At 35.0% G+C, this 72,089-nt stretch overlaps 6 protein-coding genes across 7 annotated transcripts; 3 read left to right on the top strand and 3 right to left on the bottom strand.

Annotated features, from left to right (window-relative positions):
• Nucleotides 1-9,648: 9,648 nt before the first annotated feature.
• LOC108824113 (oligopeptide transporter 7) lies at nucleotides 9,649-14,211 on the top strand. The gene is made up of 9 exons (XM_056993428.1): nucleotides 9,649-9,807; nucleotides 9,881-10,282; nucleotides 10,519-10,673; nucleotides 10,772-10,869; nucleotides 11,531-11,800; nucleotides 12,259-12,558; nucleotides 12,729-12,984; nucleotides 13,129-13,311; nucleotides 13,389-14,211. Exons 1-9 carry the CDS (start codon nucleotides 9,777-9,779, stop codon nucleotides 13,995-13,997), a joined length of 2,304 nt encoding a protein of 767 aa, XP_056849408.1. The 5' UTR covers nucleotides 9,649-9,776; the 3' UTR covers nucleotides 13,998-14,211.
• Nucleotides 14,212-17,552: 3,341 nt separating this feature from the next.
• Nucleotides 17,553-20,862, top strand: LOC108828508 (N6-adenosine-methyltransferase MT-A70-like). The gene is made up of 7 exons (XM_018602227.2): nucleotides 17,553-18,728; nucleotides 19,261-19,359; nucleotides 19,441-19,524; nucleotides 19,614-19,945; nucleotides 20,024-20,240; nucleotides 20,328-20,407; nucleotides 20,503-20,862. The coding sequence occupies exons 1-7, from the start codon at nucleotides 17,568-17,570 to the stop codon at nucleotides 20,672-20,674; spliced, it is 2,145 nt and encodes a 714-aa protein (XP_018457729.2). The 5' UTR covers nucleotides 17,553-17,567; the 3' UTR covers nucleotides 20,675-20,862.
• Nucleotides 20,863-30,666: 9,804 nt separating this feature from the next.
• On the bottom strand, nucleotides 30,667-31,975 carry LOC108823506 (uncharacterized). Its single transcript, XM_018596729.2, has one exon. The coding sequence runs from the start codon at nucleotides 31,888-31,890 to the stop codon at nucleotides 30,811-30,813; it is 1,080 nt and encodes a 359-aa protein (XP_018452231.1). The 5' UTR covers nucleotides 31,891-31,975; the 3' UTR covers nucleotides 30,667-30,810.
• An 8,566-nt stretch (nucleotides 31,976-40,541) lies between these two features.
• Nucleotides 40,542-44,484, top strand: LOC108832609 (serine/threonine-protein kinase BLUS1-like). 2 transcript variants are annotated; one of them, XM_056993588.1, is made up of 20 exons: nucleotides 40,542-40,631; nucleotides 40,752-40,974; nucleotides 41,125-41,379; nucleotides 41,456-41,580; nucleotides 41,669-41,713; nucleotides 41,809-41,890; nucleotides 41,969-42,037; nucleotides 42,121-42,291; nucleotides 42,375-42,428; nucleotides 42,505-42,573; nucleotides 42,650-42,903; nucleotides 42,976-43,079; nucleotides 43,168-43,262; nucleotides 43,392-43,442; nucleotides 43,531-43,638; nucleotides 43,736-43,787; nucleotides 43,857-43,912; nucleotides 43,987-44,054; nucleotides 44,146-44,197; nucleotides 44,301-44,463. In XM_056993588.1, the coding sequence occupies exons 1-20, from the start codon at nucleotides 40,603-40,605 to the stop codon at nucleotides 44,316-44,318; spliced, it is 1,980 nt and encodes a 659-aa protein (XP_056849568.1). In that variant the 5' UTR covers nucleotides 40,542-40,602; the 3' UTR covers nucleotides 44,319-44,463. The 2 variants fall into 2 exon arrangements, with proteins under 2 accessions (XP_056849568.1, XP_056849569.1); XM_056993589.1 differs by lacking the exon at nucleotides 40,542-40,631 and having other exon boundaries at nucleotides 40,683-40,974; nucleotides 44,303-44,484.
• A 7,276-nt stretch (nucleotides 44,485-51,760) lies between these two features.
• Nucleotides 51,761-53,292, bottom strand: LOC108838587 (ankyrin repeat-containing protein BDA1). Its single transcript, XM_018611499.2, has 2 exons — nucleotides 52,941-53,292; nucleotides 51,761-52,832 (listed from the first exon to the last, which is right to left on the bottom strand). The coding sequence occupies exons 1-2, from the start codon at nucleotides 53,251-53,253 to the stop codon at nucleotides 52,042-52,044; spliced, it is 1,104 nt and encodes a 367-aa protein (XP_018467001.2). The 5' UTR covers nucleotides 53,254-53,292; the 3' UTR covers nucleotides 51,761-52,041.
• A 5,198-nt stretch (nucleotides 53,293-58,490) lies between these two features.
• On the bottom strand, nucleotides 58,491-59,731 carry LOC130500134 (uncharacterized). Its single transcript, XM_056994862.1, has 6 exons — nucleotides 59,715-59,731; nucleotides 59,519-59,648; nucleotides 59,394-59,438; nucleotides 59,168-59,273; nucleotides 58,830-59,050; nucleotides 58,491-58,718 (listed from the first exon to the last, which is right to left on the bottom strand). Exons 1-6 carry the CDS (start codon nucleotides 59,729-59,731, stop codon nucleotides 58,491-58,493), a joined length of 747 nt encoding a protein of 248 aa, XP_056850842.1.
• Nucleotides 59,732-72,089: the final 12,358 nt, after the last annotated feature.

The following is a 72,089-nucleotide window of genomic DNA, read 5'->3' as shown; positions in this document are numbered from 1 at the left end:
ATTTAATATTTTTACCAATATGTATTATACTATTTATTTTGTTCCATTCTATTTGATTTTAAGATTTATATTTGGATTTAGTGTTTAGTGATATTAAGATTTAAGATTTAGTATTTAAGGGTTATGATAGGATTGATATAAGATTTATTATTCAGGGGTTGATAAAAGGTTTGTGTCCTATTATTCAGGTGATATAGAAATGGAACACTAAACTTTCAAATCAAGTACTTGTACGAAATGGAATACAACTTTTTCTTTAAAATGTCTTCTATTTTTATCTACTTATTTTGCTGCATACAGTGAATAAAAATGTGGTATAAGTTACGACGGATGTGACAGCTCAGTTGGTTTAAGCGCAGTCGTTGGTAGTGTTGCGCTCCTGGGTTCGATCCACCGTGGGAGGAGTGTCCAGGGTCTTAACAGGTACAGACGCAGGCTGGCTCCGGGTCTAGGTAGGGGGATTAGGGCCAAAGAAGCACAGATTAATATAAAAAAAATCTTTCAATAAGTTGTGCTTGTAAATAATAGGATTCATAATTAACTACCAATAAATTTTCTTTGGTAACTAAAGTTGTTACGTGGCTGCATCGTTTTTTTTAATGAAATAATTTTAGCTTGATCGTCACCGTATATTATTTTGGCCATGTCATCTCCAACATCACATAGTTACCGAATGATTACATGAAGAAGAAGTAGAACCGGACAATTATTGATGTAAATGATAGATACTACATTACATCAAAATCAATGTTACTTACTTAATTTCAATTCACAAATTGGCTAGTAAGAAAATAAGCCCATGTTAAAAATCTTCTTTATAAATCTCAAAACTAAAATAACAGGTTCTATACTAAAAATGGGTTTTTTGAGCCACAATTCCTTATTTCATTATTCATGAAACAACAATTATTATTTAATAGTCAAAATTTTAGCAGCAGAATTTAAATAACAGTAAAAGTCTTCACAATCACAAATATTCAGTGCCTACTTAAAATTATCATGCAACTATTTCACACTAACAAAAAAGATTATATGGTTTATATTAAAAGAAGCACAGATTAATATAAAAAAATCTCAAACTACATAATGCAAGAAACTTTACATTTTCTTGCTGTTGGAGCCCAGTATCCAGCTCCAAATCCGGTTCGAGAGCCCGAGAGCAATAAAGTCCAAAATTCAATCATAGACAAAGCCCATGAAGAGAACATAGGCCCGCGAAAGTCAAAACTCGCATCGAGTTCGAGAGTCTAATATGCCGAGTCCGGGAAAATCAACCAAAACATAAAAAATAAAGGTATCAAAGACTATCATTAAACATCCAATCCACACTGGAGATCAGGTCACCATTACGATCTGCCAAGAAGACCAATAAAAGAAGAAAAAGAAAGAACCAAAGACAAAGGACCTGAATCCTCCACAGAAAAACAATACTTTGACTAACATATAAACACTATTGTTGTCTTGCATCCCATGTATTCATCTTCGATATCATCAATAAACATCCATTTACCATAGTTGATCGTAGCCTAGTCTTTCTATTTCTAGCTTACTTCTCAGTCAAGTTACTACTTTCACAAACCCTATTTCTGAGTGAATTTTTGGATTCATGATTTGACGTTAGAAGGAGGAGGAGATTCATTAAAAACATCCCTCTAATAAAACCAACGTAAGATACAGATCACCGCCACTGACGGAACCAACAACAGCTCTCTGAATGGATCAAGCAAAACCAGCGTAACCACCATAACCCGCAGCTAGACGGCCAAGAAATTATGATCATCCCACCATCTGACCTGCAGCAGTTCAATCCTGTAAATCGCCCCAACGACTTACCACCACACCCACCATCTCATCCCACCGAAACAGAGCTAACTGACCCAGAAATAAAGCCTTCAAGACAAGCTTTACAGGATTCAATGGATCATCACAAAAATATTTAGGGATCATACAAATACCGACCTACATCGGAAGAATAATGTTGGACACGATATCAAGATTATCGAGTCCTCAGAAATGTACAACATTATCCTTGGAACACCCTAGATACATGCAAAGAGATATGTTCCATCAACCTACAAATGTATCAAGATCTCAAAAGCTAGAGGCATAGAACCGATATATGGAAGTCAAAAACGGCAAGAATGGGTCACATTAATGAGTGCCTATTTAGGAAACCAAACAGAGTTCAAATAGAGACAGCAGAAAAGATGAAAGAAAACGAGGATAAGGAAGAAGAAAATTCGACGTAGAAGAAGCTCGATAAAAAAACATAGGTTTCAGAAAACTTTTTACTTTATAATAAAGTGAACTACGGTAAGGCTTGATCCTGCTATTGGTACGTAGATAACCCATTATGTTTACAACTATTAAAAGAAATAAATTCTTTCCAACCAACAAACTTCCAGAGCTCGAATCAGTTACAAGATACTAAGCCCGGTCTACCTTAAACTGATCTCACTACTCCATGAAAAGACGAACAACAAATTCTTTCCAAAAGACTCAACACAACCAAGAGTCCCTCGGCTCAAAATCTCTCGCTCTTCACATCGACTCTCTGACCAGCCGAGTCTGATCTATTTATGCATCTCTCATAGGTGCCTTGATGAAACGACACCACGCCCATGAAAAGCATCTATTAGGACCAATCATTGTGCCTTGCGTGATCATAAGCACGCATACTTTAACATAAAGCTGGGTTGTCCCCACAAAAACACTTGAGAAATAGGAAATTGCTAAGTATCCTAAAACACTCAGGTGGATACAAGATAAGCTGATTCGCTTGCAATTAATACCAATTCCGATATGAGATAAGCTGAATCCAAATTCACACATATTTTGGCCTATAAATAGGCCAGGCCATCCTGCATCTGGTTTCTTTCACAAACAAAAGCATTGGAAAAGTATAAAAATCAAAAGCATAAGCAAATAAGACGATAAAATGCAATATAAAGAAGGAAGGTATTAAGGGTAAAAACTTCAACATGCACTTGTTCGGATAAAAGCCCTCTCGGGCACCAAATCCGTAAAATAAAAACAATTAATTAAAATAGGGCCGATGAAGACCTAATCCTTCACTTTTTGAACATCCACGGTGGAGACAGAGCAAAGGTTTGAGCCAAACTGATCAACAGTCAATGCTCCAGCAGCGACGTCAGGCATCTCCTGATCGGCATCGCGACCAGCTCCCCCTCTCTCAGCAATACGAGCCTCCACCTTGGGGACTGGCGCCAAGGAGAAGCTACTGTAGCTGGAACCATTAGAGACCGGGGAAACCCTCAAGTCCTTTTCGGGGTCAATATAGGTAATATCCATCTCATTGAACCCTCCTGAAAATCTTTGAGATTATGTTCCAACTCTGCTAAACTTCTAGCCATGTATAGCCTTGTTTTTCGAGTTCATCAAGGAGAACAGACCGACTGGACAGGAGAGACATCAACAAAGCATTATCTTGCACTACCTTACAATCAGCCAGAACTCGCATAACCTTGTAACAAAAAGGTTTATACTTTGCCAGCATAGTCCGTCGAGCGCCCTTTTTATCTTGTGGATTTCCATGTTCATGGACGCACTCAGCCTCTGAAGTTTTGCCTCTTGATCTTTCTGAGCAAGTTTAAGATGACTGTTGGACCCAAAAATGACCACGAGGTAAGTGGGCCGAAAGCCAAACCCATCAAGCAAGTCGGACTCGACCAAAAGGGGTCGAGCACATGTCATCGGGCCGAATTAATATGGGCCGTAAGACGGGCCGTAACTGGAAGACGAATTTAGCAAGGCCCACAACATAAAGAGCCCATAGGAGGTAGCTCAGAAGATCATGGAACCGAGTCGCAACAGAGGCCGACCAAATCAGGGGAGTCTAGAGAAATCAAAGTTTCCCATAGACGTCGGATCGACCCTGAAGACGAAGAATTGTTTCCGCCATTTTTCGTCATGGTATGGAACCCCATCAATGATGTGGCGACCGGGACGTGGAGATATGTGAAAGGTTCCTGGACTCTTGTTGTTCCACTTCATTAAGTACCGATGACGAAGCTCATCGAGCCCAAACGAAAGACCTTCTTCTCTAGCCCTAACTAGGATCGCCAAAAAGTGTCTGAGAAGATTATGGCACATCTGAGTGAAGGATTTTCCCAACACTGCGAGTAGCTCGAGGATTGTTCCAACACCGTGAATCTCTCGAATCTTCTCATCCTTGGCCTGCGAACTAGCTTCCAGCTGCTCGAGCTTGCCTTTTAGGGCGCTCGAGCTTGTCTTTTAGGGCGTTCGTGATTATTAGCATGCTCTAACTAAAGCGCATCCATACAATGGAGAACCTCACTCTCCATGTCAGTTGTCGACTTACAAGCATCCAGGATCTTGCACTCATACTCCACCTGATTGCAGTTCACCCAACCCAGATGATGTTACAAGAATCATAATTAATCATAAAAATAATTAGTCACAAGAAGTAACAGAGAGAGAAGATTTCCGAAGCAAAATCTTAGGAAAAACTTAACCACGCATAAGACCAGTAAAGCCAATCTTAGGAGTAATTATTCGTGAACACCTCCTTCGGAAAGCTAAACCCCATCAAGGCGAACCTCACGACAAAGGCGCACACAGGCTTTAATGTCATACACCAAGGGTGTATCGCCATGAAACTCAAATCAAATAGCATATGGGCTCTGCCGAGAAGAAGACAATGTGCCAGATCGGAGGTTAAGCATGTCATCCATCTGAGATCGTTTAACACAATCACATCTCTCTACCCCGAACACGGAAAGAACGCTTCCTCAAGTCTATCTCGAGACCTCTATTGATACACCCTAAATCTGATCACTCAGCCGGTAAAGTAATGAAATGAACTCCAAAGGGAGAACTGATGGAATGAAGGACCGCACAGCAGTTGCGGAAGGCTGCTGATATTCCCGAAGTCAATCTATTGCCGGATCTGTCGCACCGGTCCAATAGAAGGACAGCCTCGATATGTTGCCGGATATGATGCACCGGTCCAACGAGAAACAGAAAGTAACTTGGAGCTAAACCACACCAAGAAACAGAAGTGTTCTAAGAAAGAACAAAGAGTAAAGAATCAAAATATAAGAAGAAAATCGATTGCCTTTCAAAGTGAAGGTAATTACATACTTATAGTGTTTTAGTCAAAGAGAAAGAAAATACGAAAAACAATACATAGGAAATATAAAGTTGACTAAGATAGTCAAATTTGTGTAAAAACAAGGAAGACTAGTCAAAGTGCAGATTCAGATGTTGACTGGTCCAGATACATCCGAGTGTCTAGGTGCGTCCATGATGATCGGTTCCATTGCGGTAAGGAGAAGGACACACGGTGGGCTGTCCGCGTGGATGATCGTCGAACCTTCATGAACAGATGAACACTTCACTTGATCCAAATCTTCAGAGAGCTTAAGTATCCTTGCCTTAGAGAATTTAGAATCATTAAATCCCATGAATGCATCAAACTGGTCGATCAGATCATCTGTACGTCCGTCCGGGTGTGCGACATGAACCAAACGTGCCAAAAGAGATAGGTTGTGTCCTAAATCGGGTTCCTCTCGATCAAAGTGGGTTCTGCCTTGACTGATGTCCTTAGATTGACGAGTAGGTCGGGAAAGAATGCGTGCGGGTTGATCAGTTCGGTCATCTGGTCGTGGTTCCAACCTTAGGTCCTTTCCGGACGTACGCGGGTCGATCCTGTACACGGCTCGGTCTGTCTGTCTGGTACGATCGGGAGGATGAACCTCGGCTGAACTGAGCTGGACGTCCTAATCACCATGCTGGGCTGGTCCCATGTTCTGATCCACGTCCTAAGGTGCATCATCTATGTTGACTCCTATCAAAAGAAGAAGGAGAAATCAAAGGACTCGGAGAATCTCTCAAGGATCTGCGGGACAACTCGGATTTTTGATATCATTCACATGAAGGACGTCGAGAAGCCTCCAAGGTGGCCTCTTCCGAGTCATTTATACATCATTGTATATATGTTTTCTAATTGGTTTTCAAGTCTTTATTGAGTCTTTCTAATCATTTTCGAGTCATTACAGGTCTGGAGTTGCACTGGATGGGAGATGGACCTGTTGGAGCAAAAGAGGTAGAAATCAGTGCAGTTTGGTGATTTTCACGTAGAACAGTCTGATGACTGTTCCCGATCAAGCGGAACAAGCAGACGGAGTGATCCCGTGGTTGTTCCCGACGAATAAGGAAAATACAACATCTCGGGATTTGCCCTAATTATCCTCTTTTTCTCTCCCAGCCGCATGTGGCTTTGATATATCATATTTTCTGTTTTCTCATTAATTTTCTACGCCATTCTAGATACAAGAAACCATTGGAGACTTTGAGATTATTGGATTTGCTTATTGTAAAGGGAGAAGGCTCCATCTCTCTCTCCATAGAGAAGAACCCCTAAACCTTATCTCTTGTTTCTGTTATTTTATGCAGTATTATTCAGTATTGATGCTTGTCTTTTCTTGTGTCATGGCTGAGTAGTCGACTAGCTTGTCTAGGGTTCTAGGGTGTTAATTTCGTGAGCTAAACATAGATAAGTGAATCATTTGATTGTCTTCATTCATAATTGTTCTTATTGCTTGCATTAAACTGGCCGCTTAATGTTAGATCATAGGTTTAACCTATTCATTAACCGTGTAATAGGTTGCTAGATCTGTTTTGAATGAGCATTGCATCCCTAATCAGCGAAAGTAGATATTAGGGTGTTCTGTGAACCTATTGGACCTGATCTCTATTGCTTGCGATCACTTCTCACCTCAACGACAGTTAGACGGTGAGAACGATCAGCATAGAGAGCAGTACCACGACAGTGGACTGTTCTACTTGAATGATCCGAGTTCTGGACCTGTTCTTATTAACACTTGAATAATTGTTTGGCTCACAAGTATTAGCACCCGATGAAGTAACCCTAGGCTGGCTTCTCTTTAAATTGAATTTACATTTGCATTATTTTACTTGTTTCGCACGTTACCAAATCAATCAAAACCACATATTGTCTTAGCTTAATTTTGATCCCCATAGAAATAAAGTGTAAGAGTTGGTCTCTGTGGATTCGATCCTAAAGTGCTACATCGACATACCATTCGATTGTGGTAGTGTGCACATTAGGTTAATTGGTGTGCGTGAACACGAATATCAGAGATCCTGACCCGAGAGCACTAAAGCTCAAAATTCAATCATAGACAAAGGTCCAAGAAGGTCAAAGCCCACCCCGAGGTCGAGAAGTTAAATATGCCGAGCTTGGGAAAGTCAACCAGAGCGTAAAGGAATCAAGGACACTAAATACCATCATTAAAGCGTCCAATCCATGCCAAAGATCACGCCACCGTTACGATCCGCCGAGAAGACCATAAAGAAGAAGGAAGAACCAAAGACAAAGAACCCGAATTCTCCATAGCAAAACTATACTCCGATTAACATTCAAACTATATTGTTGCCTTGCACCCTATTCATCTTTGATATCATCAATAAACATTTGTTTTCCATAGTTTATCTTAGATTAGTTTTAATATTTCTATATTACTTCTCAGTCAAGTTACTACTTTCGTAAACCATATTTTGAGTGAATTTTAGGATTTATCATTTGGTGCTAGAAGGTGATGGAGATTCATTAAAAACTCCATCTAAGAAAACCGACGTAAGATACAAATCACCATGCCTGCCACTGACGGAACCAGCAACAGTTTTCTGAATGGATCAAACTGGGCAGGAATAAGCACCAATAACAAGCAGCTAGATGGCTAAGGAATTTTGATCATCTCACCATCTGACCTGCCTCGGTTTGGTCCGGAAATCCCCCCAACGTAGATTTTCAGGACCAAATTTTGGCAGGTCAGATGGTGCGATGATCGGAATTCCTTGGCTGTCTAGCTGCAGGTTATTGGCGCTTACACCGGCCTGGTTTGATCCTTTTAGAAAACTGTTGTTGGTTCCATCAGTGGCAGACATGTTGATTTGTATCTCACGTCGGTTTTCTGAGAGAAATGTTTTTGATGAATCTCCCCCTTTTTCTAGCGTCAAATGATGAATCCTAAAATTCATACAAAATATGGTTTGTGAAAATAGTAACTTGACTGAGACGTAAGCGCCAATAACTTGCAGCTAATGATTCGCCGAGAAGACTTATGCGTTCTTCTTTCATAAGTCTTCTCGGCGAATCATAACGGTGGTGTGATCTCCAGCATGGATTAGGTGTTTTAATGATGGCCTTTAATGTCTTTTATTTTGTTATGTTTTGGTTGATTCTCCCGAGCTCGACGTATTTGACTTCTCGAGGTGGATTTTGATCTCCAAAATTTGGGTTTTATTGTTCTCAGGTCAAGATCTTGAAATAATAAGTACTCGTTTCCGACAAGATAAGTATAAGTCAAAAAATTCATTACTCGTTTTACGCAAAACAAGTATCAAATATACGTAAAAATGTAAGTACTCGTCTTGCACCCACCCCTATTAGGATGAAACTGGGAACATATGGAATATATGTAATATATCTAATAGATAAACCTGGAAATGAAAAATAAGCAAGAAGATGTTTGAAAAGAAAAAGATTCTGGAAATTAATTTAGGAGAATAAATGAAAAGCGGTAGGAAAAGGACATGAAAGGTGTTCGATCTGCCTTCGTGGCATTATGGCAGTGGGCATACTAAATTCTAAGAGGAAAAAGATTCCTCTTTTCGTTGGATTCTCCCTCACTCCATTTGCACATATAATAATTTAGAATTTCTTGGTTTTTTTTTATTAATCCGAGAGTATTTCAGGTTGGTGAAAAAAGAGAAAGAAGCAATCTATAAAAAAGATTTGGTGTGTTTTGCTAAACTCTATGGTTAATGGTATTTATAAATTGGTGGTAAATGGTTAAAGATTAGTTTATAAGAAGAAGTGAATCCAACGGATGAATCATCGGTCCAAATATTCAGATGAGACTCAAAACATGATTATATATCCATGTGGCCACAAGAGTTTAGTATTATGAATTATTAATTCGAATCGTTTATCTTCCAAAAATCGACATACCAATACACCACTAATATGTTGTTAGAATCTCTTGATTTGCTGCAATTAACTTCTTATATTGAGCATTAATTTTCATCCTAACAAAGAATTAGGATTGTGTATGTGTAATAATAATTCTGTTTTTTTCACAAAGATATATTTATCAGGTATTTAGATATATTGAATCAATAAAATGCATTAAATATCCAATATGGACATCGACAAAAACTGAAACGCTAAACCAACCATGATGTTTTGGCAAAAAAAAATAACAGAAGATAAACCATGACAGGCTTAAAGAGTCGATATTAGTGCAGAAACACTGTTAGCTTCTCTATAAAAAAGACAACAAAATGTCTCAGGAAAAAATTAGTTGATCCAAGGAGAAAAAAATGTTGGTGCTATATTATACGGAATCTATTGGAAGACAAACTGATTGTCAAAAACCAAATAAAAAGAAGAATATACATTATAGAGTTTTGTGTTACAAAAAAAAAAATACATTATAGAGCTTTTGGATTATTTTTATTTATATGTCACGTTTCCAACGTACCGCTATTAAAATAAAATAAGAATTCCGCAAAAGAAAAACAATTTGTGATAAAAAACATTATATTTAGATATTTTCAATAAATAATTTAAAAATGAGACAACTCTTTCACAAGACGTGAAGAAGACTAGAACATAGACAGCCTGTCGGATTAAAATCTCAATGAAGAAATAAAAACAAAAACAAGAAGAAGAAGAAACAGAGCAAGAAGAAGAAGAACACACAGCCATGGAAGAATCAGAACAAGTTCTTCCTTTACGTAATTATAATTCTCGTTTCTTATATTAGTTTCATATAATTTCAATTGCTTACTAACAAACATTTCGTTACAGTAATAAAAGTCAAAGATTTGACAAACCCATCATCAGCCTCATCGTCTTCATCATGCGAAACCAGAGAGGAAGCAGAGGATCTATGTTTACCAATCTCAGGCAACGAGGAAGGAGAAGGAGAAGAAGAAGAGAACTCTCCAATACGTGAAGTAGCACTCACCGTTCCGACAACAGACGACCCATCATTACCTGTCCTAACATTCCGCATGTGGGTCTTAGGAACTCTCTCTTGCATCCTCTTGTCGTTTCTCAATCAGTTCTTCTGGTACAGAAGAGAGCCTCTCTCAATCTCCGCCATCTCCGCCCAGATCGCCGTCGTACCTCTTGGTCGTCTCATGGCGGCAAAAATCTCCAATAGAGTCTTCCTCCAAGGGTCAAAATGGGAATTCACGTTGAATCCAGGTAGATATATCATATAAATCCAAATGAAAGAAATCTCACCAAGACCCGGCATCGAAATTTGGAAGCTAGAAACTAAATAATCAATATATATATATATATTTTAAAATTATTTTATAGACCCAATGTTTTGTTTCTCTATGTGGAGGACCAGCCAACCTTGAATATCAAAATGGATCAATCAATTAACGTTGGTTAGGCTATACTTTGAAATTTGTTATGTTTTGATTAATTTTCAGGTCCATTTAATGTGAAAGAGCATGTGTTGATCACTATTTTCGCTAACGCCGGAGCTGGATCTGTTTACGCCATTCACGTCGTCACCGTTGTGAAGGCGTTTTATATGAAGAACATAACGTTCTTTGTCTCTTTCATTGTTATCGTTACCACGCAAGTTCGTATTTTAAAGCTTTTGCATTATAAAAAGAATTTAAGTTTGGAGTTGGACAGATCGAGTTTATTGTTTCTGATGGAAAGTGTGATTATGTTTAGGTTTTAGGGTTTGGTTGGGCCGGAATATTCAGGAAATACCTGGTTGAACCGGCGGAAATGTGGTGGCCGTCGAATCTTGTTCAAGTTTCACTCTTTAGGTAAATACACTTGAGTGTTTTTCACGTTTCTCTCTTGAGTTTTCGATATTTTCTATATACAAAACAAAAGATACTAATTGTGTTTCCAAATGTTAGAAAACTTATGGAGATGTCATTTCAACTTAAATGATTGTGGCATTTTATAAAGTCGTGAATTATCATAGTAAAATGCTAGTTCATATATCCAATCCCCACATACCAACCAATATTTAATATTTATGAATAATACAAAACAAATAAAATTGAGTTGTATACTTAATTAAAAACTAGATATATTATTGGAGTTTAAGTATTTTATATTTGGCCATGCATGTCGTTGTCGAAAAGTAAGTGAAAATTAGTTTAAATTTTTCTAAAAGTTTGTTGACTAAAAATGTATGACTACATATTTTGGTATTAATAATGTGTAAAAGCATATGGATTTCATTTTTACGTTATATGTTATATAATTTTATTGGACGTCTTCGAAAAGTACAATCATGTGACGTCTTTCTATAGAGACATTCTTACTAAGACAATAACATAATCGATGTATATATTAGTTTTTCTTATATATGTGGTTTAAACTGTATAAGTAGATGATATTTTCATCAACCAATCATTTGTTAATCGTATCATTAAATCGTAACATAAATTGATTTCTCGTTGATTAAAATGACAGAGCATTGCATGAGAAGGAAGAACGGGCCAAAGGCGGACTGACACGTACACAGTTCTTCGTGATAGCATTTGTCTGCAGTTTCGCGTATTATGTGTTTCCGGGGTACTTATTTCAGATGTTGACATCATTGTCGTGGGTTTGCTGGTTCTTTCCAACATCAGTCATGGCCCAGCAGATCGGGTCGGGTCTTCACGGGTTAGGTGTTGGAGCCATAGGACTCGACTGGTCAACCATTTCCTCATATTTAGGTAGTCCACTCGCAAGTCCATGGTTAGTCCTAACTCACTCTATTTTAGACTAAAAATAAACTGGAATTTGTTTATAGTCCATTAATCGGTTTATAATTTATTTATTTTTTGAGGAAAGACTTTCAAAGTAAATTAAAGAAATGAAAATAGGCTCTATATCAAACAAATTGAATAAATACCAAATTTGAACTGAATGGATACAAATTTCTCAAATGCATACGAAAACGTATTTTAGTTACATTAAAGTAGTCAAACAAATGTTTCTATTAATCCATACCAAATCCAACGGCACAAAGTTTCAAAAGTAATTAAAACCAAAGAAAGAAAAGTTCCAATTTGATCATCAGTTCTCAAAATGATATTAAAATAAAATCCAAACCGAATAACCAATACCTGAATCCATTGTTTTAGACTTTAGTTTTGGTTTAGGATCAATTTAGTTCGGTATTACAACAACTATGTGTCATCTGTTTTTACCAGGTTCGCTACGGCTAATGTGGGTGTAGGATTTGTGTTGGCGATATACGCTGTGGTACCGATATGCTATTGGCTTGATTTGTTTAAGGCCAAAACCTTCCCTTTATATTCCAGCTCTCTTTTTACAAGTGAAGGTTCAAAGTACAATATCACATCCATTATAGACTCTAAGTTCCACCTTGACCTTGAAGCTTACGAGCGTGAAGGCCCTTTGTATCTTAGCACTTTTTTCGCCATTAGTTATGGTATTGGCTTTGCCGCTCTAAGCGCTACCATCATGCACGTCGCTCTCTTCCATGGAAGGTATAAGTTCAACATTATATATATATATATATATATATATATATATATATATATATATATATATATATATGAATTCAGTTTCTTATAAATTATTTTTATGTTTGTATTTGAGACATGAATGGTTCTTATTTGCTTGGTTATGCTAATATTTTTAATGATATATTTTTCAGGGAGATATGGGAGCAAAGCAAACAGAGTTTTAAAGAGAAGAAAATAGACATACACACTAGGCTGATGAGAAGGTACAAAGTAGTGCCAGAGTGGTGGTTTTGGTGTATTCTCGCTATCAATATTAGTGTCACAATCTTTGCTTGTGAATATTACATAGACCAACTTCAGCTACCATGGTGGGGTGTTCTCTTGGCATGTACAGTCGCCATTGTCTTTACACTTCCTATTGGTATCCTCACAGCTATCACCAACCAGGTAAAATCGATAACTAAAATAAATCGAGTAAATGTTACAATTCAAGGTTTTTCAAATGATATGTGTATATTGCTTGCACATTCCAAAAATTATTTTGATTTTAGGTATGTCAATTTATTTGGATATACATTAAATATTTTGTAGGCTCCAGGATTGAACATTATTACAGAATATATCATAGGATATATTTATCCTGGATATCCGGTTGCAAATATGTGCTTTAAAGTATATGGATACATAAGCATGAAACAAGCTGTCTTATTTCTTCAAGACTTCAAACTGGGTCATTACATGAAGATTCCACCTAGAAACATGTTCATGGCACAGGTTACACTCTATTTTCAACTTCATACCACTTATTAAGATTTTTAAGTTATAATTCACAGATATATGATCTATTTCAGATTGTTGGAACACTTTTATCATGTTTGGTGTACCTCATAACGGCTTGGTGGCTAATGGAGACTATCCCCAACATATGCGATTCAGTTTCTAACTCGGTTTGGACATGTCCTAGCGATAAAGTCTTCTACGATGCATCTGTGATATGGGGACTTATTGGACCACGTAGAATCTTTGGGGATCTTGGTTTATACAAATCTGTTAACTGGTTCTTCCTCGTGGGCGCTATTGCTCCAATTCTTGTATGGTTAGCTGCAAGGACATTCCCTAGACAGCAGTGGATCAAGCTTATAAACATGCCAGTTCTTATTAGTGCAATCAGCTCGATGCCACCCGCAACAGCTGTGAACTATACAACATGGCTTCTTGCTGGATTTTTATCTGGATTTGTTGTGTTTAGATACAGACCACATCTATGGCAGAGATATAATTATGTTTTGTCAGGAGCATTGGATGCTGGACTAGCATTTATGGGTGTTTTGCTTTATATGTGTTTGGGACTTGAGAATGTGAGTTTGGATTGGTGGGGAAATGAGCTTGATGGTTGCCCTTTGGCCTCGTGTCCAACCGCTGCTGGTATCATTGTTGAAGGTTGCCCACTTTATACGTAAAAAGCGGCTGCGGCTCGATCAGTTAAGTTGCGCAATGCTAAAGTTTGCTGGTGTATTTGGTGCATACGTTTCCTTCTCTCATTTTACATTATGTTCTGTATAAATTGAAAAGTATTCAACAGTTTGGTTTGATTTTTTATTCAATCATTTGTTTTTGACCATGTTGTAGAAAACAAATTACAACTGTTAAAATTTATAATAAGAATACCTACAAGATCGGGTCCGCCTAGTTTTTTGGATAACATGCAGACATTTTAACTAGAGAATGAGGTGAACAATGTGAAATAAGAAACGAGGACAAATAGTTTATAATATTGATGACTTTTTTTTTTTTTTGTAAACTAATATTGATGACTTTGTAACATTTTTAAGAATTGGCATAAAGGAACAAGTATAAGAGTAGTAAGAAAATGAGTCAAATGCAAAGCCCTTGCTTATGGAAATGAAAAAGGCAGTGGCCTCAAGCCTCCCATTTTCATCAAAAAGGCAGTGTCCTCAAGCTGTGCTTATATGTGTTCCATTATTTATATAAATACTGTCCTCTTTGAAATTATGTTAATACTGTCATCATTACTAATTCATTTTATAAATTCATTTTATATTTTAAATTATTTCACTTTATAGATATAGTAGGAAATACAAATTATAATAAATTTATATGTATATTTAATTAATTCTAGTGGAACAATGATATATAAAAAATTATTGTAATAATATCTTCTTCAATAACAAAGAAAATTGCAATATAACTTTTTTAGAAAATATGTACTGCATTTATAATTTTCAATCACTTTATTTTTATAGTAAAAGTTTTGGTTTTCAAAAAATGTCTTAGGCCCTAAGAACATCCTTAACGCAGGAAGCTAAAAAAGAGGTGCTTAAGTTTTTATTTTTTTTAAATATTTTTTTTCTGTGTGATATAAAATAAAAAAAAAAAATTTGGAAAGGACCAATTGCGGGCCACCACGCGTCGATGGGCCCGCGGAAACACCAAACAACGCTGCTTATACAAGCAACAAATCATGTGTGGTTTGTGTTTTCTATGGGACCCACTCATTTATTTAATATTTTTGTTCCAAGCGTTCTCTCTAAACAACTGCCGTTATTGATGCTCTAAGGAAGCATTGGTGGGACTTGCACAAGTCCTTTACTTAGGCAAGTCCCTTAAGTTTTTTTTGTTCGGGATAAATACAAAGGACATCCCTTATATAAGGGATTTTCTCCCATTTCTTCTCTCGGACATCTCTTAAACTTAAGCTAATTATAATTTATAGCATCTCCAAAAGACACTCTATAACTTCAAATATAAAGTTTTTTATTCTTTAAAAAAACTTCAAAACTTTTTTTTTGAATTTAAAAAAACTTCAAAACGGAACACCTACAGATCACACTTTTCATCAAGTAAGACTTGGGATCAAATCAGAGAGAAGAAGGATAAGGTAGCTTGGAGCAAGAGTGTATGGTTTTCGCAGGAAGTCCCTAGATATGCATTTATTGTATGGCTGGCTATAAAGGATCGTCTATCGACTGGAGTACGTATGAGGGCTTGGGGTATCCAGCAAGGCTGTGTGTTGTGTGGGGAAAGGGATGAGACAAGTGATCATATCTTTTTTGCCTGTCCCTTTACCTTCACTGTTTGGAGCAGACTTGCAGGACGATTGTGTGGATCTCAGATTAACCCGGATTGGGGAATCACTCTACACTTTATCACAACAAACGACCTCAGCAGTATGGACAAGATTCTTCTCAAAATGGTGTTTCAGACATGCATTTACTACATGTGGAAAGAGAGGAATGACCGGCGGCATCAAAAAACTTATCACACAGTTGAGCGAGCTATCAGGATTATTGACAAGGCCATCCGGAATCGTATTACATCTCTGAGATACAGGCCGGACCATAAACTAGCAGGTCTGATGCAAAGATGGTTCGAGGTTTTTGACTACACATAGGTCTTTTGCGTTTACCTGTATATAGCTCATAGCTTATAGTTTCAGTTACTATCCCCTCTTGTAAATGATTATTCTTTTGCCATGATCAATAAATTTCACATTTCAACAAAAAAAAAAAAAAACTTCAAAACTTTTTTTTGAAAAAAAAACTTCAAAACTTCAAATTTAAAGTTTCACTACTCAAAATTTTTAATTTGAAGTTTCAACTTTTTATTTGTATTTTGGTCCTACATTACACATTCTATTTATTATTCTTAAATATTTCTCATTTCTCATTTTAATCTTTAAAAAATTATATATCTCATAAATCTCAGATTAATTTCTATAAAATTAAGTTTTATACATAAAATTAAATAAAATTATTAAAACAAGCTTATATTATTTTAAAAGTAAAATTAAAAAATAATAATATTACAAAACCAACTTAATATAAAACCTTTTAAAAAAGTACATAAAGACATAATTATTATAGAAATTTAAATATTATTACAACACTAATAATCAATTTTTACCTCGTAATCTACAAATTAAAAATAATGAGAGTCTTACTTCGAAATGCACTAGTTAATCACATATGGGAGCACTACGGAAATAATTTTGTGGAATAATTTGGTATTTTTCTTGTAGTTTAATATTTAATTATGTATTTTTATTCCTAGTTTTATATTTTAATGTAAGTTTTTATTAATTAATATTTCTTTAGTAATTTTATATATGTGTTAGTTATTTATAAAAAGTTATGAATTTAAATTAGTTGTGACAAATATAAAAAATATAGTGTAAATACAAATAATTTTGAAGTTGTACTTTTGGAAAAAAACACTTTAAAACTTCAAATATAGAGTTTGAAATTTTTTAAAACAGATAGTGCTTTTGGAGATGCGCTTACTGATTAGAAGTCTAACCCACAAAGTTTATGTAATTGTTTTCATTTTCCTACAGCATGAAAAAATTGATTGCAATTCTCTTTCAGAATTAGATATACTATAAAAAGTCTTTTTAACCACTAACAATGAAACATCAGGATCCTGACACTGCTGTTGCAATCCTAAGTATGTATCAATAGTTTACAAGATTAATTTTGAGGATGACGATTTTCCTTCAAATGAAGCAGCACGCTTGAATCTTCTTCTCCACATGTTCGTTGGTGCATCGTGACATCTTTCGAGCTAGATCGCTTTATCATCAAACATATATTACTAAAGATTTCTGTTCATAGACGCATTTGAAAATCTCAAATTTTCATTCAAAAAAAAAAGAAAATCTCAAATTATGCAACATTACCAAAATATTGTATGAACAATCATTCAAATGCTTTCTTCAACAAATTAGAAGGATCCACCCAAAAGTGTGTTAGTTAATAGATGACAGTATATAGATACACCAACGAAAACGATGAAGAAACTAGAATCATAAGTTCACCTTCAGATTTTTCAAGAATCCTCTCACAAAAAAAATTTAGAACCAATATCCCAATAACAAACATGGAAATATAGTAAAAAAGATATCAAAATGGGTCACGACGATGATTGACGCCAGTGAAACTTTTAAAGATTGGTAGGTCTAGACTAGAGAGCTGGTTATAATAAAAACGATTGTGTTGGTTCACATCTGACCAATGTTTGACCTAGAAAAGGATCCATATGCATTACGACACCGTTTGGTCCTTAACCTCTTAAGGCTTCACACTGCTCCAAAGATAGCTGTTTCCGAAGCTCTTTGTCAGTTAATCGGAAGAGCAATGGAAAGTGAAGCGGATGAGGCGACAATGACGGCGGTGAAAGAGATGAGAGGTAGATTGGAGAACCGAATCCGAACCCAGCACGAGGCACACTTGGATCTCCTCTCATCTCTCCAATCCCTAGTCCCCGACATAGTCCCATCCCTCGATCTCTCTCTCCGACTCATCTCTTCCTTCACGAACCGACCTTTCCTCGCAACACCTCCTTTACCCGAACCCAAGAACCACCACCCAATCCTCCTCAAATCAGACACCCAACCACAACAACAACAACAACAAGGCTACGACTCCTCCTCCTCGAAACCACCGATGCTTACCGATTCATCAACCGCCGAAGCAGACGGATCGAGCGGGAGTCCCATGGCTCTCGTGAGAGCAATGGTGGCCGAGTGTCTGCTCCAGCGAGTACCTTGGTCGGCGACGGACTCGTCGAGCGTGGGGAGAAAGCTGGAGAACGACCAGAACGCGAGACAGGCGGAGAGAGCAGCGCTGCGTGAGCTGGGCGGAGAGTGTGGGGCCATCCAAGCCGTGGAGACTGCTCTTAAGTCGATAGCCGAAGAGAACGGTTCTGTCGAGTTGGAGGAGTTCGAGGTTAACGGGACGGCTCGGATCATGGTGTTGGCTATTGATCGGACCAGGTTGCTCAAAGAGCTTCCCGAGAGTTTTAACGAATCGGGTCGGGTCGTTGAAGCCACTAATAATAATAATAATAACAACTCCACAGGGGGGAGCTTTGGGGTTTCCGGGTCGGGTAATTTCGTTAGACCCGAGATGTGGCCGATGATGAATGCAGGGATGATGGGGATGCATCATCATCATCATCAGATGGGGATGATGGGTAGGCCACCACCGTTTCCTTTGCCGTTGCCTTTGCCGGTTAATCACAAGGTTGGTAGGAGTGAGGATGATGATTTGAAAGACGTTGAGGCTCTTTTGAGTAAGAAGTCTTTTAAGGAGAAGCAACAGTCCAGGGCTGGTGAGGAGTTGCTTGATCTCATTCACCGTCCCACCGCCAAAGAAGCCGCTACTGCTGCTAAGGTATAACGCTCTTTTAGGTTGTTAAAAGTTGTGATTTTTTTTACATAGAATGTGAATGCGAGTCTAGAAGCTTTCCACAGGGATTGAGTATGAACATAGTATTGTTCATCACTGATTTGATAAGCTATATATGTTGACAGCATTGTGTTGGAATTACTATAAGGTGAAAAGATATAGCTGAGATGCTTGTTTCTTCTGTTATGGATTATGTTCAGTGTGGCTCAGAGGTTTTGGTTGCAAGGAGCTTTCTATTGAAAATTATTATCTTATTAGATCTACATGCTTTATGTTTTTCCAACTGTTCATCTTCGTAGCATCTACACACTGTAGTTTTGCATACAGTACCTGTGTGTTTTGTCTCTCAGTGTGTTTTTAATATCCGGTTTCTACTTTCTGGTTTCAGTCTTGATGTAGGGAAAGCAAAGATCTCTCTTTTGAATGTTACGTTTTCTTAGTTTTTATCAGATATTTCGATTAAAAAAAAAAGACTTGGTTCTTGTGAATGACTTATGTATTGTTATGTTCTTTACAGTTTAAAAGCAAAGGAGGATCACAGGTTAAGTATTACTGTAGGTATTTAACTAAAGAGGATTGCCGTCTTCAGTGTGGTGCCCACTTTGCCTGCAGCAAGGTTTGAACAAACTCAACTTGCACATTTTACTATGTGACCGATATATGTTTACTTCTTATGACATGTAATATTTGCTTCCAGAGACATTTTCGTCGACTAATCGCTTCACATACCGACGTCAGCCTAGGAGATTGTTCCTTTCTCGATACTTGTCGTCACATGAAGGTAACTCTTTAACCACGTTATCTGATATAGTAACTTTCTCATGTAGATAAACGGTAACTGAGCAATGGTTTATTTCTGGATTTGGACAGACTTGCAAATACGTGCATTACGAGCTTGACATGGCTGACGCTATGATGGCTGGTCCAGATAAGGCACTGAAGCCTCTACGTGCTGACTACTGTTCGGAAGCTGAGCTTGGTGAGGCACAATGGATTAACTGCGACATCCGTAACTTTAGAATGGACATTTTGGGAACTTTTGGAGTTGTTATGGCGGACCCACCGTGGGACATTCACATGGAACTTCCATATGGAACGATGGCTGATGACGAGATGCGTTCACTCAATGTTCCCTCGTTGCAGACTGACGGTTTGATCTTCCTCTGGGTCACCGGTCGTGCAATGGAGCTAGGCCGCGAATGGTACTTTGAAAATTCTCAGTATATGATTTCTCATTTAGTTGAAGTTTCATTATGTTTTGTTTTTTTTTTTGGTTAAAGTTTGGAGCATTGGGGATACAAGCGAGTGGAAGAGATCATATGGGTGAAGACGAATCAGCTTCAACGTATTATACGAACGGGGAGAACAGGTCACTGGCTCAACCATAGCAAAGAGCATTGTCTGGTTGGAATCAAAGGAAACCCAGAAGTCAACAGAAACATCGACACAGATGTGATTGTTGCAGAGGTTAGAGAGACAAGCCGGAAGCCAGACGAGGTTTGTCCATGTTACTTTGTTGTATATGATTCTTGGAGTCTTCTTGTGAAAAAAAAAAATGGTTCAACGAGTTTGTTACCTTACCAGATGTATGCAATGTTAGAGAGGATCATGCCAAGAGCAAGAAAGTTAGAGTTATTTGCCCGTATGCACAATGCTCATGCCGGGTAATGTTTATTACTACTTATTATTGTCATGTGATTTGTAGACAAGGCTGGTTTGCTGATGTTGTGGTGGTTGTGAATCTTTTTTGGGTCTGTAGATGGCTGTCACTAGGGAACCAGCTAAGTGGAGTCCGGTTAATTAACGAAGGGCTTCGAGCTCGATTTAAGGCATCATACCCTGACGTAGATGTGCAACCACCATCACCACCAAGAGCTTCAACAATGGAGACAGACAATGAACCAATGACGGTTGACTCAATCACAGCTTAGTTGAATTGAAAGAGAAAACTAGAGCCAATAATCTCAGCCTTTTTGTATCTAGACCGTCGAGATTGCAGTCTTTGATGAGCTAACGACCGTGATCATGTTGATTTTTCAAAGAGTAACATTTTGTGGCATATTTGTAATAATCTGAATCTTTATGGAAATGCAAGGAAAATGCTTTTTTGAAGCCTTAAGATCAGCTCCAACCCCACTCCATAATTTACTCCAAATTGAAAAACAAAATTGAAAATGGTGTGGAAAATGGAGTGATGACCAAAAATAAAAGCATTATTCTATTTATGGAGTAATGTTTTTATTTTTTGGTCATCACTTCATTTTCTACTCAATTTGGAGTAAATTATGGGGTTGGAGTTGGAGATGCCCTAACAAAAGTAAAACAACACTAACTATTAACTAACATTGTAACAGTGATAATAACATTTTTCAACTAAGAGCCCATGTAATTAAGAAAGAATTACATTCTATAGCAGTTTCTGAGTTTATTTTACATCATAAGACAATTTGTACTATTAGGGTAGTTTTTCTTAACGAGATCCATTTTCTAGTTATAATCTAACCAAATAAAGTTGTAACTAATTGATATCTGATTTCTACGGAATTTAATCACAACTTTTCTAGCAGACAAAATAAAATGGGTCCCACATACCTTCTTCTTCTTCATTTTTTTTTCTCAAGTTCTTTACTTTTTTGTATAATGATTGTTGTTTTCTTCAGAACTTTTTTCCAGAAAATATGTTTATAATCAACATCTTTATTATTCACTCTATCTTTTGAGATATGTTAAGGTATATCTTTGATGGTAATATAATCATGTATACAACGGTATCAACAGTGTGATAGATTCAAGCTACAATCATAGCGTTAATGTCTTCTCGCGTCACCGTACTCTGTCTCCTTTCCTCTACACAGATCTTCTCTTTTGCAATCTTTCAAGTCCGATGAGAAGCTTCAACGTTGTTGTCCTCAACCTCTCTTCCACAGTACCTTTAGAGGTCTTTGTGGTTATCTCGGCCTCCTTATGTGTCTTCCGTGGAATATAAAGGGAAGCCGCTGCTACATCCCAGATTAGAACGCCATTATTGAACCTTGATATCAAGTTCCTTAAAATTCATATTTGAACCTTGGTACCAACGCCGTCTAGATCGCCATGGGCGACCTTTTGGAGAACGCATCTTTCAATCCAGAGAGTCAGCAAGACCGCTACGAAATAAGATCACTCCAGCTCCTCTGGCACGACTGCAAGATACTGCAACTGATAGAGCCTCACGTGCTGAGAAGGACCAAAACTTGGAACCTACGAGACAGAACACCAGAAGTTTGGTTGACTACAGAGACATCTCAAACCCTTATGAAGGCCAAATGATCTGGTGAGAAAAGAAGAAAACTCAACAATCACCTTTGGCTGAAAATAATATCGGTGATCCTAGCACTCCAGCTCCTGAACTTACTCACCAGCCAACAGAGTATACGCGCTCCTTGGAGAGAAACCTAGCTGTAAGCGACTTCCCACATGCATCTGGAATCCCATCTAGAGAGGAAGTGATCCAAGAGCTAGTCGATGTAACCATCCAGTATACAAACTGCCCAGACCCGGTAGAAAGAGAAGCAAGACGCCAGAGAGTGCTACAGAGTAATGCAGAGGGCATCATGGAGAAGACGACTGACTCAATCATTGCAGCAGCATCAAGAGCAGCTTTCAACGAAACACAAGTGGTGATGCCAGAGATGAATGTACCTATCTTGCTCCCGGGACATGGAGATACCAAAACGTAGAGGCAGACCTCCGAAGGAAAAAAGACAAACTCCCAAAACAAAAACCCTCAGTGGTGTTGGGTCACGTAAGCGCCACCTTACAGCCGCACGTACCTCCCCTGCTAGACACGCAACGTCAACACCAAAGCAAGGGCAAGCTTCATCCTCAAACGCCTGAAACACCCTGCAAACTAATGATGGGAGACCAAAAACAGTGTTAATACCTGCAAGTGTGAAACCTTAGAAGGATTTTTACACCCAAGAGCCTCCTCTTCCTTAGCTGTACTAAGCTGGAACTGTCGGGGTTTGGGGAACCCTAAGACAGTCCAGTGCTTAAAAGATCTCCACAAGCTGCACTTGCCTGACATCCTCTTCTTGATGGAGACAAAAAAACCCCGATAGCTTTGTACTAGATGAGCTAAAAGACCTCTGCTATGAGTCTCACTTTCTGGTGTCTCCCCACGGACATGGAGGAGGAGGACTAGCCCTGCTTTGGAACAAAGACATTGCTATCCAAGTTACCTCTTCCTGTCATAACTTCATCGACACAGTTACAAGAGTTAAGGGGCAGACCTTTAATAGTACCTTCACATATGGAGCTCCGGATGTGAGAAACCGACAAGAAATCTGGAATATCCTAGCTACCATACCAGCTTCACGCCCGGGCCCTTGGTTCCTAACCGGGGATTTTAATGAGATAACAGACAACTCAGAAAAATCAGGAGGCAATGACAGATCAGAGAATAGTTTCGTACCTTTTCGAAGCTTCCTCTCCCAATGTGACCTGTTTGATGTACAACATTTAGGTAATTTCCTGTCTTGGAGAGGCAAACGTGGGACACATGTGGTACACTGTAGGTTGGACAGAACGGTTGCAAACAGTGAATGGTCAGACCTCTTTCCTCATAGTAGGAGCCACTATCTACGCTACGAAATCTCTGATCATAGGCCTCTCCTTATGATTTTCGACCCTACAAAGAAAAAACCCAAGAAGATGTTTAGATACGATAGGAGACTCCGGTCCAACCAACAAGTGACGGAGATAGTGGAGAGAGCATGGAACGAGCACCCTGGATCTCAGGTTACCTCTAGAATCTCACAATGTCGAAAAGCGATAGCAGACTGGAGCAGAAATCAACACCTCAACAGCAGGAAACAAATAGAAAAACTCCAAGAGGATCTGGATAAAGCTCTATCAGCTACAACTGCAGATGACTCCCACATCTCAACTCTCAATCTATCCCTGCTCCAAGCCTATAGAGCTGAAGAGGAATTCTAGAAGCAGAGGAGCAGACAGTTGTGGCTAACATTGGGGGATAAAAACACAGCCTACTTCCATGCTGCAACAAAAGGAAGAAGAGCAAGAAATCGCTTATCAGTTATCGAAAGCAGTGAGGGCGAAGTCTACTACGAGGAGGATCAAATCGTGGAACACATAGCAAAATACTTCACAGAAATATTTACCTCCTCAAGCGAAGATAGCACACAAACCGTCTATCAGGCTCTGACACCAAAAGTCACACACGAGATGAACGAACAGCTGATCAAACTCCCCTCTGCTACCGAGATCAAAACAGGCTTGTTCTCAATACACCCAGATAAAGCCCCTGGGCCAGATGGCTTCTTAGCCAGCTTCTTCCAATCAAATTGGGATACGGTGGGACCTGCAATAACAAAGGAGATACAACATTTCTTTAGTAACGGTCACTTACCATCTACTGTGAATGCTACTTTCATCAGGATGATACCCAAGATAAAAGACGCAAAGATGGTTTCAGACTACCGACCAATAGCTCTGTGTAACGTTTACTATAAAGTTATATCAAAAATCCTCTCACTGCGTCTAAAGCCTATACTACAGTCAGTGATATCAGAGAATCAGTCGGCCTTTATACCTGGAAGAGCAATCGCCGACAATGTCTTGATTACCCACGAGACACTCCATTACCTGAAGACATCAAAGGCAAAAAAGCAATGCTCAATGGCGGTCAAAATCGACATGAGCAAAGCATATGATCGGTTAGAGTCGAGCTTTATCAAGACAGTAATGCAACGACTTGGCTTTCATGAAAAGTGGATCACCTGGATCATGGAGTGTATCTCCTCGGTATCTTACGCTTTCTTGATAAACGATTCTGTCCTTGGAAACGTCACACCTCAACGTGGAATCAGGCAGGGAGACCCTTTATCCCTGTATATCTTCATTCTCTGCAGTGAAGTATTGTCAGGGCTATGTGCAAAAGCTCAAAGAGATGGGTGTCTCGTAGGAGTGAGAGTGGCAACACACTGTCCACGCATCAATCACTTACTCTTCGCTGATGATACCATGTTCTTCATCAAATCAGACGAGAGAAGCTGCTCTACACTTATGAGGATCCTAAAACAGTATGAGAAAGCATCAGGGCAAAAAATCAATCAGGAAAAATCATCAATTACCTTTGCAAGAAAGACAAGCTTAACAGCAAAGAACAGAGCAAAGCAGATACTCAATATCACAAAGGAGGGAGGAGTAGGCAAATACCTTGGCTTGCCAGAGCATTTTGGAAGACATAAAAGAGATCTATTCGCTTCTATTGTTGATAGGATGCAACAGAGAGCGATCTCCTGGTCTTCTAGATACTTATCTACTGCAGGCAAGATGACTCTTCTCCAAGCAGTACTATTTGCGATACCTACATTTTCCATGTCATGTTTCCTATTACCGGTTAGCTTGTGTAAAAAGATACAATCTGTTCTTACACGCTTCTGGTGGGACTCAAGTGATGGGACAAGGAAAATGTGCTGGGTCTCCTGGGATAAATTAACTATGCCAAAGAGTATGGGAGGCTTGGGCTTCAAGGATATACAACGTTTCAACACTGCCCTACTAGCTAAGCTACCGTGGAGAATGCTAAACAATCCTAATTGCCTGCTATCGAGAGTTCTACTAGGGAAGTACTGTCAAAACGAAAACCTCCTACGAGTAAAGGTAGCGAAATCCGACTCTCATAGATGGAGAGGAGTTCTAGCAGGAAGAGACTTACTTGTTGAACAACTGGGGAAAGTCATCGGGGATGGAACCACAACAAAAGTCTGGGGGGAACCTTGGATATCACCCACTTCTGCTCTACTCCCTCTCGGCCCTGTAAGAGAAGAAGAAAGTGATCTTTATGTTTCTGACCTTCTATTAAGGGGAAAAGGAGAATGGAATATCTCACGAGTCAACGAGCTCTTACCAAATCTGAAGGAGGAGATCCTATCTAATAAATCGAGTATCACTAGAGCACAAGACTCTTACATTTGGTATCCGGTTGCTATTGGAGCTTAAACATCACGATCAGGCTACGCTTCAGCTTCACAAAGTACTCTACAGGAGGTAGCACTTCCTGCAAGACTAGCTACTCTCAACTGGCACAAGATAGTGTGGGATGAGAAATGCCCCCCGAAGCTCAAACTTTTTCTCTGGAAAATACTCCATGAAGCTCTCCCCACTGACCACAACCTACAAAGACGAGGAGTTCAAAACAACATCTCATGTATCCATTGCGGTGAAACTGAATCAGTGGACCATCTCTTCCTTAATTGTACCTTTGCTGCGGAGGTATGGAAGCTTGTTCTGCTACAGACGCCGTTGACTCTAGCCCCAGAGCAAACAATCATCGGAGTACTTGACATGTCGAGATCATGGACCTGTCTACCTCCTACGGGGATACCGACAAACATCCTCTCCTGGATCATGTGGGCTCTATGGATAGCGCGGAACCAACTCTTCTTCGAAAGAAGACAACAATCTTCATCGGAGGTGGTTTCAAAAGCCTTATCGGCAGCACGAGAATGGATCGAAGCTCAAGCGACTTGTGGTACAGACAGAATTATCGGAAATGAGCTCACTTTGAATCGCACACCGGCAATCCCCCGAGGGACAATCTTATGCAATAGTGATTCTGCTTGGGACAAGACCTCAGAATCGACGGGACTTGGATGGATCTTCCTATCTCCAGAAGCCCAAACTCTTCAAGGTTATCAATTTCAAACTCATGTGCAATCAGTCCTCTTAGCGGAAGCCCTAGTGGTGCGATCGACTCTCCAACACGCCATTCATCTTGGCTACTCTCAAATCTGGCTCAGGTCAGACTCTCTTGTGCTCATCAGGGCCATCACTTCGATCAACAAACCGAAGATCATCCATGGAGTTCTTGCGGATATCGAAGCTTTATCGTCGTTTTTTACTTTCTGCGTTTTTACTTTCATCTCTAGAGAGCTTAATGGGTCTGCTGACCTATTAGCCAAATCTTCTCTTTGTAATAGGGCCTCTTAATGGGCCTAAACTCTTTTAGCTTTTAATATGAAAATGGTTGATCAAAAAAAAAAAGGTCCTTGTAATTTTAATTATTTTTACTATTGTCTCAAAATTTTCACAATTGCAAATAAATCCTCATGAATTAATCCAAAATTTTCAAATTTGCATTTTAGGCCCTATCAAATGAAATGGACAAATATATGTAATAAAAATCTCTAAGTGCATCTTTTTAACAACTATACTCAAAATCACTAAATTAACAAATATCATAATTTGAGCAATGTACAGATGAATCAGTGTACATTTGATATTTTGTATAATGTTGTACATGTAGACATTGTTATATATTTGTACACGTATGCAATACTTGACACATTGAGTACCTTACAAGTATCATTTCTATACCTAAATTATGTGTTCAACAACATCATTCCATAACTAGATTAATATTATGTATCCCATATTATTGTATACATGTTTCAAACATATGTGTACATAAATAATATATAAGAATGTACATATGTACACAACAACGATTGTACACATGTACACACATGTACACACATGTTACATATATTTGTCTATTTCATTTGACAAACAATTGTACACATGTACACACATTGCATTTTAGACCCTATCAAATGAAATGGACAAATATATGTAACAGGTGTGTACATGTGTACAATTGTTGTTGTGTACATATGTATATTCTTATATATTATTTATGTACACATATGTGTACAACAAATATGGTAATGGTATGTATACATATAATATCAATGTTTATGGTATGATGATCTAAACAAACATTTACTCAAAAATGAGAACTCATTCCATTAATGTAAATCACACTTTCTTATCTTTATACTTACAAAGAGAAAATTAGTGCACATGTTTATATGTTTGGTTGGTGATGTACATGTGTAAAATAAATATGGTAGTGTACATGTGTACAACACTGGACGTACATGTGTACAACAAATATGTTAGTGTACATATGTACAACACTGGACATGTGGATGATAAAACATTTGTGTATGCAATAGTGTACACATCAAATGGCTTCAAAAGTTATAATGTACATATATATCGTTACTAACAATGTACACAATAAATGAATCATAGCCCATGGAAAAACAAGTTGTGCTTTTTGCAAATAACAAAGGTTAAAATGCACATTACTAAGTTTGGGGGCAAAAATCAAAGGTCATTTCTGAAAATCTGAAAGTTTGAAGTCCAAAATGAAAAAAAAAACTTGAAGGACCAAATGTGCAAAAATAGAATCTTGACCATTGTTGTTTCCAAGCTTCCACTCTATGACGGAGAGGACGACCCTCAAGGATTTTAGACGGCTACGACAGTAGATATGAATATGACGGAGGTGATTCTTCTTCTTCGATGACAAATGAGGCAGCGTAGTGGTAATTCGCCTTAGGAGCTCGCCGTCGAGCAATCACACATAGCGATTTTTACTTACAACAGCTTCACACAAAGCTCGGTCAATGAAAAAAGGTATGGCCGTTCAGTGCTCGCTGATGAAAAATGATAAAAAGTTAAGGATAAAACTATGGTCACTACAGATCTTCCATTAAAGAGAAAAAAAAGAAGATTAAAAAATTGAAGATGAAATTAGGGTCGATACATATCGACCATTAAAGAGAGAGAAAATAAGATCAAACTTGTGGCTCCCATTTTATTAGAAGAATAAGTTTAGTTAGCTTTGTAGTCACAATAAACTGCCTTAGGAGCAATAACTCCTCTATTTTGTAATAAAAATTCAGAAACTGTCCTATAGTGTAAATGACTCTTTAATTAAAGCTAGGTTTCGACGTATCATTTATTAGGGAATTCATTGCTAACAAAATATAACCAAAATGAAAAACTTAACATCACTTTTAAAGTCAACCAACGATATTAAAGATCTAGAGAATCCCCTAGATTATATTTGCGGATGAATATATTTACAAAGTGATTTTGCAACAAATTTTCTCTACAATCAGTTTCATAAAACAAATATGACATGGTTACTAAAATTGATGAAAATGCTTTCAGAAAAATATGACACAGATAATTTCAGTTAATGTTAGATTTATATTTTTGGCAAACTTATTAGAATATGGTAATGGTTCATATATTACATTTAATATTGATATTTGTTTTTCGTAAATTTTTTTAAAATATGGTAATAACTCATACATCATCAATAAAATAAATATATTCATATATAACATTTCAAATTTCGAAATATTATTATTTTTTATAATTATACAATTTGTATTACTAAAACTTTTCAAAAATTCTACAATTTTTAAAAAATTTAAATATCTAATCGTAAGATTATTAGTTTTTATATATCAATTTTTTTTATAAATATTGTTTAGACTAATTTCTTATAATTATACAATTTTATATCATTTGATTAGTTTTATACAAATTGATTTAATATATATCAAATATATATTAAATATTAGTAAGAAAATAGCAAAATCTATAATATTTAATAAAATTTATTTTAAAATATAAGTTTGATTTAAAAACATATATAACATTTCAAATTCGAAATATTATTATTTTGTATAATTATACAATTTGTATTACTAAAACTTTCAAAAATTTCTACAATTTTAAAAAAATTTAAATATCTAATCGTAAAATTATTAGTTTCTTATATATCAACAAATTTTATAAATATTGTTTAGGCTAAATTTTTTATAATTATACAATTTTATATCATTTTATTAGTTTTATACAAATTGATTTAGTATATATCAAATATATATTAAATATTAGTAAGAAAATAGTAAAATCTATAATATTTAATAAATTTTATTTTTAAATATAAGTTAGATCTAAAAGATTTCTTACTGCACATGGTGCAGGAAAACACCTAGTTAAAATAAATAAAAAATAAGAAGCCAAAATTTACAAGAACATGTTTCTTAAAGATATTCCAACTCTTAAAAAAACCACCAAAGACATGTCACTTTCTAAATGACTAGTTTTGTTTTGAGAATATAAATTTAAATTTGTAACCAAACAAGAAAACTATTTATATTGCTAAGATACTGAAAATTAAAGGGGACACTCAAATATCTATTTGGATTTGGTTGGATTATTTGGATTTTGTTTTGGGTTAAATATTTCAACCCCGTTTAGATGTTTTAAAAATTTTGGTTTGGATCTTTACATTCAGATTCTGATAATCTGTTTAATTTTTTTTTTTAAAATAAAATTTATATGTATTTGAAATTTCTCAAAATCTAAATAAAAATAATATGTAACATATAAATTTTGAATAATGAATACCAAATACCAAATATCTAAACTTAACATAAGAATTAGTTTAGTTTGAATATTTAGATTGAGAATCAATAGATATTTCAAGTAGTTTTGATTTGGGTATTGTTTAGCTATTTTAAATATTTAATTTTATTATTTTTATATATTTTAAATTATTTTATAAATTTCAAAATATCATATATTCTTTTGGATATCAAATTTTTAATTAATTAATAGATTCAAGTATATAAATCTGATTTGATCTATTCGTATATTCAAAATATTTCAGTTTAGATCAAATTCGGTTCCAATTTTTTATATATCAAAATTTTTAATCCGTTTGGATCTTCGGCCAGTTTCGATTCAGATTCGGTTTTAGATTTGGTTCGGTTGATTCGGATATGTTAGATTTGGTTCGGTTGATTCGGATTCGTTCAATTGCTCTAAGGAAAAAATAATCTAAAATCCTCTTTGAAGTCACTTATCAGCTAACAAAAAATGTTAGATAAATCTGCACAATCCGTGTTACGAAATAACCATATGAGTGTTCTTTTTAATTAAACAGGTCGTAGCTCAGACGAAACCAATTAGAGGCAAAAAGAAAGAAAAAAAAAGAGCCAAAAGTCGCAGCTTTGTGGATCTAGAGTGTGGAAATTGCAGTCTATGATGAGCTAACGACCGTGATCATGTTGGTTTATATGAAAGTGTTAACATTTGTGACATGTTTCCAATAAAAACACTGACCAAACGAAACATTGTAAATGCAAAATCACATTTTTATTTTTTAAGAAACTCTGACGAAATTACATGCTTATTCGCTCCAGTACTTCTCATCGTCAACGTCCTTCCCGTTCTCCAACGAATCCTCACCGTCCGATTCGTTGACCAAACCCATCTTGAATCTCCTCACGTCTTCCACAGCCGCGTTTCTGAACAGCCCAATATCGACAGCTCCGGCCACCATGTTATAACCACGTTCCCGGATCGCGGCGGGTCCGTCGTGTGGCATCGCGAACCCTGACAAATAGGCCCCGCCTTTCGCTGGATCTGACGTCAGCACCGCCTTCTCCGCCCTCCTCATCATCTCCCTCACTTTCTTATGCCCCGGGTCCCACAAGTATCCCATGCTGGCGCTCAGATCCAACGGTCCCATTTGCACGCAGTCAACACCATCGACGGCTGCGATTTCATCAGCTTTCTTCACTCCTTCAGCGGACTCCACCTGGCACATGATCAGTAACTCGTCAGCGTAATTACCTAAATACCCTTCGTCGATTCCGTAGTTGGACGCTCGCACCACCGTGTGCGCCGAACCACGGATCCCCTCAGGAGGGAACCGGCAATACGACACCGCTTTGGTGGCGTCCTTGCGAGATTCGATCATCGGAAACATGATTCCCTGTGGGCCTAGATCTAAGGCCTTTTTAGCCCATACAGGACAGTTCTCCGGTAAGCGAAGAACGGCGGCGACACCGGCGGCGTTAAGTGCTCGGATGCAGTCTAGAGCTTCCGGTATGCCGCCGTGACCGTGTTCCATGTCAACGACGACGTAATCGTAGCCGGAGTGAGCAGCGATCTCGGCTAGAGTGGGCGAAAAGGAGAGCAAGAACATGCCGTAGAGAGTTTCTCCTCCTTGGAGGCGGGATTTCAATGAGGTCTTGGATAGGGTGGCGATTCCTTCCGCGGTGGGAGAAATGATGGCGGCGGCGGGGGAGTGGTCGGCGGGAGTTGAAGAGAATCGGATTGGAGTTAGGGTTTTCCTGGAGAATGAAACCGTGGATCTGACGGAGGTGGAATTTGAAGGAGATGGCTTCCCGATGATCGGGGAAGAGGAGTTAAAGAGATGTGTCACATCTGTGTTGACTGTGGAGAAGATTGAAGCGGTGGCCATGGCGGTCTGTGACCTGGGATGTATCGACAAGAGTTGTTGCCTTTTGCTTTCAAGTGTTTGGTAGTGGATTAGTCGTACTGACCAAAAACCTACAATAGTTAGCTTCAAGTGTTTATCATCGTTTCTGACTCAGACAACTGAACTTCATGCTGTTATCTTTGTTTACAAACGGCACAATGTGTCAATTGCATGGTCGCACGGCACCTAATCAGTTGCCAATAAAATTAAGAATAATTCTTGACCAGAAAAAAAAGAGAGAATAATTCAAGCTTTTCTACAAAACAAAGCACTGAAATCTGAATATCTTAGTTGATGTCAACAAAATCACAAAACAAGATTTAAAATATTAAAAGAAAAATCTCATCTAGGCCTCTAGGGTGAAGTCTTGACAAAGAAACTGAAAACTTACAAAGCATTGCCTTGTACGATAGAGGAGACTTTATGCTATACCATGAAGATATAAGAGCACTTCCAATGGGGGTTCCACCCAGAGCCGGTCTTGACACCACGCCAATCAAACACTTGCTTCCGGCCACCAATTTTATCACAAATATTTCGGCCACAAAATATATAATGTTCCTATGGGCTGGTGGCAAGTTACCTTTATGTTATTGTTTGAATGTCTTAGGTTCGAAGCTCCAACATTTAGTTTACAAAGTTCTTCTTTAAAACATATGCAAACCAGCCAAAAAAATTTCTTGCTTGCAGCCTTAGAATAACGAGGACCGGCTCTGGTTCCCACTATTTTGTGGAGAACTCCACTCTAAAAATTATTAAAATTCCAAATTAAAAAACCCTTTATGGGGTTCTCCACAAAATAGTGGACCCAACAACTATATACACATATATGGGAAGTTTAGAACTTCAATAGATAGAACTTCCATTGAAAATGCTCTTAGATACTTATCAAACATAACATCGCAATAGGTTTGGCCGTTTAAGTATTCGGTTTAGTTCAATTTATTTTTTCGGCCTTGTGATATTTTTGAGTATGAAAATGGAAGAACCGTTCATGTATTTATACATTTTGTTATTCATTTCTTTTAGTTTAGTTCAGATATAGTAAGATTTGGAACCGATAATTTTTTGGAAAATTTGTTTTTTTTAGCCCAAAAAAACAACAACTATGTTCTCTTGATCTAATCCCTCTTATTTTATGTCCTATTAGGTTAAATCTTTTCTAAATGGCAATAATGCCTTTAAATTTTAATTAAAAATTCAAAATTAGAATTAAAAACTAATTTTGAATATTAAAATATAATTATTTATTAAAAAGTTAAAAATTAAAAATTAAAAATCTCAACTAAATTTTTAGCCCCAAACGAATTTCCTTTTTTAAAAGATTTTTTTTTAAAATTTTTTTTACTAAAAGTATTTTTAAAAAAATATTTGTTTTTATTAAAAGATTTTTTTTAAAAAAATATATATATATATATATATATATATATATATATATATATATATATATATTTACTAAAAGATTTTATCTTAAAGATTTTTTTCTTTTTTTCAAAAAATTGATTTTTATTAATAAATAAGGAAAAAGAATATTCCCAAATATTCTCTTCTAATATTATCCTTAGAACATGTATTTTAAAATAAGTATAATACAATAAACATGTTAGAATTTGATTTCTAATAGTTTTAGATTTATAGTAATATGTAGATTCTGATTTCTACAGGTTTTAGAATTATAGTAATACTAGATTCTGACCCGTCCTTTAAAGGGCGGGTATATTTTTGTTTTAATTTAATCTCATATTTATTTTATCTTTGTGATTATATTTGTATTTTTCTTTTTAATCTTTGTGTATAAATTTTAATTAAAATATATTTTATTAAATAATAGCAATTTAAAAATTGATCCGGTATATTGCCGGTCGAACCCGCCAATCCGTGAGTTTCAATTTTGTTTTGGCCAAAAATATGACTCGCACAACCCGCAAACAAATAATTTGTACCGGCATCTGCCCATTTAATTTTGCGGATATCTGAGGGTTATAATTTTTTTCTAAAATAATTATTTAATTTAATTATTATAAAATATAAAAATATATTTATAATAAAAATTATAAATTATAAATTTATAATTGTTTTTTAAATTACCATACTTTTTAAAAAGTGTTTACTTTTCTTTTTATTTTTATTTTTTTAAATATTTTTCGGGTCGACGGGTATCCGCAATCTAAAATCTACAAACCCGCACCAACTCCGAATAAAATACTCATAACCCGCATTTGCAAATCGATTTTTCAAATAGTTGAATCAAATTTATGATTCAACTAATATCAATGGGACATGATCCAAAATTAATAGTATTGATATATAAAGTAACATGTTATATTAATCAAAGAAAATGTTGAAATTTTCGAAATAAAAATTAAGATTATTGAATGACATTAAGATTATTTGGTTTGTATACTGACAAAATGAGCAAACATAGCGGAATAATATAGGGAAAATTCCACAAAAAATACCCTAACTAAATTTTATTAAGCTTTTTAATACCCAAACTTTTTCACTACCCAATTTAATACCCCAACTAATTATTTTGCTTATTTTAATATCCAAACTTTTAAAACTGTGCCCACTTTAATACCCGAACTTTATTTATTTTAATAAAAATACTAATAAGTTTCAAATAAAAATTTTAAAAATCTCTAAAATTTACAAAATAAACTCAGAAAATTCTAATTTTTTTTGGTGTTTGAGAAACAAAAATAATGAAATAGTGTAAAATATTAAATTTTGTAATAAAATTTCTAAGTTTTAAATATTGTATTTAGTTTGTTTTCTGAAATAAAAAACTAAATTTATTTTTATCATTCAAATTCATTTATTTTTAAAAAATAAATTTTCCATGTTTTATCTACCTTCTTTTCTAAATCTTAAAATAAAACTAGATTTTTTAATATATTTTTTCTTAGATTTTTGAAATTTTATTAAGTTTTGTTTGAAAATTATTAGTATTTTTATTTAAATAAATAAAGTTTGGGTATTAAAGTGGGTACAGTGATAAAAGTTTGGGTATTAAAATGAGCAAAATAATTAGTTGGAGTATTAAACTGGGTAGTAAAAAAGTTTGGGTATTAAAAAGCTTAACAAAATTTAGTTCGGGTATTTTTATGGAATTTTCCCAATAATATACTAATGTCACATATTATTTTTATATGTAACCGTAGGATTTATGTATTAGAAAGAAGTTGATAGAGATAATTATGGATTCCATTTAAATGGTAGTTATAAAACGTATATTAGAAGTTGATAGCGATAATTATGGATTCCATTTAAAGGGTGGTTATAAAACGTATATTAGGATGCAGTTAGAAAATATATGTTTAAGTATGTAACATAAAAAATAATTATTGGACACAACTTCATATCAATTGGTCATGTTCCAAAATTAATAGTATTGATGTAGATTTTGATTTCTACGAATTTTAGAACTGAAGCGTAGAATGTGTTTTCCAAATATTTTTAAATTACTATTATTTACGTAGAACATATATTCTAAACATATTAGATTCTGAAAAATATAGATTACACTTTCTACTATGTAGAATGTCAATTCTACATTTTTAGAACAAAATATGAAATTATGATTTAAACATTTTTTGAACTGAAAAATATATCAATAAGTTGATATATGTATTTCATTAGTATTTACTATTTTTGATTTTTTTTTGTTTATAAAACTATTTATTTGATTTATTTTAAAAAATAATAAAAAGTATTAGAAAAAAAAATGGTACAGAGAAAGCAGACTAATAGGACATAGTTATTGTTTTTTGGCCTAAAAAGCAATTTTCCCTAATCTAAACTATTAAAGGGGAAGTACAAATAGTGTTTAGCCCTTAATTTTCCACAAAATTTACCAATATATGCCACTTTTCAAAACACTGTAGTTTTATATTTTGCTTTCCCATTAATTTTCCAAACCAAAAAATCGTTTCTCACGTTTGTTACACTAATCCGTCCGGTACAGATTCAAACTATTTATTATGAACCATCACTTCCCTTATATAATTCAATACTAATGCTGAAACAAAACCAAATAAATCATTATTCTATTTATTAAACCAATATGTCCGGTACAGAAACTAAATACTTATGTGATCACATGTCTTATATTATTCACAAACAATTTACATGTAAACATAAAGAAACGTAAGACAATAATCATATAAACTTATAACCAAATAATTGACCATAAACAAAATATCATGGACACCTTTAACCAAATGATTGATCATAATAAAGCTGTCTGTTGTTTCTTCCTACCAAAAAAAAAGTTTGTTTGCCAATTTTATGATATACCTAATTTGTTATGATCAACAATTTTCGATCTAATCAGGGTATTGTTTATCGGTTTTGTGGTTTAATAGATTAGATGATATACATAATTTCTTATTTTGAGAAACGATTTAATCATGGTATGGTTTATCGGTTTTGTGGTTTACTGATTTATAATTTTGATTAAATTCTGACTTATGAATTTATTTCTGTTCTTTTCTTTTTACAATATCGTGATTCATAAATATGATTCTTAATTCTACTCAAACAACATTAACTGCACGGAATCTTAACACAATATTCCGAAAGAATTGGAAACAAAATAACAATCAAAGATTTTTTCCTATTTCTACGATGTCAATATAATCAATACAGATATTTATTAATTAACAAAATCAGCATATTCTTTCATTTAAACTTGCAAAACTCATTTATATTATTAAAACTGAAGTACAAACTAAGTTTGTTTGGAAATTGGATAATAGTTTAAAAAAAAATAAGTTTGTTTGGAAACATTAATAGCAGTTTAAAAAAAGAAGTTTGTTTGGAAATATGAATAGTAGTATAAAAGGGGATATAATGTTGTTTGGAAACATAGATAGCAGTATATTAAAAAAATAATAAATTTATGTTATTAAGAAAAATTGGAAATCTATTATACCATGAGTAACTATCTATCTGGATCAACTTTAAAATATAATAAATTTTGTTAATCTAATTATCTAAAAATATAATTTGTTTAAAATAATCATAAAACAAAACTTAAACTTTATATATTTCAAATCAAAATAATAATTTAAAGTTGATTTATATCAAAAATGGATTCAATATATACATATATTCAAACATTTATTTTTACTAAAATATTTTCCAATAACCATTATTAAAAAATAATTTCAATATATATAAGAAAAATACAATAAAAAGTCAAATTTCATATACCAACTTAAATTATAATTTTTATATTTCAAATTAAAATTTTAAAATATAATATATGTAATTATTTATATGATAGTAAAATACTATTAATCATATGTTTGCTGTGTGTTTTAAAGAAAAAAATAGATTTTGAACTAGGGGTGGGCGTTCGGGTACCTATTCGGGTTCGGTTTGGATCTGTTTGGGTTTTGGGTTTCTAGGGTCAAAGATTTCACTCACATTCAAATATTTTAAAATTTTGGTTCGGATTCGATTCAGATCTTTGCGGATTTGTTCAGGTTCGGATAACCCATTTAAATTATTTTTAAAATTCATTATATACTTTAAATTTCTCAAAATATATAAACAAAATAATATATTACATATAAATTTGAATAACATATATCAAAATACCTGAACTTAACATATAAATTGGGTTGATTTAAATATGTGGATAGAGAATCAATAATTATTTTTGGTGTTTTAAATATACTTTAACTATTTTAAATATTTATATATATATATTCAATTATTTAAACCAACTTAAAAGTACATATATATTATGGATGTTTTTATATACATTAAATCTAAAAATAATATATATATAAGTATATAAATCTATTTCGAATTTATGTTAGACAAAAAAATCTATTTGAAATATATTTGAGTATTGAAATACTTCGGTTCGATGGATTTAGTTTCAGTTATCTAAATACCAAAATTTTGAAATTTAATCAATTTAGGTTCGGATTTGATATTTTTTTTTGAATCGGGATCAGTTCTATTTTTTGGATTCCGGTCTTTTGTCCAATTCTAATATTAACATGAAAAATAACATATTTTATAAAAATATACACCCGCACGGGCGTGCGGGTCAAAATCTAGTTTTTATTATGAAGTTAAAAATATCGAGTAATTCAAGTGTCTTATATAGGGTGTAACTGAAAAGTATTTGTAGTCAACAAAAATGAAATAACAAAATTTAACGCTAATTTACCCTGTTCACATTATTCAGATAGAAAAGATAACATAATAAAAACATAAAGTTGTGCTACTTTTTAGAAAGAGTTTTACACCACATACATGTAGTAAATCGTGGCACAACAAATATTTAACCTTTTTCTCTCCTTTATAAGTTCCTTCTCGTTTATTTTCAGTTTACACCAATCAGACCTATAAAATATCTGATAATTTTTAATATTTTACATAAATACATTCAAATAATTTTGGAAAATTCAAAACTTTTGATGCAATAATTGAATTTTCCAGCATTTTTACTGTGTTAGCAGCTTTTTATGCAATAATTATAGAGGATATTTGAAACTTTTCTTCGTAAAAGACTAAATATCTTAAGCTCCGAATAATAACGGCAGATTTAGTAATGTAGAACAAACGGTACAACTGCGGTACAATTTTAACAGTTATAAAAACAAATAGATATATAGTATATGGAGATTTTTGTTATTGCTAACCGGTGTGTGGTGCATGATAAATGATTGATATCAACGAATCGAGTTTAAGATATTAATAAAACTAAAATCCCGTATAAAGAAATTGAAAACATCCAAAGCATGCCTTGTACCATTGTATGAGGGAGGAGACTTTTTTTAAGGGAGGAGACTTTGAGTTCGGTTTGATGTGATTATTCTGTATATATATGATTTGATTTAATAAAACTAAAATCCCGTATAAAGAAATTGAAAACATTCAAAGCATGCCTTGTACCATTGTACGAGGGAGGAGACTTTGAGTTCGGTTCGATGTGATTATTCTGTATTATATGATTTGATTATTCAGTTCGGTTCGATGTGATTTTTTGGGTTAAAAATATGGCTATTAAGAAAACAACATTCTTTTATTTCAAAATATAGTTTTTTAAATAAAATACAATGAAAATTCTCTAATTAGTTACCTTGTTTTAATAAATATATAAAATGGTGTTCAGAGCTCATTACATTGTTCCTATTTCTTGTGATCCCGTAGTTTAGGATCATGAGATTGTACAACTTTTTGTTGTTGTTATAAAGTTAACATTTTAACAAAAAAAATAATATATAAAATGGATTTGTATTCTTTTTAAAAAGCAGATTCAATTATACATAAGATTTCTCTTTTAAATTTTTTGAAAACATAGAGTACATATTTTGTATTCTATTTTTAAATAATAAAAATGTGATAACATAATAAATCTCTATAAATTTATGCAAATAAATTTTGTTAGCTCCAAATATTAGCAAAAAAAAAATGAAAGAACCTCAAGTAAGTTTATCTAACTAAAGTAAAATAAAAATATATTTGCATAAAAAAACTAAAGTAAGTTTATCTAAAAAATATTTAACATTTAGACCAAAAAGAAAAGTTTATCTAACCCAATTTTAAAAGTGAAGATACGTCAGCGGGCTCCCTCAGCCGCCGTCGGTCCGGTTTTGTTCTTTATTTTTCTGTTTTCTTTTTCGTTCTAAACATGCATTGGATTCCTTTCTGTTTCCGGCGATGCACCCTCCTCGCGATGGTCGGCCGGCTTTTGACTCCGGCGTTGCACCTTGCCGATTCAGGTGGACGGTCGGCTTAAGCTTTGGAGTCGTCTGGTCTCTTTCCGTTTGACGGCGGCTCTTGTAGTTTTGTTCCGGGTTTGGGTTAAATTGAACCGTGAGACGGTTTTGGATGTGTTTTCTCGTCTTCTCGATTTCGTTTTGGTTGGATTGGGTGAGATATCGTGTGACGGTTTTGAAGGAATCGAAGGCGGAGAAGATTTGGGTGGTAAAGTCGTGAGCGGTGTCTGAAGTCTCGGGATGAGATCTCGAAGTTGTTTCGATGGATGCTCTCCGCAACAACGAGCTCAGATGCGAATGGTGTGGATTAGTTCCCGGTAGGATCCGGGGAATCGTTGACGTCAGCAATGTTTTCCGGCTGTGGAACAGAGCGGTGACGGTCAGACGCAGCAATTACGCCGCGTGTATCCTCACAGTCGAGGTTATTACACGTGTGTGTGGTCTTGACGCGTGTCCCGCTTCTTTGTGTTGGGTTTCGATGGGGGTGGTTTGGTCCAGTTCGGTTTAGTTTGTATTGCCCAATAGTGGTTATGGGTTTTTGTTTGTAATATTTGGGCTTCGGCCTTGTATTTTCAGGTTTTTGGGCCTTTTAATAAATCTTAGACGGAAAAAAAAAACCCAATTTTATACGGGTGAGGCTGTATTTAGGTTTGGTAAGGAAAAAAAAAAAAGATAATTCCATCCTAATTCGTTGACAAAAGAATACGTTCGTCGTTATTCAAGCCAACCAAAGTCAACGAGAGAGCAAAATGTTTGGATGATGTCAATCTCTTTCACAATGCCCGCGTGTCATGATGCTAGTTGCCTAACATTTTTGCCACGTCAGCAAGTAGCAACTCTCAATCTCGTTTTTTTGTTGTTATCGTGGTCAAACTTGGATCAGAAAGAAATACATAAGCACCAAGTCGAGCCGAAACGAACCAAAAAATTTAATTTCACAAAAATCTCAATGGTGTCCCGGCTTCGTCAAGTTATACAGTACCGTTTCTCATTTTAAAACTCTTTTTTTCTTTCCATTAGTTTTCTTTGTTCATTGATTGTTGTCTGAAGACGGAGTTGTTGGTTTTGGTGTGTCTTTTTTTTTTTCTTCATTAATAGGGCTTTTCTCAGTCGTAGACGGCGTAAGAAAATGGCGAGCGGTGGTGGTGGTGGTGGTAGTAGCAAGGAGAAGAAAGGTTTCTCTGTAAACCCTAAAGATTACAAGCTTATGGAAGAAGTTGGACATGGTGCTAGTGCTGTCGTCCATCTTTCTATTTATCTCCCAACCAAAGAAGTCATCGCTATCAAGTGTTTGGATCTCGATCGCTGCAACAGCAATCTGGTTCCTTTCTTTAAACCCATCTCCTTCGTTTTTAGATACTTGATTTTCAAGACATATTCTGTTTTTTCAAACTGTTGTGTTTTTATGAAATTTTATTAGTCTTAGATGATGGTTTTGGAAATTAATGTATTTGTTCTTTTTTTTTGGTAGGATGATATAAGGAGGGAGGCTCAGACGATGAGTTTGATAGAACATCCCAATGTGATAAAGTCGTATTGTTCGTTTGCGGTTGATCATAAGCTCTGGGTCGTCATGCCTTTCATGGCTCAGGGTTCGTGCTTTCACCTTATGAAGGCAGCATATCCTGATGGGTTCGAAGAGCCTGCTATATGTTCTATTCTGAAAGAAACGCTTAAAGCTCTTGATTATCTTCATAGACACGGCCATATCCACCGAGATGTTAAGGTTCACCCTTGCCTTTGACTTTTATCCCCTTCTCATATGCTGCCCATATGCTTAATTTTTTTTCTTTTATGTTAAGTCTGGGAACATACTTCTTGATGATACTGGAGAGATTAAGCTAGGTGATTTTGGTGTCTCTGCGTGCTTGTTCGAAAACGGCGATAGACAACGTTCGAGAAACACATTTGTTGGTACTCCATGCTGGTTGGTCATTGTCGTTTTTCTTCAATCCGGTCTGGTCTTATTGAGACCTTCAACACTTTCCTCTGTAATATCTTATGTCTGTTTGTAGGATGGCACCAGAAATCATGCAGCCAGGAAGTGGATACGACTCCAAGTAAGTTTTATGGTTTGTTACTATACTACTCTGCCTGGTCCGGTCCCCTTTAAAATAGTGGTGTGATTGGTCGGTCTTCTGTACCTTCCTTACAGGGCTGATATATGGTCTTTTGGAATAACTGCGCTGGAGTTAGCTCATGGTCATGCCCCTTTCTCTAAATATCCACCCATGAAGGTATTCAATACTTTTCATATATTTGTATTGGGACTTGAGAGCTGTTCTTATTCCTATTTTTTTTTGTCCTCGTAACAGGTACTCTTAATGACCATTCAAAATGCGCCTCCTAGCCTTGATTATGACCGTGATAAGAAGTTTTCAAAGGTACTTGTGTTATTTCTTAGGTATTGATTCTTGCCGTTGCAAGACTTGTTCTCTAACTAAATACATGTTCAGCTGTGCCCCAGTCCTTTAGAGACATGGTAGCATTATGTCTGGTTAAAGATCAAACAAAAAGGCCAACCGCTGAAAAGTTGTTAAAACACTCCTTTTTCAAGAATGCAAAGTCTCCAGAGATTTGTGTGAAAAAATTATTTGCTGATTTGCCACCTCTCTGGACACGTGTTAAAGATCTTCAGGTTTTTTTTCTTTTTGCCTTGCTTATCTCTTCTCTCCGAGCTTGCTCTAGTTATACTCTTACAAAGAGTCGGTTGTATGACAGGATAAGGATGCTGATCTTGCTATGAAAGGACTTGACCAGGAAGCTATATCACAGGTGACAAAAGTTTGACTTTTAAGACTCGAAATTACAGAATGCTTATTATATTAAAATAAGTTACCTTTCATCTCAGAGTGAATACCAAAGAGGTGTAAGTACTTGGAACTTCAATATTGAAGATTTGAAAGAACAAGCAGCTTCGGTAAGCTTTTATTATGCTTTTGAGAAACTATTGGTTGCCAATACTTATTTTATATTTTTGTGTGTGTGTGCAACAGCTAAATGATGATGACATCTTAGTAGAGGATAGGGAAGAAGATGATTTTTATGGCGAACAGTTGCATAATAAGGCCAGTAACAGAGCACTTGCGTCACCGGAAGATATGAACGGAAAGGAAAAAGTATCAGATACTTTCAGTTTAACTGCTTCTCCTGTTGAACCAGCAACACCAAGTCCAAAGCACGGTGTTCCACAGGCCAAGGCTAAGACTCATGAGAGTGGAGGACCACAGAAAGGCCATGTTTATGCAAGGTTTGCCCATTAGCTGATTGTTGTTGTGTTTAGAGATGATTGGATTACAATATTTTACTTATCTACACGTAGGCGGGCACAATCTTCCCGTGTAGAGCCTAGCTTTATGGGTGCATTGAGTCTTCCAAAGCATGCTTCAGCAAACAGTTTTTCAGCTCCTAGCAAATCTCCTGGAGGTGAGCAAGTATACATTTTGCTGCATGCAGCTTATTATTGTTTTTATTGCTCAGAGTGGAGTGGTGTGATGTTCTCTCTCTTGATTAGGATTCCGTGATTCTCTGGCTGACAAGTCCAAGGCTAATGTGGTTCAAACCAAAGGAAGATTCTCGGTAACATCAGAGTACTTAGATCTTGCAAGGGTGGGTTTTACTTTTATATATGATCGTTTCCTACTTTTTTAGGATGTTTTATTTCTATACGTTATCAGTGTGGAATGGTGACTCTCCTTTGCCTGAGCTTATTCATACACATACTCCTTTGATCTGTAGGCACGCCCTTTGAGAAAATCTACCAGTGTTAGTATACTCGAATCTAAAATGGTCAGTTTTTTGCTAACACATTTAGTTGGTTTGCTTTCTGTCTCCTAATCTTAACATTCTTTTTTTTTTTTTTTAAATCCGGCAACAGCCCATCAAGGAGTTAAGTAGTCGTCCTGCGTCTCCTTCCCCTCCTTCGTCTCCTCCGTTCTTCATGCCTCAACTTCAAAATCTGGTCCTTCAAACTTCAAAACAACAGGTGTGAAAAAAAAAGAAAAAAAAAACACATTTGCGTTTGAGACATGAGTTTTGATTGTACAACTCTCAAGATTTGTTTTGTCTTAATGTAACTTCAGGAACTTATTATTAATCTACTGAAAAATTTACAAGCTACTGAAGCAGCAGATGGTAAGATAGACGCTTCAAATCTTTTTGTTTGTTGTAGTGAAGAAGAGTTAACTCTCATCCTTGTTATAGGCTCTCAAAATGGAAAGTTGCCACTTTTGCCTGGAGGATCTGACATCAATGGAACTGTAAGTAGATTTATTCTTGGGATTATTGACTTGATTTCTTCAAATAACCCTCTTATGACGTCTCAAAATCACAGCTTGTTGAACCAATATCTTCAGAGAGAGAAAGGTTACTGCTTAACACGATCGCTGAGCTTCAGTCTAGGTTCTTCTTCTGTCAATCAGATCTTTCTTTATAGATAGATCAATGTGGTGTAGTCTTTCTAATTTCTTTATAAAAATTTAATTTCTTTTAGGATGAAAGAGGTGACTGAAGAACTGGAGGAAGAAAAGTCAAAACACGCACAAGTATGTTAACACTCTTCATCTCATAGTAACTAAAACTCGAAAACTAAAAGAGTTAATCTTTATCGCTGAACCATAATAAAATCATATCTTGTGTTTAATCAAGAGCTGCAGCAGCAATTGAAAACACTACTGAGCTACGCAGAAGCTTTTGCAGAAGAGTAAAAGTATATTTTGTACACTAAAACACAGAGGGGACATATTTGGTACTGTTCTGTGTCCAGAAGCAGATACAACATCGGCCATTTGTTTCTCACCGGTGTCTGGAACTTTTGTTTTTGTTCTTTTGGGTGTTGGGGGGGGGGGGGGGGGTTGTATATGAAACTTGTTACATTTGTATTGTATCCACCAGATTCTTTTACTAAATAATCTCATGGGAGTGATTCATAAACACATCCCCTATATATTAATTGAGGATCTGTTAAATAGTTATAACCTTAAGTTTGTATTAATTAAAAATAATCTTATCCTATGTGGCAATTATTTAAGTCTTATTCTATGTGGCAATTATTTAAGCCTTCTAATTGCTGATGTATCAAGATTTCAAGGTGTTTAATATTAGTATAGTCTAAAAAAATAAATTCCGACATACAATTTCGTATGCATATAGAAAGTCGCATATCATAATAAAAATAACCAAACATATTATGGATATTCTCAGTAGCATATCATATAAATATTATTGACTATATGTTTCTTATCATTAAAGCATATCCTTCTTTTATCACATCTTCGTCTCTTTCTCTCTATTATGTCATATCGTTTCTCTTCTTCTCTTCTTTCCTTCTCTTGGTCTTTTTTTGTAATCTGTTTTGATGAGACCTAACAAATCACCATCACCACCAACCACTTCTGTTATTCATTCCGATGGCTGTCCATGGAGCCAATGTCGTTGTCAGTTATCATGCGATAGAGAAGAGACGAGCAACGGAGCCGCCGCATTCGTCACCGCAGGTCACCAATCCACACCACCGTGAAACATATTCTGTGTGTTTTTTTCGAGTTAAGTTTTTCTTACATTAACTTGTGCTTTCTTGTGATGTTTACTATTAAGTTAATATTGATCTTCTCATCATGTATTACTATTTTGTCTTTTGTATTTGGCTGGTGAACCTTCAACTCAATCATATCTTTGGACATAAATTGATGTTTTATTATCTTTTGAGAATTCTTTTGGCTGCAACACAAGCTCTTGACGAAGTTGAAGATTTTTAGTATGTATATTGTTGTTAGGACTTCTATGAGATTATGTTTGTGAACCCAAATTGTTTTGAGTATCATTATTTTCGGTATATGCTTTTGGTAATTATTATTTATATTATATTCGATTGAAAATGAATATTTGTAACAGTTATGTGGCTATAGTTAATAGTTTTTGATGAATTTCTTACATGTATATTGGTCGTTATCTGTAACGGGTTATAATACAATTTTAGTAATTAACTTTGACGGTTTGAGACAATTTACCAAGTCAGTAATTGTGACAGATTTATGACTAAATATTTTGTCATATAATTGTGTATATAATTTTGTCATAGAAAGATTGGTGAACAAGCTAAGATGTATAAGGTAATTAAAATCATGTAATTAATATTATCAATATCCAAATTATTCAAACCTTTACTAAAAGGTATAGTAATACTAATGAAAAACTTGGTCTGCAAAATTATTGATTGCAGTAATGTGATTTTTTATTTCGTTCATTACTTTATAAAAAGGAACCAAATCACCCATCAAATACAATTAAATATTAAAAATTTTCAGCAGATTTCAGAGAAGAGGAAGTATTGAAGAAAACAATAATTTAATCCATAGATAGAGTAGCGAAGATTGAACCCTAAAATCCCTCTTTCTAATCGATTTGTTTTGTACGTATATTAAGAAATTTTTGTTACCAACAGTTACTAAAACTTCAGTTCAATCCAAAACATAATATATCGGTACATATACGTTGGACCTTACATAAGTGAGACAGTCCAATAAATTTTCGTTTTTGCAAAATGGACCATAATGTTGCAAGCGTCATCTCGATCCAATGCTATTACAACGTTCTCGGACATGTTGTATATTCTATACTAATATCTTGGTTGTGTTTGAATGTTTTACATAAAAAAAATTATACACAGTTGATTATTTTTATTCAACTGTATTTAGTTATAAAACCGAGTGATGCTGACATAGCATCATTTGTCAATACTGAATGTTTTAAATATCTATCATAAAAGTTTATCTCACGCAATTAATATTATAAGATATTTAAAATCATGCAATTAGTATTATCAATATATGGAATATTTAAATGTCCACTAAAATGTATACTAATAAATTTAATCATTTAACTTAAACAACTAAATAAAAATCTATATATTTTACTTAAAATGAATAAAAACACAATAGATGTAAGAGAAATTGCCAAAAATACCATTTTCATAGTACCACTTTTCATGTTTACACTAACCACTTTTACCACTACTTTTAATAAAGGGTTTAGATTTGAAGGTTTGGGATTTAGAGTTTAGATTTGATGTTTTAGGGTTTAAGGTATATAGGTTAGGATTTAGAGTTGAGGATTTAGGGTTTAGAGTTGAAGATTTAGGGTTTATAGTTTAGACTTTAGGGTTTAGGGAACACGCAGATAAATATAAAATAAGAGAATATGAATCTCATACATTAACATCAAAACCAAAAATTATATATTACGTTTGAATATAAATTAAAATTTTAGCTTTATGTTTAAACATGAAGAAAATAATGTTTTAGTCTCAAATGATAATTTATTTTTGTTCTTATAAACTATATTTTGGTAACTGAATTAAAACAAAACTAAGAAAATATATTCGATAAAACGAATAAACACAAACAAAACCAAATTAAACCGAATTAAACATAAATTAAAACAGAACCAAACACAAACCAAACCAAACTAAAAATGAATCATACCAAATATAAACCAAACTAATTTGGGTTGACTTTGGTTAAGATTTATTAGACCCCATTAAATCCAACCGAACCGAATCTAAACAAAATCCATCGTTAAACCAAAGTTCCACCCCTTATAAAACCGAGTGAATGCTACACGACATCATTTGTTAAAACTATAATTTTTAAATCTATTTATATAAAATAGAGTTCTCTCACTCCAGGGCTTGCCACCTAGGATTATAGGTCATAAACTCGAGGCTTGACAAGGCGACACGTGTCCCAAGAGATGAAACTCATCGTTTCATTTAATCCTCGGTTTGGGCTTTCATGGCGTAATTTGTCTGATTGGGCTCCGATGTCGTGATATCCGTTCGGCCAGCTAAGATGAAGACGCCTGTGAATCGAATACGAGAAGATCAACGTCTTTGTGCGGCGGTGAGACGGTGACCTTTGTGCTTCTTCTCACAACCTGAAACAGTCTGATTTATGACATCCTCTTTAATCCTATTGATTCTATCCCCTACGATCTGTCTTTAAAGCATTCTTTGAATTGAGAGTCAGGTGTGGTTTCGATATAAATATATGTAAGGACAAGCTAAAATTTTGAAACGCATTGGCGAACTAATGGGTATAGACAAGCTCGCTTTAGATTTCAATTTTGTTTGTCGACTTTGTTTCAATTTGTTTTTTTATTACCAAAGTTTTAATTCTAAAGCTTTTGTTTATCTGATAAATTTTATTTCAGAATCTTTCGTTTATGGGCGATGAATCGATTTTTGTGTCAATTTGTTGATCTGTTGATTATCAATCTTTTTTAATTTTGCAGGTCTAATTATTTGACTTTTTAGGGTATTGTTCTCAGATAGACAAAGCGCTTGATTTTAAGGAAGTTGGGAGAGTTGTAGTTCAGTTGAAAAGGGAGGATGTGACTTTACTCAATCCTGCCGTTGCTTCAAGTAAGATCACTTCACAGTTTTGTTCTTTCTTGGCATGTCTCCAACTTCTGTATTTTGTGTTTCTTATTTTGTTACCATAACTGATCAGTTAAACTTATCTTCTGGTTATGTGTATACCTGACTAAACGTAAGAAGTTAGTCTTCATCCACACAGAAAACACTAACATGGATGGGACTTGCTTTCTGTTTTTTAGACTGGTTGTGTTGTTAATATATCTCTTAGTGATCAATTTGTTGCTGTATCCATATTTCCTCTGAATGTTGTCTGCTACTTATCCGGTGTCTAATAGACTAATAGGAACATGAGTTGGGAATTCTCTTCTGGTCTCTGATATGAACTTCCAAGGTCTAAAAAGGATTTCTGGCCATTAGTTAATCTCATCATTTTTTTCGTTAAATGTTAAGATTTTAACCAAGCTTTTTAAAGTTCTCAAGATTTGTGGTGACCTCTTATTACAATAAAGAAAAGCAAAGAAAACAGCATTATAAAAGACAGGAGAAGGAAAAGTTGAGCTGAAAAGCAGAGATGGAGAAGAGGAAGGAGCCCAATGGGTGATGGAGAGAAGTTAATGTCATCGTTATCACTCAATATTTAAACTTCAACCAATTATTACAAGTGCAATTATCCCCAGAACTTGATCTGCAAAAGAAGCTGTTCATTTATTTTGTACATGTCGTTCCTATGCATTTAGAGCTTTAGGTTAGATGTGAGTTGTGGCATTCATCTGATTTCTTACACAACACAATTCTTTTATACTTTTGGAATAACTGTTTTGAACAAAGTCAACTTTACGAAAATATCTAATCTATTAATTTAGGGATTATCTACTATTTGAAGTTCTCATTTAAATTTTGGACTCTTTCATAGTTAGTGCTAGAATATATCATGCCCTCTTATACAATGCAACCTACCAACTTAAATTAAACCAAATCTTAACCAACATAGATTAGTTAAACCTAACCAGTAACACTTTTATAATATTTTTGGTTAATCTCTTAATATAATTAGATCATATAAAACTGAACCACTCTTAAATAACGAGTTCCATATCATTCCAAACATAAGAGAAAAAATATCCGATTTATTTACAACGTAAGCATACAAAGACCGTCTATGCTTATGATCATTGATCTTCCAAAAACCAAATAATTGTGGCATAGACCAACATAGGCTCATGTTCGTATCACTAACTTTACTTCCATATATTTACTTTTCACCTACATCATATCACAACATACGCAGTTATGCAAGAACATGATTTTTTTTTGTTCAAACAACCAAATAATGGTCGTATATGGTCAGTAGATTTTTTAAATATGTTTTTTTATATATTACATTTTACGAGACTATGTGTATAAGTTTTTTTTTTTGAAAAAAGAGCATAACTATGTGTATAAGTTAAAAAGTAAAAAGTGTGACAAGGCAAATTATTATACTAAAAATGAAAGAAGATTAAATACAAACTAATAACAAGTACAACACAAATTATAACACTATTAAATTCTATATATATTTAATAAAATATTATATATATCTAATATGTATATATATATATATATAAATATTACACAAAATATATATAATATTATATACACATATTATATATACCATATATTATTAATTAAAATTTGACAAATCAATTTCCGCCCTTTAGGGCGGGTCCTAATCTAGTTACAATTATGATCATTGTTAGCCTTCTTAATATCTAAACTTTTTTGGTATCAGTAACACCTAAACTTATTATTTTAACTAAAACACTTACTTTAAATAAACTATGTTCATTTTAATACCTGAATTATCCTCATTTTAATAATAAGTTTTAAACGAACTTAATAAATCTTTAAAACATAAATAAAAAATCTTTAAAAAAAATTATCTTAACTTTTAAAAATAAAAGTAACTAAATTTTGGATAATTTTAATTTTTATAATATTAGTTGCAGTTTTAGTTTTAGATTTTGTTTGTTTTCTGTATTAAAAAAATAATTTAATTATTCTATTCAGAGTTAAGTTTTTCTAAATGTTAAAATTTTATCAGATATTTAGTTATTTTATTCTTAAACATGAAATAAAATTTGAAATTTAAGATTTTGTTTTGAATTTTAGAGATTTTTAAAGTTTTGCTTTAAGCTTATTAATATTTGATTAAAATTAACATAGTTTGAGAATTAAACTGACCATGTTTTAAAAGTAAGTTTATTCAAATGCAGCTTAGATTAAGTGATTAATTTTATTTTCAAATATATTTAAAACTCAAACAAACATTTATAGTCTTAAATAGTAATGATCACTTTTAAAAGATTATATAGTCAACCTAACTAAAATATAGATTTTCAGTTAGAATGGATCACTCCGCACTACATATTACTTATAATTTCTCTAAAAACAATTTAAATACTAGATCTAACTGTTATTTTAGTTAAAACTAAACTAAATATTAAAATAAAGCAAGATAATAGTCTTCAATAAATTTTTTATAATTAATAAATTTGCAACTTTAAAATAAATAGTTAAAATAATGGATAAGTTGTTTTAATAAAAAAAATAAAAATTAGTTTTAATGTCAGTTAAAATAAGTTAACATTTTAATTAAATTCTATTATTTGCTATCTGCCCGTAGGGCGGACCTGTCCTAGTATTTATATAAAATTCACCTGTGCAAAGTCTTATCCTAGTTCGTTATATAAGAGAAAAAGCTCAACACTTGGTTGCTACCATTTCAATTAATTCGCTCCTTTAATAGCATAGTTTAGGGGTAGGCAAATAAACCGAATCTGAAAATCCAAACCGAATCCGATCCGATAAAAATGAATCCGAACCGATCCGAACCCAACATAAATACCGAATAGATCTTGTTTTATGGTATTTCGGGTTATGAGTATTATCTGAACCGAACCCGGATCTAAATGAATATCCAATAAAACCCGAAACATTCAAAACTCCAGAAAGATCTTGTACCAAACATGATCTCAATTCCTAATATATACTCAAAACACATTAAGATATATTTAACATCTAAAATACGTATATATTACATGAAGGTTGGTGGTTTTATTACATGGAGATTGATGGTTAAAGGTGGTTGTTGAATTTTGAAATATTTAGATTTAGATTTTCTTTTCATTAAACAATATTTCTCATTTCATGAGAATGTGGTTTTCGTTTATACTTTCGTTTATTTGGTTCTCTTTTTATCAATAAATATGTTTTTTTCGTTTGATTTTGAAATTATCATGATTGACGTTCCTTTCTTACTTTTAAACCGATTTTACTTATGTTTTTATTACAAAAAGGTACAAAGTAGGTATTTGAAACCCGATAAAAACTGATTTCACTTATGTTTTGGTTACAAAATAGATACAAATCAGATTATTTAAAACCGAAGAACCGATTGGGACCCGAATCCAAAAGTACATTGGGTTTTACCGGTTCTTTGAAGATTTACTAACCCCGATCCGAATCCGATAGAACCTGAACCGGTCCCGAACCGAACTTTTAAATAATCCGAATGAGACTGATTTTGGTAAATCTGAAAAAACCGAAACCCGATTGGATAAAACCGAAACCCGATTGAGACCCCGAATACCCAGACCTAGCATAGTTAATGATTCATTTATATATATATATATATATATATATATATATATATATATTTTTTTTTTTTTTGGAACATAATGATTCATATTTATTACATGGTAATAGTCTTACATAGAATGAAAGCCACTTCACCTACATTCAACCTCCTTTAGCTATATCTAAAGTTGTCAAGCCTTCAAGAATCAACTCACTTGTGGTTCCAGGTATCTTCTTCTTGGACCGCCTCCACCGGAAGAAAAACACGACCATGTACACCGCAATAATGATCAATACCGAGCCCGCACTTATTGAGAAGTACCACAATGTATCTGGAGATATAACCGACATGGACACCAAGTAAGAAACATATAAAGGCACTGCTATCCACATGAATCACCATACGTAGCCTTCGCCAGCTGGTAACAAACAGAACGCCATGAAAACCGCTCCAACGAAAGCCGTACTGTTCACGTTCCGAAGAACATAGAAATATCTATGATTCATCACTACGGTACCAACACTCTTCTTGCTTTCCTCAGCTGCATTTTCTTGGTATACACCGCCTGGTGGCTGCAACGCTGTTTGATAAGTAGTTGTGATTATTAGTGCGGCTATCACTAGAAGCGCAGCTCGTGTTCCTTCTGATGTCTGGTTCCTATACCGTGCTGTCAGCGTGGACAAATGCTCCGTGAAACTAATCGGAGATCTCAAGATTTCCGACACTTTCTTGGGTTCTGGCAGAGAGTTTCCGCTCTTACCTCCGGATTTTCGAACCATGTTTTCGATGTTTCTGTTATTATCATGTTCCCCCTGGTTCTGTAAGATATCTAGGGCGGTTAAACCGCTCCGGTTATGAACGTTTAGGTTAACCGCATGACATTTTGCCAACAGCTTCACTGCTTTGAATCTGTTGTGATGTGCTGCGACGTGCAAGGCTGTGTTACCGTCTTGATCACGTTTGTTTACGAATTGCATCTCTAGCGATTCTGCGTCTTCTTGACGCAGTCTCTGAACCCACCCTAAGAGTACTTCAAGCTCTTCATACCTGTCGTTTAGAACCGCCATGTGTAGAGCGGTTTCACCGTTAACGTTTGCATCTCTAATGCAACCAGGAGAAGCTAAGAGAAACTCTGTCACAAGATCAGTCTCTCCTCTTCTCACTACTTGATGAAACGGTGTCGTGCCTTTATACAAAAGCAAACTATTTCAACTTCCGAAAAAAGGGAAAAAGAAAAACAATGAAATCAAGTAAAATGGTTGGGAAAGAGATGTAATAACAGAGTTGTACGCACCTTCTCTTCCTCGTAGGCGAACAAGGTCAGGATCAATCTTGAGTAAACTTAGAACCAACCGTGTTTGACCTTCTTCTATAGCAAGATGCAATGGACTTAACCCATCCGTGTTAAGTTTTCTGGCAAATGATGGCTTTAGATTCATAATCTCCATGGCTAAAGGAAGGTTCCCAGAAGCAGAAGCTACATGAAGAGGAGTGTTGATGAACGGTACTGCGTCAATGCTTTCAAGAAGGTATGGATTCTCATGGATAGCCTCATACAATTCATGGATGTTTCCGATTTGAGTAACTACAATCAATCTTGGATCCATTGGAGAAATGTCCAGAAGAAGGAGAAGAAAGAACCCTCATATGAAAAAACGTTGATTACCTTAATAATATCTATCTTATTAAAACAGAAGTACACATATAGAAATACTCTTATTTTTCAAATTCAATTACACTTTCATGCCATTGAGAATTAAATTGAGTTTCCTATTTTAATGCTTGTCTTTTTCAGTTAGATTAATGTGTTTTCCAAAATTAAATATACAATTAAATAATATTTCTTATTTTAATGTTTTGTCTTTTTCCACTTACATTAATGTGTTTTTCAAAAATAAATTTGAATTAAATACATTTCATTTACTTATCCATTAAATCAATGTCAAATTCAAAAAAAAAACATTTTTATTGGACAAATAATTCATGAAAATTATAATATTAACTCTTCATTTAAAAAATCTGAACGAAAAAGTATTACCAAATTTAGACCGGAACTAGATAATATCTAAACGAATTTACCATTTTGGTATCTAGAGAACCATAACCAAAATTTATCCGAACGAAATATTTCGGATATACATTTATATACTTCAATATGTTAGCTATTTTCGAGTTAATATCCAAGATATAAGCTATTTTAAGTTCTTTAAAATATTTGAAATATAAAAATAATTAAAAATAATCATCTAAAGTAGATAAACAATAATCAAAACACCAAAAATATTTAAAATATATATTTATTCTTCATCCAAATATTCAAGTTAAACTTATTTTTAATTTCTAATTTAGGTATTTTGACTTACATTACTCAAATTTACATGTTATATTATTTTTATTTTTTTAGATTTAGGGAAATTTAAAGATATATAAATTTTGAAAAATTAAAAATAGTTTAAACGGGTTATCAAATCCGCAAAGATCCGAATCAGACTGAAACCAAAATTTATAAATACCCGAATAAAGCTAGAATCTTTAAACTCAAAAATTTCAAATCCGAATAGATTTTAATCGAATTCGAGTAGATATCCAAATATCCACCCCAAGCTTAGTCAATATAAAACGATCAAATATTACAAATATACTATTTAGTATAAATAAATAAAAACCAAAACGGAAAATTAATATCCGTACGGTCGCACGGGTCAAGATCTAGTTGATTTTAATCGTATCAACAAGTGTATACAATATGAATATGATCCATCATTTGTTTAATGAAATGGGTTTGCTTTGAGTTTGTCTAAAGCCAATAAAAGACAAACACTACATGAACTCAGAAAGAGACTACAAAAGTCTTCTCTAGGGTAACAGGAAGTTATGAGTCTTATGACTTATCTATTAATCTAGGAGAACTCACCCTACCACAAACCCAACACGTTTTATCAATCTTAATACATTTTACTAAATTTTTTTTTTCAAAAAAAAAAAAGGGTTAAATCTGGATCTATTAAAAATACAGACCTAACTTCCAGATGTAGGTATAACCTACGGATAGATCTTTTCCTGTGCATTCAAATGAGTCGAAAGCAATAACCCATATCCATGTAGTCAGTAGGGTTTGAACCCGGATTCGCTGTATTGGGTTTTAACACATTTTACTAAATTAACGGCACTTTATTGTTTCTTTTCTTTTTTGACTTTTAACAAGAAACCTCCTCATATAAGTTTGTTTAGGATAAAACTCCCTAAACTAAAAATTTAATCTCCTAAACTGACTTTAGTTAAAGGATTAGACTCTCTTATACATTACCGGTAAAACAAGCCGATGGTATAGGTAGATTTTCAGTTTAAGAGCTTTGTTTAGTCTCGGTTTAAAATATTTAGTTTGTGTAAAAGGGACTAGCTATTTTGCACACATATAACAAAATTTTGTACGTTGTAGCCTAGGCATAGACGTTCCGTTTTCAGTTTGATTTAAGTTCACTTTCTTTGCTTTTTTTTTTTATTTTGGTTCGAAAATATAGGAAACCATTCAGTTATTTTTGAAATTATGTCCGACTTCGGTTCAGTTATTCTAGTTTTTTTGTTTAATTTGGATAACAATCTTAAAAATTAGTTGATATCCAATAAAATTTGAGTCTCATTCAGTTTCAGTTTGGTTCCAGTTTTCTTTGGATAATTTAGGATAATTAGGATTAAAACCTGAGTTTTAGTTCTTTAAAATAAAACATCGAATAATTCAGATAAATTTACGTTTTTTTTTTTAACTCTTTGAAACTAGAAATAAGAGAAGGATTCTGGTTCGATCACGAGAATGAAAAATAAACAGGAAAGAAAACCAACAAAACCCATGCCTAAAACACAGGCTTTCCAAAGAACACTTCCAAAGAATCGCTTCCAAGATTCAGGCAACTCTTGCTTCATTCCCAAACAAGTTCCTTAACCAAGATGGACTTCCTCGAGCAACATACGACTGCAACCTCTTCTCCTTTGTTACACTCCGAACTATCAGAAAGGCACCTTTGTTCTCTGCCCTCGTCACCAGAGCTACCTTCCAATCAGGTACCTTCTGCAAAGTCGTCCGCATCTCTTCACCATAGGCTCGAAAGGCTGGCCAAGCCTTTGGTTGGTTTATCGAACCTACAACTTCTGAAGCTTCTATCTCGAAAGTCACACTCTGCAATCTGTGTGAAAGGCTGGCCAAGCCTTTGGTTGGTTTATCGAACCTACAACTTCTGAAGCTTCTATCTCGAAAGTCACACTCTGCAATCTGTGTGACGTCATGCTTTCAGCTGCCCAAGTCAATCCCAGTCGCTTAGCCTCCATTAAAAACGTCACCCCATTAAAAGCTCTTCTACTGTGGATCAGAGTTTCACCCCCACTGTTCCTTACGATCCAAGCTACACCAGCCAGCCCAGATTCTTTGAGCCAAGAGACACCCACATTACACTTAACTCTTCCATTTTCCGGAGGCTTCCACCTCTTCACTTCATGAATTCTCTGATTACTATCCTTCTCCAGCCTCTTTGCCTCTTCCCACACAGTAAACCATCTCTTCGACTCTTCAAAACACTTCGCTACCGTTACCACAGCATCATATTCTTTCCCTTCAAAGACGAAAGCGTTTTTGTTTTTCCATATCATCCAGAGAATCCATGGGAAACAAACCACCAAATCCTTTGGCACTTCCTTGTTTTTACCGTACATGAACAGGTAATTAAAGTTTTCATATAGGCTCTGATTTTTGAAACCTCTAGGAGGAAAAGGAAATCCTGAAGTAGCCCAGACCACACGAGCCATAGGACATGTAAACAACACATGATTGATATCTTCTCCTACCTCTCAACAACTTTGACATCGCGGGTCCACTTTAATACCACGTCCTCGCAGCTCCTCAGACACAGCTAAAGCATTAGACAGAGCTTTCCACATGAAAATTTTGATTTTTGGCGCCGTTTTAACCTCCCAAATCTTGCTACGTACGTCATTCAAAGATGGTTTACACAGAGCCAAATTCTTAACTTCACTCTGATCCAAGGAGCAAGCTAGCCAATAACCAGACTTCACCGAGTACGCTCCCCATCTATTGTGTACCCACTCGTAGGAATCCTTCTGCCCAAAAGCTGGCTTTATCTTCATAACCAGTTCGATATCACTAGGAAAGAACACTTCCTCCAGTTTCCCTCTGTCCCACGTCTTGGTTTGTGGGAAAATCAGGTCACAGACTCTCAAATCCAAATCAAAAATAATCTGTTTTCTCATCGGAGCTACATGCACAGCAACAAACAGCCACTTCTCCAGCCACACGTTTATACTTTCACCAGAACCCACGTTCCTCCGTAGCCCCTTCACCAGTAGTTCTCTTCCAAACAAAATGCTTCTCCAGGCGTAGGAGGGACGAGCGCCTATACTTGCCGTAAGGAACTCACCAGCAGGATAATAACGACTCCTCAACACTCTAGCACACAAAGACTCAGGGTCCATCAACAGGTGCCATCCCTGTTTAGCCAATAAGGATTGATTGAACTTTTCAATATTTTTAAAACCCAAACTTCCGTTCCGTTTGTCAATGCACATCCTGTCCCATGAGACCCAATGCAACTTGTTTTTACCTTCCTGCGCATTCCACCAGAAGTTAGCCATTGCGCTAGTGAGGTTTTGACAGGTCGTTTTCGGGAGTTTAAAAACCGACATAGCAAAAACCGGCATTGCCATAGCCACAGACTTTAGTAAGACTTCTTTCCCACCCGTCGAAAGGAAGAAAGAGTACCAACTGTTGAAACGCGAGGTCATCTTCTCATGAATATATTGGAGCATCTCCACTTTCGAGCCGCTAAAACACTCCGGCAGACTCAAGTACTTTCCTGTTCCTTCCTCATTACTGATACCAGAAATATGTTTGATTCTTAGTTTTGTTGCCTCTGCCACCTTCTTACCAAACATAATTGCTGACTTAGCAAAGCTTATCATCTGACCAGAGTGACCTTTTCATAGGCCTTTAAGATTCGGCACATAGCTTCACACTCCTCCTCAGTCGCCTTCAGTAGCAGGAGGGAGTCGTCAGCAAAGAATAGATGGTGTACAGCCGGACCATTGTCTGAGAATTCTTTTTTAGTTATTCAGATAATTTTAAATATTTTGGATGTAAGATATTCGGACATAAGTTTCGTTTCAGATTTTGTTTTCTAGTTATGTTCTAAATTAGTTTTTCGATTTATGGTTTATATGTTTAATGCCTCACTACAAGAAAACAGACGCATACCGACGGACAAAACCGTCGAAATGTCGTCGGAATAGCCCTATTCCGACGACATTCCGACGAAAGTGGTCGTTGGTTTCAGTTGGTCGGAAAAAAAAATTCGTCGGAAATCCATCAGAACGTCCGACGGTTTTCTGACGGATAGCGATGAACTCGATTCTGACGGAGTTCCGACGCCATTCCGATCAAGTATTCCCTCGGAAATCCGTCGGCGTCTTCCGATCACCATATCCATCGGAAACTCATGATTCTGACGAAGTCCCAAGCATCGGAATATTCCGACGAAAATGGTCGTCGGAAATTCCGACGAAACAAGTTGTCGGAATGGTTTGTCGGTATGTTCCGACGATCGTCGGAATATACCGACGGAATATTTCGTCGGAATATACCGACGGATACATTTCGTCGGAATTTCTGATTTATATATTTTATTAATTAATTTTTTTTTAAATATTTTTAAATATTAAAAGTAATTTAAATAAAAACTGAAATTAAGAAACTAATAATAATATTATAGAAAATGAGTTTTAATACAAACTGAAAAAAAAACATTTAGAAAGTTTTAAATTAAAAAACAAACAAAAAAAACTACTGATCCGGGAACAAACGATCCAACTTCTGCATTATCTCGAGGTTGGTCTTCTTCTGATCCGCCAACTCAGCAAGGATTGTAGCATTCTGCTCCTCCAATGCTCCAATCCGTTGATCCTTGTTCTGTAGCTGCTCTAAAATCAAAGGATCGGCGTACGGGACTTGAGATGAAGAATTCGGACATGAAGAAGCACGACGGGCCAACCCTACCAAACGACCCTTTTTCTAGGGACCGCCTAGAAAAAATTTAAGTTAGTAAAATATAGTAATATAAAAAAATATAAAATTAATAAATAAAGTATTAAAAACAAATATAAGAATGAAAAAAAAAATTACCTTTTCAACCAGCTCGTTGATTTGCAGTCGGGACATGTTGTTCGAAGCACCCCTAGAATCGTCGTCAGAAAGAGGCTGCTGAGAAGCTAGAAAAGCTTCTTTTTGAGATTCCACCATCTCAATGACCTCTCTGATCACCGGGTCCTGAATTTGACCCGTCTCTTTGTTGGTGTACGCCTCCTTAATGACGACGAGATGATCGACGGGATTACCATCGTTTTCTTAATCTTTGTGCACTAAATCAAAACATCAAGTATTATGAAACAGAGGGAGTATTTAAGTAACTAGAAAGACAAATAAAAAAAAACTTACAAGTTGATCTTCCTTAGAGGACATACTGCAAGCGCCGAGGTTGTGCACGTAAATACCTTTCCCGCCACTATCGCTCTTCCGGTTGGCGGAGTTCTGTAGAGACTTCTCTATAGTCTCTTCCTTCTCCCAGTGCTGGATCAATTGGGTCCACACCGTCCCACTAAGTAACCGGGGCTTCCTCTCATCCAGCAATACTTGCTTCCACTCGTAGATCTGCTTCGTGTAGACGGTCTAGGCTTTGCGGCTGAATGCCTGACGGACTATTTCCGTCAGGCCGGAGTCCCAAGTAAATTCTTGCTACAAAAAACACACAATTTGATTAGTACATATAAAATATAAAAAAATTAAAAAATGTTAAAAAAAAACTTAATAGTTACCGCGAACTGACGAAACCACAACTCCCGTTCCGAGGAAGGGATCGAAGTCCACTTGTCATATCCCGTCTGGAGCATCGAATACATCATATGGGTGATGCTCCCGCTAATCCCACTGGTCGACTTGTTGAACCTTTTAAAAAAAATGTTAGATTAAAAGGAAAAAAATTAATTGTACAAATGCAATAAAAATACTAACCAAGTCGAGTGTCCCATTCGTGGGTAGCGTTCGAGAACCGGGAGATGCTCTCAACCTGGTTGTTGAACCAATATTTCAACTGGCATGACCCCCGGATCATGTGGAGCGGCTGCAGGAGCTGGAGCGGGAGCCGGAGCGACAGAAACCGAGTTTTGTTCGTGAGACGACGAACCCGATGCACGGGAACTGCTCATCGAACTAGCTTGGCCACGGGGTGCGGAGCGACGAGGTGGGGCACGCCGACGAGCACTCGAATCATCAGACCTAAAAAATAAAATTAATATATTAGTCAAAACATATATATAAAAAATTAAAATTCTTTTTTATCTATAAAAAATTAAAAATGGTTTTATAAATACATAAAAATAATTAAAAATCGTTTTTATCTATAAAAAATATTAAAAATAGTTTTTATCTACATAAAATTAATTTAAATTTTTTTTATCTATATAAAAATTTTAAAAATCGTTTTTATCTACATAAAATTAATTAAAAATCGCTTTTATCTATATAAAATATTAAAAATAGTTTTTATCTATATAAAAATAATTAAAATCGTTTTTATCTATATAAAATATTAAAAATCGTTTTTATCTATATAAAATATTAAAAAAAGTTTTTTACCTTCATAAAAATATTTTATCTGCATAAAAACGTTTTTATAAACTTTTATAAATATAGAAAAAGTTGTTAGATATATAAAAAATAGGAAAAACGTTTTTAAAAAATCAACAAATCCAATATATAAACATAAAAAAAACAACAAATCCTAAAATCTAACACCCTAAATCCTAAACTATCCATTCAATCTCGAACATGCAAATCAATCAAACCTCAAATCCTAAAATCTAACATCCTAAACTCTAAAGAAATGAAAAAGATAGAGATTGAGATGATACGTACATGGTGGGATGGATTCACGGAGGTGGGGACGCCGGTGGGATGGATTCACGGAGGTGAGGACGCCGGATTCGCGGTGAGAATCGCCGGAGAAGAGAGAGAAAACGGAGAGGATTTAGAGAGAGAGGCGAAAATGGTGAAGAAGGAAGAAGGATTGATTTTTATATAAAGGAACCGACGGACCCGTTTCCGTCGGTATGTCGTCGGAATATGAATAAAATATTAAATGCGCGGTTTAATGAAATTTTCACGCGGTCCACTCGAAATTTTCACGCGGTTTGTATTTTCGGGAAACTAACAAACCGACGGAATTCCGACGAACCCAGCTTCGTCGGAATGGGGCAGGTCGCCGGAATTCCATCGGTATATTCTGACCGAATTCCGACGACTTGGGGTTTAGGGTTTAAAAATAAGTTTCTTACTGATCAAATCCAAAACTTTGATAATAGATAGACTATTTAAAAGAGATTAACTATAATAAGGTTTTCAAATCCAATTTTTACACACAATTGTGTTTTGTAGTGTAAGTTTATATTAATAAGAATGAAAGTATATAAGTATTAAGATGAGATGTTATGAAAACAATGATATACATATATAAATATTTATATAACTTGTAAAACTCGAACGGTTGATATGTAATATTATATTAAACATCTAATATGTGTTATTAAAGTAGTTTCGGTATCCAAATATAGATATATTATGATATAAACATTTTAAATATTCAGGTCGTCGGAATTCCGTCAGAGTATTCCGATGGAATTCCGACGGATTTTATAAAATCCTGAATTAACCACGATTCGTCAGAATTCCATCGGAATATTCCGATGGAATACCGACGGATTTTGTTAAAAAAAAACTAATCATACTAATAAAAAATAAGTCCTAATCAGAATCTTCAGAATCTGTAGAATCTTCAGAATCTTCGTCAAACTCGCCGATCTCAGCTTCTGGCTCCGAGTGTACAACAGCATCAAGTCCAAACTCGGTAAAATTCTCAACGAGTTCAACATCTGCCAAATCTTCAACTGCACTCACGTTGCTGGTAGAGTTTGGTTGTAATGGATCATTATCAGAAAGTCCGTTTACTCGTCCTCTTGGGTTGATTTGCGTCACCGTGATCCATGGATCGTCTCGGTACGTAACTCGAGGGTAACTGATGTAGCACACCTATCAATTTTACAAGGTATTAATAATAATATATAAACCGTTAATTATATTTTTGAATATTAAATTGACATACCTGATCAGCTTGCGAATCAAGAATGAAAGGATCATAATATTGAAGTTTCCTCCGCGAATGAATCGAAGTAACACCAAACGCATCAGTCTTCACTCCTCGATCTGGGGTGGTGTCATACCAATCACAATAGAATACTACACACCGCAGTCCAACCATACCAGGATACTGGATTTCCAATATTTCTTGTATGTTGCCGTAGTAGACATCGTCACCGGAAGAAGACGAAACACCTTCATCATAAGTTGTCCTAGAATGACCTTTTTTTTGCAAAGGCATATCCTCGTGTACAATATTTTGGATATGATTTGACCACATAGTTTGGTCCCCGCACAAACTCGCATATCCAATCATCGAACACAAAACCTCTGGCCAAACCATCAGTCACCTATAAAATAAAATATATATATGAGTGAAATGTTTATTATTTTATACTAAATATATATGAGTAAAATGTTAATTATTTGATATATGTTATGACTCACATAATTAAAAAGCCATGCAGCAAATCCGATATGTTTGAGTTGTTGAAGCTCCTCTTCTGTGGCATGTCTGTAAGTCATACGCAACTCTGCCATATAAACACTATATAAAAAGATATTATTCATATGAAATAAAACTTATTGAAAATTAATATAACAATTTAAATGAAAAAATATTTTTACCTCTCATATTGTAGAACATCTTCACAGTTGGTAAGCAAATATGTTTGCAAATGAGCGTGCTCAATCTCCGTCAGTCTCCGCTTCGTGGGTTTTCCACTTAGTCGTCCTATTTCGCTGAACATGCTTGGGACAGTAACATGATACGTTGCTTTCTCTCCTCTGTCATCATGCTGAGCAGGTCTTCGGTTTTTGTATGCACTTCTGATGGAAAGTAGTTTTCAGCAAAGTTTGAAGTTTCTTCATTGATCACCTGTGCAATTATAGATCCTTCCACCTTACTTAAATTTTTGATCTTCTTCTTCAGATGATGCATATAACGCTCAAAAAGATACATCCATCGGTACTGCACAGGACCACCAAGCTCCAATTCTCTTGCGAGATGAATAGCAAGATGTTCCATTACATCAAAGAATGATGGAGGAAATATCTTCTCGAGGTTGCAAAGACTAACGGGTACGTTTTCCTTCAAACTACTAATACCCTCCTCAGTCACTACTCTGGTGCATAAATCACGGAAAAAACACTTATCCCTGCAACTGCTTCATGAACATTACGTGGTAATAGTGCGGAAAAAGCAAACGGAAGGAGCCGCTGCATAATCACATGACAATCGTGACTCTTCAAGCCAGTAAACTTTCCTTCGCTTCTATCAACGCAATTACCCAAATTTGATGCATAACCGTCTGGAAATTTTACTTTAGGTCTGTAATCCAATCAAAGAACGCTTCTTTGCCAGCACCATCCAGCCGATAAATGGGAAAATGTGCCGTACCGTTCTCATCAACGTGAAGTTCAGAACGATCACAAATATCGACTAAATCCAACCTTGACTTCAGATTATCCTTCATTTTACCTTGAATGTTGAGGATTGTTTTCATCAGATTGTCGAAAAAGTTCTTCTCAATATGCATGACATCTAAGTTGTGCCGCAATAGATGACTCTCCCAATATGGCAGATCCCAGAAAATATTCTTTTTGTGCCAGTTATGTAGCTCTCCAACAGCATCGACTGGAATGTTTTCATGTCCACCTACGTCTGGCGTCCTTTGTGCACCAAAATCCCCAAACTGTGTCGCCAAATCTTTCCCACTAACTTCCGTAGGTGGATCATCAAGCACCTGCTTGTTCTTCGTAAACAAAGTCTTACTCCTACGGTATGGATGATCAGGTGGTAGAAATCTTCTGTGACAATCAAACCAACATGTTTTCCTTCCGTGCTTTAGTTGGAAAGCATCTGTGCTATCTTGACAATATGGACATGAAAGCCTGCCATGTGTTGTCCATCCGGATAACATACCATATGCTGGAAAGTCACTTATTGTCCACATAAGTACTGCCCGCATATGAAAGTTTTCTCTGCACGAAACATCGTATGTCTCAGCACCAACCGCCCATAGTTGTTGTAACTCATATATTAGTGGTTGAAGAAACACATCTAGTGATCTCTTAGGATGAGCTGGCCCGGGGACGAGAATGGAGAGGAACAAAAACTCTCGTCGCATGCACAAATTTGGCGGCAAGTTGTATGGTGTCACAATCACCAGCCATAGAGAATATTGTATTCCATGCTTTCCAAATGGGCTGAAACCATCAGTGCATAATCCCAGATAAACATTTCTTCTCTGTTCAGCAAATTCTGGATATGTTGATTGGAAATGTTTCCAAGCCTTCGCATCTGAAAGATGTCTAATCTCACCATTTGTAGAATGCTCTGCATGCCATCTCATTGCCTTCGCCGTGCGCTCACACTGATACAACCTCTTCAATCTTTCCGTCAAAGGCAAATACCACATTCTTTTGAATGGTACCGGAACTCTTCCTCTCGTTTCCTGATAACGAGGTTTCCAACAAAATTTGCATTTATCCCGATCCTTATCCGCTACCCAGTAGATCATGCAGTTGTCGATACATACATCTATCACTTCGTACGGTAATCGAAGACCCGCAACAAGTTTCAGAACCTCGTAGTATGAACCCGGTGCAAGATTATCCTCTGGCAGAACACCTTTAACATAATCAGCTATCGCATCTACGCATTCTTCAGCCAAATTATAATCTGTCTTAATACCCATCAATCTACTTGCAGATGATAAATGTGAATGACCATCTCTACAACCTTTATACAAAGGTTGTTTTCCTGCATCCAACATGTCAAAAAATCTCCCCGATTCGAGATTTGGTTCTTCCCCTCTATAATGATTATGTACCATCTGCTCAGTACCTACACCATAATCTACATCCATTCTCGGTTCTTCTAACCAACCATAAGACTGAGGTTGTTCGCTAACAGGCTGAGGTTCAATACTACTACCATATTCAAAACCAGTTTCCCCATGAAGATACCAAACTTTATAATTCCGTGCAAACCCTTTTCTATACAAATGTTTCCGAACTTCCCATTTTTTTATAATTCTATTGTTATTACAAGTAGAGCAGGGACATCTTACCATACCAGTATTTGCATCCGGGTGCTGTTGAACAAGCTTCATGAATTCTCCAATACCTCGAACGTATTCTTCTGTAAGCAAATTGGTGTTGGGATCCAAATGAGGTATATCCATCCACGAACGAAAATAATCTCCAGAAGACATGATTTTCTCGAATTTCTTATGACAAGAGAGAATGAAGAGAGAATGAGGAGTGAATGAGATGAATGAGGAGATGTTGCATTTATAGGAAAATGCTTACGGTAATCCGACGCCATTCCGACGTAATTCCGACAAATTTTAAAAAATCCGTCGGAATTCCGTCGGTTTTTTTTAAATGTCTAATGGCTATAAACGGGCATATTCTTTCTCGCCAACGGTCGAGAGCTTCCGTCGGAACGGCGTCGGTATTTTCCGACGGAATTCCGACGACCGTAACGGTTATAATTTTTGTCGGGCTTTCGTCGGAATTGTCGTCGGAAATATACCGACGACCGCCATTTGTCGGACTTTTGTCGGATTTTTCCGACGAAATACCGACGAACCCGTGTTTTTGGGTTTCGTCGGTATGTCGTCGGAATGTGGTCGGAATCGTCAACCCAACATCAGATTTGCGAAGCTAGTCAACCCAACATCTCTTATGTTAAGTAGCAAAATTTAATATGGAGAATTTGAAAGACTAACAGATTAATCCGCGTTTTCAAAACATGGATACTTTTTTCTTTGAAAGTCTCGTATAAATGTGTCAAATATTTGTAAGTTCATGCTATAAATATAGTATTGAACTTTGATGTTTCATGTAAGTATAATAAGTTAAATCAGCAAGATATCATTCATGATGTTTATAACAATGTCAACATGAATATTTATCATATATTCTCTAAGTTTTAAACTTACAAGTATATTATCGTATTTTACATTAAAAAGATGACATGTAAAAGGCATGATTGAAAGAAACGAGAAATACAAAAGAAAAAAAAATGAAAAAATAGCAACACCGGTTCTGGTTTATTTGGTGTTACATCATTACTATTATTAAAACGGAAAATAGAAGTCAGAAAAACTTACAGATACAGTCCAGTGTTTGAAGAGTTGCTGTCAAATAGTTTTGGATTCTTTGATCGACTATTTTTTTGTAGCTATTCCATTGCAATAAATTGTGACATTAAGTTGATGACGATTAGCTCAAATCAAGAAAATTAATATGAGAAGTGAAGATAATGAATTTACTTGAGATTTATAGATGAGACTACTGTTTAATTCACAAGAAAAAGATGACGAAAATGAAGAGTGATCAAATCATATGTTGTTTGAAAAGAGGAATCATTATGATAATCCGTCTACACATAAACCAAACCAGAATCAACAAAATAAATTATATATATATATATATCTTAACATTCTAAAATAAAAAATTACTAAGTTGAGTTAACATCACAAAAAAATAGTGACTTTGTTTTTCTGTTGTGAATGTCTTATATAATAGATCGATAACGTTTCTAAATAAACTAGCTTTCACAATATGTTTTGAAATAGAATATTCATTAATAAATTATTTAAAGAGCTTATGCTTACAAGATATCATTATTTTTAGAATATCTGATTAGGAAAGTAAAAGAAAATACTTCGTGAGTGAATTGCACCCAAACTTTGGCTTACAAATTTTATCTATCTATAATATTATTTATGAAGAGATTTGGTTTATGTGTCAGCTTCTCCATAGTTTTAGGTTTTTGCTTATTTGTCAATATTGTCAATAATTTTATTAGTAGTTTTACTTATTTGCTATGTTTTAGTTAATAATTTCACTTATTTGTTATATTTTAAACTTATCTGTTATTTTAAAATATTTTTAGTTGGTTATTTTAAATTATAAATTAGTATAAACCTGCAATGATATTATATATTTATGAAGTGATATGACTTAATAATTTAATTGGTTATTGCAAATTATAAATTAATATAAACCTAACAATGATAACCATATATACACGTTAGGTTAAGGATAATATTAATTATATTGGCTCTATTATTATACAGACTCATTAGCTGTTATTGGTTATTGCAAATTATAAATTAATATAAACCTAACAATGATAACCAGATATATATATATATATATATATATATAAAATTAATTTTCTTCGTTTACACATTTTTAGGTAATTTACTTATTTGTTATGTTTTAATAATTTCGGTTTGTTTATTTATCATATTCTCAATAATTTAGATTATTTACTTATTTGTCATGTTAATTGATAATTTTATTTACTTGGCATATTTTTAAATACTTTTTGATAATTTTATTTTTTGCTTACTTGTATATGATTTTATGTTATTTTACTTATTTATCATTTTTTATTATTTAAAAAATAAATTGTTTGTCATATTTTATAACTTAGGTTGAGTCATTAGTTTTAATAACTAAGTTTTCGAATTTTATTTTTTAAACATTTTTAGTGATCAATTAATAAATATTTCATTATATTCAGGGATATTATTATTAACAAATATTATTAAATTTTAGCAATAATTTTATATTTTTTTGTCTTATGTTTACTTTACTAATATTAAAACGTTTTACTTTTTTTTCTGAAAAGAAGCATGCTTCTTATTTAGGTCACATAATTATCTTACCAATCAAAACATATGATTCCAAATAATACAATCTATCGCCATTAAAAAATCAGTTTTTAAGACTTATTACTTCTAGTTTTTTTTAATGAATGCTGAATTTATTCATCAAAAAAGCTTCTATACAACAAGTGCATAATGTTTACTTTTGAAAGCATAAAAACAAATCAAATCGACTACAGCACCTTAAGAAAATCCTATTTACATTCTAGTACTGAACCAAAATTGTAATAACTCCTCCATCCCCCTTGGTCTTCTTCAATAGGCAAATTCTATTCCCGATCCCTTTCTCAATCACTTTTTTAGAACAGAAAGAGGTAGCATCTTATCTCCATGTCTAACCTTATTCCTTTCTTGCCACACTGCATAAATCACTGCTTGAAAAGCATAACAAATGCAATACAAACTCTTCTTTTTCCTCGCTGAATCATTAATGATCAGTAACACATCAGACCAATTCGTAGTAAAGGAGCTTCCAAGAATACCTTTTGCAATATACTCCCAGACTTGAGTAGGGTAAGAACAGCAGAAAAATAGATGGTTTCTCGATTCATAGCCTGCTTTACACAGAACACAGGTCTCATTGATACCCCGACACCATATAGCAACTCTGTCCAGCGTAGATAATCTGTCTTTGACTGCAAGCCATGCCATAAAGGAGTACTTAGGAGTAGCATCAGCAAACCAAATACCCTTCGCCCAATTACAAGTCGGCTTACTCACCCTTATTAAATCCCAAGTCTCTTGAATAGAAAATCTTTGCTTATAACCCGAACTTCTTTTCCAGAGACTTATATCCTCATTCTCTAAACTGAGAGAACCCCCAATAGAACTTAACTCCACTTCAATCTCGTTATAAATATTTTAATATTAAATGAATCAAAATTAGAAGAAAAGAAATAGCGTCAGTTGATTTCCATTTTTTTTTGGATTGAGATGTTTCAAAACATATATTTAAATATAAAATATATAAGATAAAAATCTAGGGAGTAGATTATTTAAAAATCGATCTTGGCTTTCAAGCCCAACTGGACCTGCAGCCTTACTCCTTAGCAATCATATCCTTAGGTTCATTTTAGGTCCAATATTTTTCTAGGTATGTTACAGTATTTCACAAGTGTTTGAGGTTTATAAGCGATCCCATAAAACAAGTAAAGACAATGGGAAAATCGATGATATTAATATAAAATGTGATCCAATATATAGATTCAGTTTGCACAATAGGCTACAATAAGTTCTTTCCTAATCCAATCTACACATACACCACACTACTTCTCGCCGATAGATTCTTCACGGCTCCTTGGTCTTTTCACGATCAACCTCAGATCCTGAAACCATAATCACAACATATTCAATATCAAACCGATATCCTAATGAACAAGTCTAGCAATGCACGTCAGGTTCCCTTAATCGAATCCATATAAATATCATAAATATACTAAGTATCAATCGGCCATAACTCTTTGGACTTAACCATGTACAACCGATCATACTTATAAACACTTCCAGATCACCCATGATCCAATCCGACCATGCGGTTAGGATCTTAGACTGTCCGGCCATTCCTTTGTCCAGTCCCACGGACTTGGACATGCTTACCAGAACCTGCCCAGGCCTAAGTCCAAGTACCAGTTTGAGGCGAACACCAACCATGTTGTCTTTACCATTGTACGGTCCAATCGCTACACCACGCTGATGGATCGGACCTTAGCACATCTGGCTTGTCGGTCATGGTTCACGAAAGGTCGCAACCCTTGGACACTTCATGAATCATTGCATCCGTTCAGGGAAGGGTACAACCGCCATCACAACCGCCTGGTCTAATATATCTCAACCTTGGATCGACCCGACCATGAGTGTTATAAACCCATCGGACTTATGTTACAATGGTATGAAACGGCCATAGCCTTGTTTCATCACCAAACCTACACTCCATATCCCCTATATATTAATCATGGAGTATTCATAAAAGCACAACTTTGCAGAGCATGCTGAGGTGTCAAGCTCACAAAGCTCCTCACCCTTTTTTTATATTGTCGGACTATGCTATAGTTTTGTAACGATGTGGCATATAACTGATGGCATAAAAGTATGATTTTTTTACTCTCTAAGACACTTTTTGTCTTTCATATTACACATTAAGACACTTCACCCATGTGACACACTTTATCTTGTTACAATGTCACATATACCCTCAATCTTAACCTAACCACACTTACTTTTAACTATACTGAGTTAACTAAAATATTCACGTGTCTCGTTGGCCAAAAATTAAAAGAAAAAGAAAAATAGAAAGATAAACCCACTTTCGAAAGTAGATCTTTTTCCCCAATTCACAAACCCTAATTTCTCTCCATTCTTAGTCTCTGCCTCATCTTCTCCGCCTCATCTTTTCCGTCTCGAATTCACCGCAGTCGTAACACTCTCACTCGAACCCCGCCGCAAACCATGAGGAAACTGAAGACCAAAGCAATTACATCTGACTTAGTAGATTTAGCGGCGGTGGTCTACAAGTCTCAATCTGACTCCGGTGTTCGCCATCGAACTCGTCGTCAAAATTAAGAAACTCAGATCCGGCCATAGAATTTTTTAATAACACTACGACTCTTTAGCAGATGTCGTCTTCTTCCTCTCCATCACTATTATCCTTCCAAAAAAAATCTCAGAAGCTACAGCTTTCAGTTATTTCCTCTTCTTCCCACCATCTCCTCCTTCATCTCTGCTTGAGTCATAGAAACTACGGTTCTCACTCCTTTCTTCCTCTTCCAACCATCTACTCATCCATCTCTCCTCTTCCTTGTGTCCATACTGCTACTCCGGCGAATCAGTAACCGTTTTCGTTGTAATTGATACTCCTTGATTTTGGGTTCTTGTAAGACATCCATCCATGTCCACATTTTCTTACATTCACATATTTCTCTTACTTGTTCACAATTGTCTGTCCACATTTTTCATGTCCATATATTTTTAATAATTTTTTAAACATTTTTCATCGCTACTTGAGTCATAGAACCTACAGTTCTCACTCCTTTCTTCCTATTCCAACCATCTCCCCTCCATCTCTCCTCTTCCTCTTCGATCTTTCCTTGTGTCCATACTGCTGCTCCGACGAATCAATTAACTGTCTTTCGTCATAATTGATACTCATTGATTTTGGATTCTTGTAAAACATCCATCCACGTCCACAATTTTTTATATCACATATTTTACTTACTTGTCCACAATTGTTTGTCCAAATTTTTCATGTCCATATATTTTTAAATATTTTTTTAAATATGTAAAATATATATACGAAAATGGATGTTAAAATATAGAGAAAAATAAATTACAATTAATCGTAATAACAATATTTTCTTTAAATATCTTAAACTTTGAAAAAAAACAAATCAAAACATAAGAACTTTGCAAAAGAAAAAACAAAAAAAACTTTAAGAATAAAATAAATAAAATGCTGACGTTGGAAACTAAATCTTAACTATAAAAGAAACTAGATGCAAAGGGCAAGTCAGTCATAAAAAAATTGTGGATAAAGAGAAAGTGTCTCTCCAGCACAAAGTGCCTAAAAGTGTTAAAAAAAGGAAAAATGTGTCTCTTGGTGATTGATAAAGAGTCTCTCCAGCACATGGTGCATTTACAATACGTACATAACAATATTTAATTGTTGTAGACACACATATGTATAGGTGATTGATAAGGAATGATATATATGATATTTGATATATTAATCTTGCATGACTTTTTCAACTTTCTGTCGGTTTATATAAATATATTATATATTATTTATATTATTTGTATTAATTTATATATACATGATACAGAGGATTATAGGATATGATATAGAATATGATATGTACGTGTACTTTTGTGCACCTATTAAAATAATGGTTATGCAAATTCTTTTGTAAAATTAATATATCACATATATATATAAGGACAATTTGTTCAATATTCATATGAGCTCTAACAATTAAGAAAATAGCCATACAAAAAAATGTGTTTTTTGTATCAAAATAAGACTTTATAGTCCTTTAAAGAGAGTGAGCGTGAGAGTGAGCGTGTGTATTTCAAACGCTCGAACTATATACTATTCTATATATAACATAGATATAGAATAGATTATTCAAAACATAAATGTAAACCCTAAACCCTAAATCATAAACTCATATCCTAAACCCTAAACCCAAACCTAAACCTTAAACCCAAACCATATATCCTAAACCCAAATCCTAAGCCATATACCATAAACCATAAATCATAAACCCAAATTCTGAACCATAAACCCAAATTATATACCCAAATCATATACCCTAAACCCAAACCCTAATCATAAACCTTAAACCCAAATCCTAAACCGTAAACCCAAACCATATACCCTAAACCTAAACCATATACCCTAAACCCAATCCCTAAACCATAAATCCTAAACCCAAATTCTGAACCATAAACTCAAACTATATACCCTAAACCCAAACCCTATACCCAAACTATATACCCAAACCATATACCA

The sequence above is a fragment of the Raphanus sativus genome, chromosome 9, assembly GCF_000801105.2.
Source record: "Raphanus sativus cultivar WK10039 chromosome 9, ASM80110v3, whole genome shotgun sequence".
Classification (NCBI taxonomy): domain Eukaryota; kingdom Viridiplantae; phylum Streptophyta; class Magnoliopsida; order Brassicales; family Brassicaceae; genus Raphanus; species Raphanus sativus.
This window is presented reverse-complemented; position numbering and strand designations above follow the sequence as displayed.

Coding starts and splice junctions, on each gene's coding strand:
- LOC108824113 (XM_056993428.1), top strand. CDS start 9,777: ATGGAAGAATCAGAACAAGTTCTTCCTTTAC. Junction 9,808..9,880: donor AGAACAAGTTCTTCCTTTAC/GTAATTATAATT, acceptor ATTTCGTTACAG/TAATAAAAGTCAAAGATTTG. Junction 10,870..11,530: donor GTTCAAGTTTCACTCTTTAG/GTAAATACACTT, acceptor TTAAAATGACAG/AGCATTGCATGAGAAGGAAG.
- LOC108828508 (XM_018602227.2), top strand. CDS start 17,568: ATGTTTGACCTAGAAAAGGATCCATATGCATTACGACACCGTTTGGTC. Junction 18,729..19,260: donor AAGCCGCTACTGCTGCTAAG/GTATAACGCTCT, acceptor TGTTCTTTACAG/TTTAAAAGCAAAGGAGGATC. Junction 19,946..20,023: donor ATGGAGCTAGGCCGCGAATG/GTACTTTGAAAA, acceptor TTTTGGTTAAAG/TTTGGAGCATTGGGGATACA.
- LOC108823506 (XM_018596729.2), bottom strand. CDS start 31,890: ATGGCCACCGCTTCAATCTTCTCCACAGTCAACACAGATGTGACACAT.
- LOC108832609 (XM_056993588.1), top strand. CDS start 40,603: ATGGTGTCCCGGCTTCGTCAAGTTATACA. Junction 40,975..41,124: donor ATCGCTGCAACAGCAATCTG/GTTCCTTTCTTT, acceptor TTTTTTTGGTAG/GATGATATAAGGAGGGAGGC. Junction 43,263..43,391: donor AGTACTTAGATCTTGCAAGG/GTGGGTTTTACT, acceptor TTTGATCTGTAG/GCACGCCCTTTGAGAAAATC.
- LOC108838587 (XM_018611499.2), bottom strand. CDS start 53,253: ATGGATCCAAGATTGATTGTAGTTACTCAAATCGGAAACATCCATGAA. Junction 52,833..52,940: donor TCGCCTACGAGGAAGAGAAG/GTGCGTACAACT, acceptor TTTTGTATAAAG/GCACGACACCGTTTCATCAA.
- LOC130500134 (XM_056994862.1), bottom strand. Junction 59,439..59,518: donor TGTGGTTTCGTCAGTTCGCG/GTAACTATTAAG, acceptor TGTTTTTTGTAG/CAAGAATTTACTTGGGACTC. Junction 58,719..58,829: donor TCAACGAGCTGGTTGAAAAG/GTAATTTTTTTT, acceptor GGCGGTCCCTAG/AAAAAGGGTCGTTTGGTAGG.